Source organism: Centruroides sculpturatus, unplaced genomic scaffold (genome assembly GCF_000671375.1).
Source record: "Centruroides sculpturatus isolate CEXI.00-Female unplaced genomic scaffold, Cexi_2.0 scaffold2018, whole genome shotgun sequence".
In the NCBI taxonomy this organism is placed as follows: Eukaryota; Metazoa; Arthropoda; class Arachnida; order Scorpiones; family Buthidae; genus Centruroides; species Centruroides sculpturatus.
Genome location: NW_019390885.1, coordinates 16,164 through 80,723, shown reverse-complemented (window position 1 = coordinate 80,723; position 64,560 = coordinate 16,164). Strand labels below are relative to the sequence as shown.

Here is a 64,560-nt window from a genome sequence, read left to right as displayed (position 1 = left end):
AGTGCGTAACTGATGTCTTTCAATCTCAGTTATGGGGCATTCAAAGATATAATGGAAACTACTGTCAATGGTGTTGCAAACAGGACATAGACTGTTATTACGCAAGGTAAAGCGAGCAAGATATGAATTAAAACGGCCATGACCGGTGTAAAATTGTATAGAATGATGAGTAACTTCAATCCAAGTGTTCTTCAAAAATTTCAATATATCAGGAAAAAACTGTTTCGTAACTGAGGTGTTGGCATCCCAACTATGCTGCCACTCCACAAGCAAATCGTTCCAAAGAACCTCTTTCAGCATTTTTGTTGAAATCATATTGTAACTGATAGAGATGTTCTGATCAGCCGCCGCCATTTTAGCAAGTTGATCCGCCCGATCATTGCCGTAGTCATTACAATGTGATCTCGTCCAATTAAAATAATACTCATTATCAGACTCAATCAACAGTCTTTGAATACTAAAGACCAGAGGATGAACAGACTTCCTCCGAATCGTAGAGAGAGAAGATAGTGAATCGGTAATGATTGCAATTTTGGCATTATTGAGAGCCCGTTCACACCACTCGATTGCCTGTAAAATAGCATATAACTCTGCTTGAAAAATGGGGTCTACTGTATATTACCGATTATGATTTGAACACACTTCAACCAACATGAAAATACAAATCAAGAGATATTCCATATTCAGACATTAGAGAGGTTGCGGCCGACGTTTTCATCGCGAAATCGTGTACGTCGGACGTTCAGCGCCGCCTTCCTGTAAGTCTAGAAGTTTGACAATTGCATTTGGAACGTCAGTGGAATCACGCTCGACGTACCAAACCCCATTGTCAAACTTCTAGGCTTACAGGAAGGCGGCGCTGAACGTCCGACGTACACGATTTCGCGATGAAAACGTCGGCCGCAACCTCTCTATTAACATTCTAGATCATAAAGAAATGGACTATAGCCCATTGTTTGCTCCAAAGCTCGAGAATCGTAGAGATGACAACTTCAGTAATAAAAGACTCGATTCGTAGTACAAAATTTATAAAAGCCACTGAAAAGCAAAGATTTTTAGAGGACGAGGAAGAAAATATTTCTAAAGAAGAGCCAAATCAGATTGAATGTCAACAAGAAACTTTATACGAATTGCAATAAAGAAATTTCTGAGGAATACTCTAGTAATTCACCACACCATTAATTTCTAAGAGAGAATTCAGAAAATTAGGAACGATTTGGAAGAACTGGAAAAGTTTCTTTTGAAAATTGAATCATCCACGAGCCAAGAAATCTTCAAAAATATGATGCTACAAGATAACGAATAGAAAAATTTTAAATATTTTGAATGAAAGTGATAGACACATGAAGAATTTTCCCTGCAGATTAAAAGTTCGAATCTTTCATAGGTTGATTATGTATCCATCAATTATACTATTTTACTTTTGGCTTTGAATTATTTCCCAAACAGTTTTATAATTCGTTATAAACAAATAAATAAACATTCAATTAAAAATACAGTGGGTGATCGGTTAACGAACAAATCGGATAACGAACACTTTCGCAAAAGATTTTTATGTTCGGACAACGAACACGTGTTCGGATAACGAACACCACACAGAATAAACACAAAAAGAAGCAAAGTAAAATAATGAATACCGATTGGTCTTCTCTTGTCTTCGGGCAACAATTCGAAATTTTTCTGAGCGCGGGAGACGTTGACATCGACGATCTCCTCGGTATATAGTGATCGGATAGTATTTCTCCGAACTTTGAAACTTTCCCTTGTAATTCCAGCCTTATATTTTTCTTACACAAACAATTTTTTTTAATAGTATTAGCGAGACTGTGAGGCGGACACTCGTTAAGGTTTGTTTCGGTTTTTATTTTCGAAAGGTAAGAGTGGGCAGAATGTGTCTGATGTTACTAGGCAGTATGGTTCGAACAGATCTACAGTATGCCGCAGTTCAGTCTTATCTAAGATACAAGATACAGTTTAATTAAGAAGACTCAAGCAGCTAAAGGAGTAACAAAAATCACATCTGAGGAATAAAGAACATCGAACAGTTCATAATGGAACCTGAAACGGATCTGACAACAGAAGAACGCCAAGAAACTCAGCGAGATGTGTTTTCTTTTGAAAAAGAGGATTAATTAATGCCGAAATCTGCTATTAACCACTTGATGTACGAATTTTTTAAGGAATTTTTAATTAAGCATAAAAAATACTTAAAACTGAAAAAAAAAAACGAAAGAAATGTGTTAATTTTAAAGAAAAAGCTTCAAACTTTATTATCCATTGTTTCGCCTTTCTGCGAAATTTGACACTGATGAGTCATTGTTTACACAGCTGGATGACCTTGAGAACATCTGGTGTTGGATTTCCCGGAACATTCTCATAGACGTCTCGGGAAGACAAGGGTTTAAAGTAGGGTGAATACTAGCTGGCGGTATATTTTTAAATATTTTAAAATAATTAAAATTTTAAATTTGATTAAAAAAAATTGCATTAAAAAACAATTAAGCGTTAATCGCGCGTCATTAAAGGTAAATTAAAACCGCTATAAAATTTTTTCCTGCGGGAAAAAATTTTTGAAAAAATTTGGAGACAAAAAAACATTCTAAAAATCCAAAAAAAAAAAAAAAAAAATTGGAGGACCGAAAGGATCGCATTTTTCTGTAACGCTATGTAACTTGCCCGAGTTATCTCGGGTCCGGGCGTTATATCTTTTGAAGAAGTGGGATGATGTCAAACAACGGTCTTAGAATGGCATCCAAACCGGGTTGAAATTAAATTGACATTTATAGAAGGTATACCTTATTCAGTATCAACAGTAAATGATCATTTCTGATTACAATAGAAGTTCGTTAATCCGATATCAGTGACAAGAATGGTACCGGATTATTTAAAATGACAGATAACTGGAAGTTCTTCTATTTTCGCAAAATTCATACAATTTAGAAATGCATCTTTTCAAATTTGAAAATGTCTTCATGAAAAAAGTAATTTGATTTATCCATATTTAAAGTTGTTAAAAAAATTTTTTTCTTGCCTTGTGGACAAGAAGACCTTTTTAGCAAGCCCATTGTTGGTTCAGCCAGTACAACAATGGAGTTTCCGAGTGGTGTGGACCGGGCCACCTTCCTCGAAGTAAAGTAGAATTCCTCAAAATATAGCCCAAATTATTTTAAAGTGTCCCAAAAAGTCACCCAAATGTAATAGCGTAGATTAGGTACTTCGATCTAAACGAACGAGATAACACAGTTCAGACAGAATTTTGGAATTTCGAAGTAGACATCTTTCCAATGTGTAAACAGTTACGAGTTAACGGAATTTCGAACTATTAATGAGGATTTTCTGTATATCTTTTGTTTATAGTATCGATAGTATAAAAGCAAGTAATTTAAATTTTGAATACTCACATTATTTTTAATATAAATGATTAGAATAGTTTTTTTTAGTCTCTACAGGAAATAATGTAACTTTTGTAAAATATTGGGAATATGTACACCGCCTTTTACCATGTATCTTCAGCTGTACGTAAAGTAACTTTCTATCATTTCTTATGAAATATTCAAAAACCAACCCAAATTTTAATGAAATATTAATACATAGGTTATCGTTCACTGTATTTTCTAACAATTGTAACAATAGTCAATATTACTGCAATAAGGCAATTGTTGTACGAAGTAGCATTGTAAAAATGAATCAAGTTTAATATTTTTTTTCTTAAAAATAAATGCACAATATCATTACGTATATAAATACAATAAATGTACAATTGTGAAATGTTTAGGAAGAATTTTGAAAGTAGAGATAGGATTTTATTTTTAAAAAATTATAACAACATAAAATATTTATTAAGTCCAACCCCATTCGAACACGACACGTGACTACGTCTATCTCACCACTCCATTTACCTTTAATCATCAAAATTTAACAGCACGAATGCCTTTAATACCCGAACATTCGCGCAGAATTTTAAAAATTTTCGACAAAAGGTACAGGAGTTATCGAGCTTCGAAATGGGTGAACAAAATCGTTCTCCCCACACACGAACATCCATACGTACTGAAAAATCCTAACTTTTTTGCATTTCTCGACATTTTAAGGTCCTCGAGAACGAAAATGTAAACAATGTTGAAGGGAGTCATTTTTGTTTGTTAAGTTATGGCAACGCAATATTTAGGCAATCTACCTAAGGGGTTGCCTTCCTGGAGGTCTTTTTAAAGGTAACTGGCCCCTATTCAGACGTTATAGACGTGGAGAAAACCTGGAAAACTCCACGCGGCCATCCATCCTGGCGAGGCGCGAATCCACGACCGAACTCCTAGTGTTTAAAGAACAGAACTGCTTGGCTGCTTGGGCCCGGGAGTCACTTTTAACCGATCGCCATCGTTTCCCTCTGTTATACGTGTGTATAATAATACTAGCAGACCCCGCCACGCCTTGTTGTGGCTCAAAATGTATCTATTATAAATGTATAACACTTCCCCAGTGGGGGAAAATTTTTCGAAAAATTTTTTCTTAGTGTACATTCTGTTGACGTACCCTATTAAAACGCAATCAAAAACGCAAGAAACCGCATCTAAAATAGTATAATAGAAGCCAAGTTTTTCAGAGTAAGCCTTAATCCTGTCTCTTTCCCCCGCGGGGAGAATATCAAAAAATTCCTTCTTAGTGTACATTCTGTTGACGTATCCTATTAAAACGCAATCAAAAACGAAAAAAACTGCATCTAAAATGGTATAAATAGAAGCAGAGTTCTTTACGGTAACCTTTTCCGTAAGGCTTACCGTAAAGAACTGTCCATCCCCCATGTTTAACGGAATAATATATAGCCTNAAAAAACTGCATCTAAAATGGTATAAATAGAAGCAGAGTTCTTTACGGTAACCTTTTCCGTAAGGCTTACCGTAAAGAACTGTCCATCCCCCATGTTTAATGGAATAATATATAGCCTATGTCCACCCTGAAGTTCCATTCTAAATATTGGTGAAATAATTTTTGAAATCGGATGAGTAGTTTCGGAGATTACCTGCTGCATACAAACTAACATACATACATACAAACATTACCTCTTTATAATATTAGTATTAATTAAAATGGTAATTAATTAAACAACCGGAAAAGTAACATGCAAAATGTATATTTTTAGTTTAATATAAATTTTATCAAGTAATACATTTAATCGTCATCAGGAATAAGTTCTTTCATTGATTTAAAAGACAATAAAATAATATGTCTCTGATACTCTTTACTTTTCTTGAAAAGGTCATCTGTTCCAAATAATTTGTCCAAAAATCCTACGGATCCAAAATTATTCCATATCCTTAGGATACGTTAAAAATAAAATAAAACGCATTAGTTATTTTAAATAAACCGGTAAAATCAAGTTATAGACGTATATATTTACCTCTTATGATGAAAATCATGATACTCTGGTGAATGTGGAAAAAACGGTAAATGATAACCTATATGATCTAAAACGTTATACGAAGTTCCTATGGCGATCCAGATCCACAGATTGATCGGATGAGCTCCAAATATAAAGGAAGGTATGTAGAAGGGTATGACATTCATAAATATATGTTCCACTGGATGCACGTAGACAGCCGTTATAGCAATTGGTACATCCCATAAGTGATGAGTTTTGTGAATATGCTTGTAAATAGCGCGAGTATGAAGAGTCCTGATGAAAAATGGTAATTAATTTTAAATTAAATACAATTAAATTATATTATTATATTAAATTATATATTTATAGCAACCTATGAACGATGTAAACTATTATTTCTGACAGGATTGCATGAAGGAAGAAGTGAATAATTATAAAGAAAATGGAAGGAGCTTCATATTTCAGACCACGGAATTCCCAAAATTTCCATAAATGGTAAATAAGAATGACACACGGGATGGCTACAAATGTCTGATTGAAAAGAACTCTTCTTATAACTGCAATTGCATCTGCAACACGTATCTAAAAACATTTAGAGATTATAATTAAATTTATACACAAGAATTGGAGCGGATGAAGAGTAATATTAATCTAGGACACCTGTGGTATTATACTATTATATTAATAATACATAAAAAAGTGTATTACTTACTGGATATTTTTTAAAGTCGAGTTTCTGTATTTTATATTTGTGTAAAAATTCTGGTTTTCCTGTTAAATCAATCAATGTGAAGGGAAGACAAACAGTCCAGTATATCGAGATTCTCAAACACACGGGAACTAAAAGAATATATATATGTATGTATGTAATGTTAAACAATAACTATATAAGTTATATCTATTTAATATTAACTTACTGATGATGTATAAAAATCTAGGATCTCCCTCACACCAATGGTATATCGAATGCCACAATGAGTTGATATGATAATACATGAGTGCTTCGCTACAGCAATAAATAAATAAATAAATTCTTATCAGTTATTAAGATCTTAATACCCCTTTAGAATAGTAACTGGTCGGTACTGCACGACTCTATCCCCTGTAATTACCGTTACAGTAGACTCCCCCTATGACGCGGTAGATACGTTCCACGTTATACGAATTTCGCGTTGTAGGAATCTGCGTTATAGGAACCCGCGTTATAGGAGGGTCTACTGTATTTATTTTTTATTCGCAAGACTTACTTGAAAATAGATCTGTAGAAAATCACAAAGTTTTACAAAGAAGAACACCACGATCGTCGCTCTGTACATATTAAAAATGTTTATTATTAATTAATTTATTTATTTTATAAGTTATATTCACATAAATAAATCAACAAGATAATTACTTAGTACAGTATAAAAATTTTAAGAAAGTTTAAATACTACTTGAAAGCGCGCAACGATTGGGAGGTGGGGGAAAAGTTTGTAGTTGAACTGCATTCTAATTTCACACCCGCCTCTACTGTAATCAATTAATTTGCAAGAGGTATCTCACGTTTAATGTATTGTTCTATTCTCTGAATATACAAAACCGACATTTTGCCAGCAAATAAGTTTATTATTGGCAAGCATTTTCGATTTAATTTTTACTATTTTCATGTATTTTACCATTGGAATAGTGTACGTGTCTTTTGTATTCTAAATATCTTCTAAGAAATATTTAATTATATTATAAATTTTGTTTGAGTGCCAAAAATTTGTAGTTAGGCAACTGTCTGAAGCTAATTATGTAAATGAAAAATCCTGTTTATATAATTTATTAAACATTTTGATCTCCTAAAGCAATCAATTATCTTGTTTATCAATTACGTATTTTTTTCCAGTGAAACATGAAATTTTACAAAAAACAACATTTCTAGTTTATTATTACAAGGAAATCTTGAAATTCCAACTTCAAGGACTTACTTTTGGAGTTTCCCTATTGTTTACAACTTGCCTAATCTTTTCTCTGAGCTTTCTGTATTTTATAAAAGTTATTATAAACATTCCATTGATTAATGTGGTGGGTGAAAAGTAACTAGGTATTGAAAAACTGCTGTAATTTTTTTAAAACATAACGCAATAATAATAAAATTTATGTGCGCACTTACATCTATCAATGCAATTTTATATTTGTTGCATCGATGGTGTTAGCAGTGACCGAGAAGGGCTGCACGCGCAGTGGAATAAAAGATGACGACTTCTCGTGTGTTGAAGAGCGAGCGCAGATTGTTGTACGCTATGGGATGTTCAATGGTTGCCGTGCAAAGACGATGACGTATAGTGAAGGGACATCGTGTCACAATCAATCTAGAAACAATATCATTCGAAGCTGATGACTACAGGCTGGGTTGCTGTCCATCTACATCACGATCCCCAGTCATTTGAAGAAGTTGGTAGAACTCCGTTGTATTTTCAGGTGTTCATCATTATTTTCATTTAATAATGTACAATTCAGGCAATTTTCATTTTCCGTACTCATAAAACTACAAGTATTTACCCTTTTTGGAAAGCCTACAAACCTGTATAGTAGGCTTGTATATAGTATGCAAGCCTACTATATACGTTTCGTGCATACTAAAAGTGAATAAATGAAATAGGTTTTTGTCAAGATTATTTTAAGATATTACGGCCTTTAATTTGAAATTATTGATCTAAATTTGGTTGTAATAATAAATAATGCATTGGAAATATTAACGTAACTTTAAGAGTTGCGTAACTTTCCAGGCAAGAAAACTTAAATTGCGTGTGGTGCCATCTGTTATGATAGGTTATTAAAAATCTTTTTATGTTATAAAATGAGTAAAAAGTTTAATTTTGAGGATAGCGACGAGTCTTATAGGAAAAAAAGAAACATTTTAAATTGTAATAACGAGTAAAATCTTTAAGTCCGACCCATTCGAGATACACGATCTCTCTATCTTCCTACCCCAGTGGATAAAACAATTGGTAACCTGAAACAACCTACGATCGTGGGTTGTTCCATGTTAAATTTTTCGGGTTTTCTTCACATGCTCAACACTTAAATACGCAGACCAGATGACGAAGTAGCAAAGACGGTAGTTTATGGCTCTGGGGGATCCGAGATCGAATCTGAACGGATCGAGAAATCGTAGGAATTTTACGAGGAATGGCCTTTCCAGATATTCTGGGCTCTCCATTGTGGGCCTGACCAAAATCATAGTAGGCTCGCTAAAAAGAGGGCCCATAGGGCAGAAAGAGTTAAAAAAACACTTAAATACGACACAATTTTCGTAGAAAGGCCTGGCAAATCTTGCGTTGCCTTATTTAATTCCGCAAAAAAAATTTGGTGAAACCATCTTGAATAGTAAAGCTCATTGAAAATGCCTCACTCAGACGGGCTGGCCACGTGGAGTTTTTTGGGATTTTTCCACGTCTCTAACGCCTAAATAGGGGCCAGTTTCCCTTAAAAACACTTCCCAGAAGGCATTTTTTCTAGTCAGATCGCCCAAGTGTTGCGTTGCCATAACTTAACAAACAAACAAACTCTTTCCGTAAGGAAGAAGAAATTGATCTAAAGTTGATTGTCTTACTCTTTTAATCAAAATTTTTCTCAAATGCGATAGCGCATTGTCGTTTTCTATTGCCACTTTGACTTTTTTCTTTCTTTGATGCCATATTGATTAAATATATAAATCACAAAACTGAAAAAAGAAGTATAGCACAAACACTCGGAAAAGCAATGCCTTTTGTATTTGTAAATGTGGTGGGTGAAAAGTAACTAGGCATTGAAAAACTGCTGTAATTTTTAAAAAGTTATACAAGCGCATGCCTAACACCAACTAAAATTTGACACAAAATACCGTTACGTTCGTTATCCGAATTTTGTTCGTTATCCGAGACAAAATTTTTGCAAAATAAAAGTTCGTTAACCAGGACGTTCGTTAATCGGGGTTCCACTGTAATTAATTATATATAATGGCGTAAAAGTAATCCGATGGTTGTTTGGCTTTACAAATTCATCGGGTTTCGTGAGGTTTGTTTACGTAATTCGAAAAATTTTTCAATGTTAAATGATATAAACTATGCTTTAAGCGTATGTGTATCAGGTAGCTGCTTCATCAATTCAAGGCTATCAACATTTTTTATATCAATAACAAAAAAAAAAACCTAAACAAGGTTAACAAGAAATTTAAATTTTTTATGAAATTTTTACCTAAATAGTAAAAATAAATGAAGATATCTTCTACTATAGAAAATAATACTTGCAGAAAAGAAGTCTTTTTCTTCTAATAAAATTTACACCCTATGATCACTAAAGAGGGCCCTTTCTTTCATACAGATCCGCAAGGGGGCATAATGACGAAGAACAAGGCCCGAACAGACCGACCAAAAAAAATTCCTAGTGTTGATCGCCCTTCATGTCTAAGATTGATAAGGATCGCGGGTTCGACCATCACCACGTGGAGTTTACTGTGTTTTCTTCACGTTTGTAACATCTAAATCAAATTAGAAAGACCTCCCTAGTGTCGCGTTGCCATAAACAAATAAACCAAGCTGATAAAAATAAACAAAGTAACAAAACAGTATTAATTAAACACAAAGACTTACCGTTACGACTTAGCAATTATGAACGACAAAGAATGTACTGTACTTCACACTTTAATGTCGATAAAGCGACTAACACGTACGAACACGGTAATAAGATATATTTAATTCCTATACAATATGTTTGATAGAAGTTAGGTATTTACTTTAATTCCTATCTCGTGTTCATTGATTGGCGCTAATTGTTTCAAAATCATAGACAGTAGCCAATCACAGAACTTCTAAAAAAATTTTTTTTTTCTAATACTGAAATGATAAACAAATAATAATTTTACAAACTGGTTATAAACCACTACTCAAAATAAAAATATTAATATTAATTATACGATATAAAACTTTATACGGTGTAATGTCAACACAACTAGACAGCCTTGATCAAGCTGGTTGCAAAAGCGAAAAAATTTCTTTTATAAAATTAAATCGTCATTTAATTATATTATGCCAATTTCTTTGTTAATGTACGGTTTATTTTATTTTATTTTTATTTTTCCGCGATCAGTTTTAGTTTAATATTACTGAGGCCCCAGAGAGCACTAAGAGGCCAGAACGTGTAAAGTGAGAAGTGTGTTTGTCCAATGAGGGATCATGATGCATTTGAACTAGTCTCTTGTGAGGGCTCATAAGTTTTACGTGATTATTGGAGTCTGTACTTGTTATTTAAACTTAAGGCCGAAAGGTGTGTATGTATATTAGCTGTTAGTAATTGTTAGGGTTAAATTTTTATTTATAAGTTTATTTGGATAGTTGGCGAAGGAAGGGAGATAGCCCAAGTGAGCCAGACCCCAACCAGCAACTAATTAGATCTAAGATTTTGGAAGAGTACTAATTTAACTTAGAATGGCCAGAGCTGGAGGATGCATGAGATAAGACAAGACAAGACAAGATAAATAAAGGAAGATAGGATAGTTAGTGCCTAACATAGCCTAACCTAATTTTTCTGACTTGTCCAGAGCCACTATGGAAAAGAAAGTAGCAATGGTAGAGCCATAGATGGTCTAGTCCAACGAATTCAAAATAAATATTAAAATTTTTGTAATGGGAGACTAGATTGGTGAGCAAGTCAACAATCCAGTTTATTGCCTACTGGGAGGACTTTAGAGGGGAACTTGAGACCCCATTTGGGATTAAAGATGTGAAGGAAACCCAGTAAAACTTCACAAGTCAAGCTAGGCCAAAAGGCCAGACAGAACAATACCAAAATGAATAGTGATTTTCATGGGAAAACCAAATATGGTAGGTGTTGGACAGGACCACCGTGAAGGATAAAGTTTGGAAGTGATTTTTTAGAGTTGAGATTTAAGAGTGGCTAACAATTGACGAGAAGGTTGAAATTAGAGTGAAGCAAGTTATACCTGGCTGAGGATTGGAGAAGGAATCCTACAGGGCCAGATGTAGAGGAAGAGTGACACACAAAAAGGGCAGGACGAAAGCAGCAGGGATAGGTGCAGCGGTCTTCTAACGCCACGCCAAAGAGGCGCCCACAGGTGGTGGAAGGCCACGGGAGGCAAGATGGAAGCCAGTTGCCGACTGCCGACGGCAACCCCGGAGCAGAACCGCCGCTGCCGATCTACCGAGAAATACCCGTACCGGGATCTAGACCACTATCCGGAAAAAAGAAAGGGAGTGCCTAACAGTCCAGGGGGTCCACCCAATTCAGGCAACAACCCCGAAGAAGCAGGACGAGCGAGTCCAGTGCACGAACTTCGCACTTAACGCCCGTCCAGAAAGAAGGCGAAGTACCTGGTTGTCCGTTTACGCTAGTAGAAGGGGCGGAAGGCGGCAGAGAGAAGTCCGTCGCTAGCCTACAGGGAAAGCCTTTCCGATGTTGTGAAGAAGCCCGAAATAATAAGGCATTAAGAAAAGCCTAGCTGCCCCGAAACTATAATGTACAGTACAGTACATTATGTGTGTTGTGTTCATCTATAGAAATTAACGTAGCATTAGTTGGACTGGAGACAAGTATTTCTTAGAACTGATTGTTTATCTTTGTTATCTCATTATATTTCATCATTTTCTTCACAATATTATAGGAGAAAGCGTGTTACAAAAATATCATTGACACAACGAAACCAACTCTTAAAAAATAATATAAACAGTTTCAAAAAAACAAAATGAAACAGCTTGTAAGGCAATTTATAATCGTACAGTACAATTGTTAAGATACTTTATTAATAAGAAATCTAGTAGTACAGATAAAATACAGTATACGTCTTGTACCCTTGAAATAATAGTATGACAATTTGTATACAAAAATTTAGAGGAAAATAATTATATTTAGAAACGAAACAACTATTAGGGTAAGAATGCAAAGTACAAAGTACTCCTCATCTCATATTTTGCTAAACAGTAGTCACATATGTAAGGACGAATTTCTACGTTGTAGTACGCATGGTGCCATCACTATTGGGTGGAAGAACGTTAGAGGTTTGTCGTGATACAAAATCAAAACAGAACAACAGATGACCCCTCCCCTACGATGCTGTCTGGGTTGATTATTTGTTTTAATAGTCAAGCATTCGCACCTCAGACTTACACAGCCTTCGTCAATGTCACCCAAACATCCAGGACAGACATTTTCCCTTTATACAATCTGCAAAGTTAGTGTTTATTTCCTGACTCGCACATTCAATATTTCCTTTCATTTAGATCGGAGAATATCTTTCCTGTGATGTCCTTAATGTCATCATTCATCGTCTTTGTAGGCCTTCCTCCTGGATCTTGCCCAGAGTGACTATCCTTTCCAAGCCATCATCAGTCCTGACTCTGCCCAAAGTAGTACCTCAAATGCACATTAGCACGTCGAAGCTTTATTTGATTCAGGGCTTAACACTGTAGTATACTGTACACAGTAAAATTACAATTTAGTTTTAAAGAATAATAAGCTCGATATAGCGATCACCCGATTTAGCGAGCCATTTCCTCGCTATTCTTTATACGTATAATGAACTTCTGATGTAGTAAATGAACTAGCTTATTTCTTTGAGAGTTCACTGTATCGAGAATGTACTATAATTGGAAAGTATTCAAATATTCATTACTTTTCTATTAAATATTTAAGAATCATCCGAAGAGTCCAATTAATTATTACGCGAGATAGGTATTGTTCTCTTTTCAGTTCTTTGAGCTTTTACTTATTTACTGCGTACAGAATTCAAACGGTACCGGATTAACCGGATTATCCCATTCATTCCGGATAATCAAGAGTCTATTGTTATTGAAAACTGGATTGCATTGATTTGATAAGACAACGCAGCCCACTGGGCGATCTGCCAAGGAATACTTTATGAGAAACTGGCCCTTATTTGGGTGTTAAAGTTGCAATTAGTCTAACTAGTTCAATAACCGAGCCCATCAGTGACTTAATGGATAAAAACCACCGAACAATTGTAGTTGGTTGTGTGTTTTTTCGCCTCCCTAACGGGCTGGCCACGTGGTGTTTTCTTCCCGTTTGTAGCACGTAAATAGGGGCCAGTTTCCTTTAAAATATCCTTCCGGGAGGCATCTTTCCTCGTCAAGATAGCCTCCAATTACTTTAGATAATGGTAATTTCGTCTCAAGTTAATTATGAAGTAAGTTGGAGGAGAAATCTCTAGCAGCAATGTAGCTTTAAATCAGGAAGACATCTCCGTAAGCATTCGTATCAGCTAGTTAATTAGAATTTCAAATGAACTTAATCTACATCGAACGTCATTGGCCTAAATTAAGGAACGTGTAGTTCTAAATTGAGATATTTATTTACTTTAATTATTGACGGGAAGCGAGATTCAATACGAAGAATATTCTGGTGTGAGGATTATACGATGTATTGTATCTGTACAACTGTGAGGCCCATTAATTGTCATCACCAGTAGCCTTAAAAAGAGTTACGCACTGAAATATACGAGTGAGGCCCTAACTTATAGCGTGAGGCCTCGTATCCGTTCCGAGGCCTGACTCATAAAAGGTATTTATCTATCACATCTGTATTTCGAGAACATTGTTTAACCGCATAGCCACATATTAAACAATATCAAAATGTGTGATATATAATTATTTAATGCAAATAATACTAATTAATCGGGGGCGTAACATATTTTTGGCCCTCTCAAATTTTTTAAAATTTATTTATAAACTTTTCAGCACAAGATGGAGCCACAACTAATTAATATAAATTCAAAATTATTTTTGTATTATTATAATTTTTTTTTACCTTTTTAAATTTATAAATTTTACAAGTAAAAAAAAGTAACATAAAAAAATTATTTTAATGTAAAAAATAAAATAAATATAATTTAAAGGATCAATGTTAATGCATTTGATAATAACCCTGATACAATGAGTCATATAATTGTTTCTGTCGAATCCACATTTCCTCTAGTCTACTCGAACGTGGGAATGAACAGCAGACAGGACGATATATTTAGAATTACTCTCATTAACCACGAATCCAATAATATATACAATTCCTCCCTCCCTCCACAAATTCTCACTAAAACCTCTTCCACTTGTATAAATTTATTTAATCAATTCTACCGAAAAACACAAAGAAAACACTCGTTAAACAATTAAACTTTTCTGTTTTGCTTAAAAAAATAAAAAATAAAAACTGTTTTACTTAATTAATATCATTAATAACATGCCACGTGTGCTGGAAAGTTATGTACTGTACTATTGTACAGACTCGTGTTCTGTTTATAATAAGATAAATGTAAACAGACGGACAAACAGACAGATTTTTAAGTATTTAAATAATGCATCTATTAGCCAACATATACTCTTCTTCATTGTTTAAATACTCTCTGTTTGTCTGTCTGTTTCCGTTTATCTATACAATAGTGCATATAAACAGAACATAACTTGTACGTAGCATAATATTAATTAAATTACTTAAAATATTCGCATTTAATTAGACAGACAGACAGACTGACTGATAGATATAATAATTCTACATAAGTATTTAAATAATTATTTAATTTACATCAAAGCGAGTGACGTGTAAGTTTAAAATGGTGTTTATTTTTTAAAATAATTTTCTTACGCGGTTTAAATATAATTAATTAATTAATTATTACAATAAATAACAATTAAGGAATTGTTTTAAACATCATTAAGGAATTTTTGATTCCTTAATAACGAGAGAATCGGTTAAGGATTGAAGACATTTTCGGGTCTATTGTTAAATATTTTATAATATACAGTCGACCCCCCTATAACACTGTTGATTATTCCGTTTTATATGAATTCCATGTTGTACGAGTCACTTAGATTTTATAAATATGTGTGCCGTTCTGTGCCCGGCTCATGTATTTGTAAAATCTAAGTGACTCGTACAACATGGAATTCATATAAAACGGAATAATCTACAGTGTTATAGGGGAGGTCGACTTGTAGTATTTTAGAATTCTGGTGGACGGTTTTGATAATTAAGGACGACGACGATAAAAAAAATAATAAAGAAAACGTAAATAAATGACCTTCTATACGCCCAATATGCATGAAACATCAGCTAAATTGTTCGGTGTAGAAACAATATTCGCTTATAAAAAAAGAATGAATTCGCCTAAAGAAATAAAAAGAGGCGTCACGGAAATAACTGAAATATATAAATTTATAATTACAATAAAATAAATAAATAAATATGTCGAATTTTTCGTTCGTTCTCGTGATTACACTCCATTTATTTTGGTTGTAAGCGAAGATTGCTTGAAATTTTCGATTAAAAAGAAAAAAAAATATAGTAAATTTTAACGACAGAATACGGAATTTCTTCTGTATATTTCGTGAAATTCTTTTGTTATTTCGCATTTCGCAAAGAGGATGATATATAAAAAAATAATAACCTTGGAAAATCCGAATCAAAGAGTGTGTGTTTGCATCGTCTCTACATCCTCTCATCAATTTTTGTGGAGAATTTAAATTTCGATCGGGATTTATATTTTTCGTATTCAAAATGTCGAAAAATTTCTCGTAATTATAGATTTAATGCATTAAAATTGCTAAAATTGTAGCGAAGAAAAGTTGTTCTTCTACGCTGAAATTATGCAGAGATGGAAGAATGCCCTCCCTCCCTCTCATTACAGATGAATAATGAAGATTTTTACGTGAAATTTTCAGAAAAAAAAATGTTAATTTGTCCTATAAATTAACATTTCGTAAAAATAACAATAAAAATTAACCTTAAAAAATCGATACGAAAGAGGAAAAATCTCCGCATCCTCCCATCAATTTTGTGGATAATTTTAAACTTTTATCAATAATTTCGAGTTAGAATTTATATTTTATGCATCCAGAATATTATAATTTCTCAAAATATCGATTTAAAATGCCTAAAATTGTAAGAAAAAATGATTTTTCTCAGCTGAAATTACGCAAAGATTGGAAGAATGTTTCTCATAATACGCGATTAACGAGGAAAAGGAAGAGGCCCGATTCGAAATTTAATAAAGCCTCGAGCCTCCTTTTTATGCGCCAATAAATGATAATGAAAAATTAAACTAAGATACAGAAAAAAAAAACCACGTGCAATGACCCGCTATCAACTACAGTTTCCGGTGTCACACGCTTCTTACAAAGAACAATTAATGTCGCTGACGATGGCGTCATCGATTTGACTCGCACCAAACCCGTTGTAAGGAAATAACTTTTTAAATTAAATAATCTCAAAGGAAAATTTTAATTGGGAGTCATCAACCGAAAGTCGAGTGATACAACGAAAACAAATTAAAGCGTCTCAAGGTTTTCGCACTAGATAAATTGCCGAGTTTTTATCTTAAATTATCAATTTATTAATAACTAAATTTATACGAATTAATTAAAAATAGGTAAAGACGAGATTGGAGACGGATGGGGAAGAAACGTAAAAAAAAAAACAGAAAAAAAAATTAAAAATGGAGATGAATTAATTATTTCTCCAACATCCCGCTAGGTGAGCGCCAGTCGTATGGCGTCATCTGAGCACGTGTTGTTAGGTTTCATTCAGTCGTCTGTAGTTTAGGCTTAAGGTGAGTCGTTTCGTATTTAAAAATCCATTAAATGCTTAAAATCGTATTGTAAATTTGCATATTTAATATTTAAATCGATTTTAATTATTTATAAACACGAATATGCGTTATTTATGTATTATATTTTTAACCAATAGAAAAAAGGGATTAAAGGGCAACTTCGGTATATATTTTTTTCGTTTTTTTTTAAATTTAAAATTATTNTAATTGAAATACTTTTAGTCAAAGTTTAATTTGCAGATGTAAAATTTAAACAAATCCCTTTATTTTGCAGTAAATTATGCTTTAGAGATATATAATAAATACAGTACATTGAAATATTGAGTTCTAAATGAGTTATAGTATTAAAATAAAATTTAACTACTTGGATCAAAAGATTTTATGGTTTCAATACTTTTTAACCTTAAGGAATTGTTTTTGTATATCATATAATCAAATTTCAACATAATTTTAACAATTACATATATATACCATTTAAAACAATAGTAACTATATGTTGTTGAATGAATTATTTTTTAAATTTTAAAATGAAGTAAAATATATGTACAAATTTTTAAATAAGTTATATATTATACAAAGTAAGTTTAAAATTAAAATTATGAAGCACATTTTCAAACAAGGGGGGAAAAAAGAGAACTTTTAATAGAAATTACATATAAATTGTTAAAGAGCAGTCTTTGAATAAATAAATTAAAAAAAATCACATTAAATCTAATAAAGGTAAATTAACAAGGTTTGATTGTATTTTTCCTTTAATTAATTATATTAGATACAGTGTTTGGAAATACAGATTTATTCATTTATCATTCAATTGCTTAAATAAAACATTTATTTTCAAAAGCACAATCTTTAAGAGCCATAAAAGTTTATTTCTGATAAATAGTTAATCTCAAAAATTCATGTAATAACAACATTTTGTAATAAAATCAATAATATTTTTTAACATTTTACCATAAGAACTTTGGGAAAATTTCCATATGTTTTCAAGGTCAGTGAATGAAAATATTTAAGTTAGAATTAAAAGTTTTCTCAAATTGTTTAAAAAAATTATTTGAAATTTTGTGCTGAATTCAAGAGACTTGTTTTTCACTTTGTAATATGTTTTTAACATTATAACTATAATAAGAAAATCATAACAACAGGGACTAATTTAAAATTAATACAGTTCCAATTAGATATGAAGCTAAGTAAAGTTTATTATATTAATTACAGTCAAACCTCGGTTTTTGAACATAATTCATTCCTAAGTTGTTCTAAACTTTTAGAAAAACAAATTTTCCCATAAGAAACAATATAAAATGAATTATTCTGTTCTTGACCACCAAAATAAAGCCATTTTTTAATTGTTTTTACATGTATTTCATACATAAAAATGCCTACAAATGCAATGTATTATTATATATAGTATAATATAANTTATAAATTTAATTTTCGGTAATAATATAAATATTTCATTAATTTTAACGTTAATTCAAACAGGTGGGCCACATTTGAATTTTAAAAAATAAGCGACACCCATGCCACTTATATTTTTAAATGGGTGCCGCTTAATTTATTAAATTCTGCTTTAAAAAAAATGTATTTAATCATTTAAAATGAACGTTTAAAAATCATTTAAATGTTTAAAAATATTTTAAAACACTTTAATCCGTTTTATAATGGCTTAGTGCCGAAAATCATTAAGTAAAAATGTATGTCATTAAGTAATTATTGCGCGAAATTTCCATAAAAGTAGGCCAACGCGTTGTAAAAATGTTGAGATTTTTTCCCGATTTAATCCATTAATTAAACGTCAGTTTATCTGTAATAGCCGTTTCGACCCGGCAATCGAATGAACTCGACATTTAATGGAACCTTGGAATTCCGGTAAACGCCCCGAGTTTTGTTTTAATCCTCTAAAAATAGGGATGCTGAACGAAAAATCTATATATACACACGAAATCTCTTAAACGAAATTTGCACGTTGATAATAATGATTAAAAATGTTAATCGAGTCGACGTGATCGCTCCTTTTTTTTTAAATTGCTGACGTCACGAACATCGACACCCGAAAATTTATTGTTGTATTTAAATGTAGGGCCTTTCGAGAGATCGAAAGAGGAGGCCGTGGCCACCTCTCGTCATATGCGAGAAGCTGTAAAGGCCCGTTTAGCTTCCTCTACAGCCAGGAAAATCAATAGAGGCCTGGAGAACAAGTGTTAAAAATTTGCATTGTATTTTTTAAATAATAAAATTAGGCTGAAAGTAATGGTGTTTCCTCCTACATTACACAGTATTTTATGTGTATTGATAATTTTTAACACGTTTTTAAGGCCCGTATAATTATGCAGCTCTCTCACAAATGGCCCTACTGATCCGTGTTAATGGAAGCCGACGACAAAAGAAGATGCTGTAATTAAATCGTGTGATTTACTTTAATTAAAAAATATACACACGCAGAAGGAGAGATTATATTGCGTGCATTAATTTAGTTTCAATTCTGCAATCATTTCCTCCATCTTGAATGTAGGTTAAATCGGTAAAACGGAAAATTCGTGCAGATCATTTACGAAATCGATAGAATTAAATGGTGTAAGTTAAATGATCGGATGAAAATTAAGTGGTAATGATTCATGATAAAAATTAAATTAAAATTTTTTATTACTAAATAATTTAATAAATCGAAATTTATAATGCTTCCTTCTAGTTTATAGTGAACAGTACATGCTATTGTCCATTATAATACAGTATAGTGTCATTTATATTACGGGATATATTAGTGCATGATATCCATAGACTGGCATGAAATTTTTTAAGCCGCATATCCAGTACAGCTCATGAATTCCTTACAAAATTGAAACTGAATTAAGCACGCAATCTCTATCTATAATACTACTTTAATTGAAATCTCTCAATTTTTTAGGCTGCAAATAATGTATACCGATATGCAACTGTGCCATATGTTTACGGATGTCACAGCTCTTGACGTCATTAGATTCGCTGAAGCGTCGCTAATAACGGTGGAAGAAAAACCATTATAGAGGTTTATAATCCAAATCATGCATCCTTTAATATTAATAAAAGTTTTTGAGGATCTTCTGGCCTCAACAAATCATTTATTTATAACGTCGGTAAGATTCTAGCAACTTTACCAGACGTTTATCGGGGCCAGGCATAGCTTAGTAGTGTAAGAGGCCCTCCTCTCCATCAAGTAAGGTATGTAAAAGCAAGAGGCCCTAATTCGTATTCGCAAGAGAAAGTTATTGCAGTACACTTACGTAATTAGCATGCGACCCGTGTGCAACACTAGATATTTAAAACAACACAATAGTGAAAGATACAACAACTGACGTCACACATAAATTACGCTATTGTTTATTTACTTAGTGGGTTAACTTATTTCCAGAATAAATGGCGTTCTCGTGTTTGTTTTTATTAACTGAAGATCGTAAATTATAGTTGCAGAATAAGTCTATATACTAAGTGAAAGCCGTGCAATCTGGAATTTATCGGTTTGTCTATCCTTGAGGATAAAGTAAAGTTTCGCGAGGATTAAATTACTTTCGGTTTTAATATTTCGACTTGAAAATTTATTTAATGCAGCAGTAATTTGACCAGAACTGAATTAATTCTGTTCTGAAAATTACTTTTAACATCCACATACTCGCCACCTGCGTAAACACTAGCCTATACACTAAACACTGTTAAAGTATAATAACCAAACGTATACATATTTAATCACCTTTCATATAGAATATTAAAATTTCTATTATTATAGAGAAATTCGGCAAATTTTTGATGAATAGTTTGGTCGTTGACTCCCGTTTTAATGTCTGGATTCGATTGTGACACGTTTGTTATCACACTTGACACACAAAAATAATATATATTTCTTGTTGAGAATAACAAATAGTCGACGATGTTTATTTCTGGCAGATATCTTATCTTTTGGCAAGAAACTGGATATTGCAATTTTCCGTCTAATTATTTTTCTGATTTGAAATAGAAAAAAAAAATTAGTTCTAGAAAACTTGAAAGTGTTTTAAGTGACTTCTCTGCCAAGAAAGTTTTTATAATAATAAAAATGGAAAATAATAATAGAAAAATAGAAATCAGTTCACTTAAACATTTCTATTTTACTCCATCAAAATTTAAAATCTTTTATTTTTTTAAGCAAAAAAATAACTAAATTTAATTTAAAAGCAGTCAGTCCATCTGTTTATATCACATTCTAGAAATCGGAATGAGTTCACAGAATTGATTTTGCTATTTCTTCCTTGGCCTTGAGATACTTTAACTCGTCTTGCATCCATCGATCTTCTGCCAATGTTGCTTTTCTGATAACTAGAATACCTATAATGAAAGATCTGTTCTCATGCATCTCTCTTATTCTTTACAGTTTAAAATGACATGGTTACGCACGCACAGTGAGCCGCATTTGTCTACCGTAGAAAGTTTGGCAGTTGCGCATCTTATGACATGAAAAATAAAATAATGGGAGAACAGTTAATCGAAGAACCTAGTCCTTATTATACGTATGAATCCAAAGGAATGTTTCGTGCGTCCTTCCAAAAGTTGTATCGCTTCCTGAAGGAAGATGTTCTGTGCGACGTGGAGATCCGAACTGGAAGAAAAGCCATACGGTGCCATAGAGTCGTACTGGCGTGTTGTAGTCCGTACTTTCAAGCCATGTTTACTAATTCTTTGGCTGAAAGTAGGCAGAAAATCATCACCATCAGCGAGATAGATGAAAGTGCCATGGAGTTACTAATAAACTTTGCCTATACGGCTAAAGTTGAATTGAATGTGACCAATGCTCAATCGGTATTACACGCAGCATCCGTGCTCCAACTAGAAGCTCTTATCCAAGCGTGCTGTGAATTCATGCAACTTCACTTGCATCCTACTAACTGCCTCAGCATAAGACAGTTTGCCGAGCAGCATGGACTTATGTCTCTCGCACAACAAGCGGATGCATTTACATGTTTCCACTTCCAAGAAGTTCTAAAGAGCGATGAACTGTTAACTATATCCGCTAACCATTTGCAAGATTTAATTTCTTCGCCTAATCTCTATGTGGAAAATGAAGCACAGGTATGCTTTACTAACATCCCCTTTCTTATATATAGAAATATTAATTCATTTTAAGTTCCATAAACATGTAGGTATGTGAAACTGTCTTCCGGTGGGTGCATCACAATGTCGAAAAGAGGAAAGATTTATTACCCAGTTTATTATCGAAAGTGAAACTTCCACTTTTGACTCAATCGTATTTGAAACGTCACGTCGAACCTCAAGATTTGGTCAGACGGAATCTAGAATGCCGTGATTTATTAGACGAGGCGAGAGATTTTCAACTGTGGCAAGTTTCTCAATTACCTTGTTTGAGGCGACCGTCTAATGAATTAACCAGACCTAGGAAAAGTTATGCAGGTCAGAAGTTTTAATTATTATTGGTAAGACTCGAATATATTCATTTTTTAATCAAAATATAACTTACAGGTACTCTCTTTTGTGTCGGCGGACGAGGTATATCGGGAGAGCCCTTTTCCTCTATAGAATGTTATAACTGGTTTAGAAATTCTTGGTTTAATGTGGTCAGCATGAACACTAAGAGGCGACATGTGGCTTGTATATCTATAGAAGGTAAGATTTTTACTTTAATAATGATGAAGATATTGCTAAAAAAACTGAGAAATAAATTTTAATTATTACAGGAAAGATTTATGCTGTTGGAGGTTGTAATGATAAAGAACATCTCTCCAGTGTTGAAGTGTTTAATCCATTAACAAATAAGTGGAATTTCATTGCTTCTATGTCCACATCAAGGTAGTATTTAGTCCTAAGATACCTCGTGAAGTAAGATTATATGAAAAATTTAAAATATTTCATAATTATTATTCAGGAGAGGATTGGGACTGAGTTGTTTAGGAGGCCCAATTTATGCCGTGGGTGGTTTAGACGATAATTCGTTCTATGCAACGGTAGAAAGATACGATATCAGTTCGGATACCTGGTATACGGTCACTTCTATGAACGAAGCCAGAGGAGGAGTTGCTGTTGCAACTTTAAAGGTAATTTTTGGAGTAACTTAACTTATGTAAATTGTCATTTTTTCATAATATTAAGCAGATTTTTTAATTCATTGCAATATAAAATATTGCATTAAAATCTGTTTATTTTATCATAATTTGGCTATAATATAACTAAATGAAGGTGACCTAATTGCTTATCTTTAGACCAAATTACTTGATTTCATTAATTAGAGTTTAGCAAAATTATAGACCAAAAAATCCAGCATTTAGATATTTAATTAGATCATTCCTTAATTAGAATTAAGTGTTTGAAAATTTGAATAAATTTCGATAAAATGAATAATTTTTATTTCAAGCAAGCACGATTAGTTCTAATAAATTAATAAATACAGATGTTTGTTTGTATGTTTATGGCAGTGTGAAATATGGGTGATCTGCTAAGGGGAAATGTCTCCCCTTAATAATAAATAATAATAATTATTATTATTATAAAGCTAGATCGATAAATAACTAGCCAAAAACAAGAAAAAATTAGCTGGAACATGACTGGTAATTTATTGAGCCACCCTTATATCTTTATTATTATTAATATTTTTGTATATCATTATTTTACTTGCTTATGTCAGGAGTGTAAAGATAAACTATGAAATTTACATTAAATAAACTCGCTTATTTAATTAAGTCATCATAAAATAATTTTCTGCATAGTTCTTGTTGTATTTATATATATTGCATTATTAGCAAATTAATGAAAATTTACTTCAATAAAAGATTCTACATTCTTACAACTAAAACTGTGATGCCACATATGGTTTTATATAAGGTTGCATAAAATGCAGGGCTGTGGAGTCGCGTAAAAATCTACCGACTCCAACTCCGACTCTTCCTTACCATCCGACTCCGACTCAGGCTAAAACACCAAAACTCCACAACTCCGACTCCACAGCCCTGATAAAATCTTTTATGCATTGTTACTACAAAATATTTAAAATATGCATTTATATAATCATTTTGGTTTAATTAATGCACTTTTAACAGTGGTGAAATTCAAATAATGCTGATGTTAGTGGCCTGTTAACGAGCATTAAATTAGCCTTATTTCAATTTTGCCACCATTAAAGGTGCATTAAGCAAGTTAACCAGTGGATAGATTACTCTTGTTGTAACAGTTTTAATTGAAATTTAAATAACAATTGAGTAAATTTAGATGTTTGTATGGCTAAATTTTCATTTAATGTTCTTATATAATTTTGATACATTTAATATGTCTTATAGAAAAATTAATGCTTTTTTAAAGCAGTTCAAGTTTTGCTTTTTTATTGTTAATGGTTTGAAGAGAAAATTTCTCTTTTTGTTGTAATGAATAACTTCAAGTCAATCATTTATAACATTAAGTTTCAAGTAACAAGGCCATAGGAACGGGTCTGGCCAGTCCAGCCATGGCTCGACCACTTTTTTCTGCCAATGTTACAAAATACAGTTCTAATTTCAAATCATACCAATAGAATTTCCATAAGGGGGAAAAGGAAAGGTTTGCTTCCACTCTTAATCTTGACAACCATTTTCTTCTTTTGGCCAGACCACTTTTTCCCTGTCCTATGCCCATTAGTGTTATTATTATTATTATTATGCATAAAATAAAAACTGATCAATAATAACACAAAAGATAAATATACTTTTTATTAAAAATAAAGAAATCAAAATAAGAGAAATACAAAATCAATCGAATGTCTTAATTTATCTTGTTGACATAATGTGCTTTGGACACTGTAGACATGTAGAGTAAGAAATAGATAGAATTGAAGACATTGCTGAAAATTTGATGATTAGTGATTATTTTTATTGGACTACAGGCATGAAATTTATGTGATATAGTCCAATAACAATCTGGCAATAATATGGCTAAATAATATTATAGTTATACATTAATAATCAAACAATAAAGCCAGATTCTTATATATTGGGTTTGATTTCATCAGCAAGAAAATTATACCGAGTAAGATTAGGACCACCGTTGCAGACTCAAAGTTGTCTATTTAAAGTTTTAAAGTTTTCTTTTCTATTTGTTGGAATTTTTTCATCAATCAATAAAGAAAAAAATTTATAACTTCTTTCTTTTCTGTCAAGATAACTTTCTATTTTCTAAGAAATGAATAATGGACTTTCACAACCAAAAGCAATATAATAGATTTTTGCTAAAAAATAATTTGATATTTTCTTTTACTTTTATTAAAGAATGGAATTGTGGCAGCATCTTATGCCACAATTCCATTCTTTGTCTTTTAATATTCCAGTTCTTAAATTTCACTTCTGGTAGTCAATTTTTCTTTTCAAAAACTTTTTGCATACATGTTCTTTAAGAATTATGTGACCTGGTTTATAGACTTCTACACTTCTCGTGCAGAAAGAATATTTGCATACAAATATATTTTTGTTTTAAATAGCACCAATTCTAGCACAGTAGGATTGGTATTGACCTAAATCATTTTCAAGATTTAAGTATATACTCCTTAGTATAACTTGAATATTTGAAATGCATTTCTCATCATAAAGTTTATTTATTCTGCCATAAATTTAGAAAACTCATTATCTTCTGCTTTCAAAAAATGTAATAATAATATTCCTTTGTTCTATTTAGCAGAAAATTAATATTCTTAAAAGACATTTTAAAATAAAAATTGAGTTTACTTGTGACTTTGTTTTGAAAGGCCATAGCAAGTATGTCCAAAGTTAAAGTGAGAGGACACTCAGCTTATTCTTAATTGTGCAAAGTGTAAGTTTGTGTATTTATCATATTTATTTTAATAAACAATGCAGCTGCAAGACAAAAAAAGTTATAGACAGTGCACTATAAGCATGCTGTGTATTGGAGAGGAAGATTTTTCAGGTTACAATAATTCTTTTCAGCGTTGTCATTTTTACCTTACGTTAAAAATAAAATGTGAGTTTTTAGTGTTTTTTGTTCAAATAAAAGTGAAAACCTGCTGGATTTATTCCACTAACAGTTGCATCCAATAAGCAGACAAGAGAAATAGGAGTTTCGTTTCCCTTAGTGACTGCACTGTAATAATAGTTATAGACAACATGCTGTTTATTATAATAAATATGATATAAATAGGCATATGCATACATACCCTGTTAATAACACTTTTATTAGAAAATATGCCTATGGGCCATATTATAACTTTTGCAAATTTCTTCGTATTAAATGAATCATCTCAAAAATATTTTGCATTATTTATACTTTAAGAAATGTGATTATATTCATTTAGGAAGAAAATAATCTGGCATTAAACTTGTATTTATGTTATGCAAATGATTACTGGATTATATGGCAATCATTTGGCATTAATCTTAAAGATCAGGTTAAGCTATGAAATGAAAAATATCTTATTTCTTTTAATGAGTTGAACATGTCATTAAAGAAAAACATGAACTAAAATCATTAGGAATCAATAAAATAACTAAATAAAATTAACAGAAATGTATGATTTACTTAAATTATTCAAATAATATATCACACTCCTTAAATATTACATTTCACATTTAAAAAAATAATTTTATATTTTCGTCTTCATATACTTAATTAAATAGAATTGTAGAGAGAAAAGCGAGTGCATTTGAATAGTTTGATGTTTTATAAAAATAATTAATAATTTAGTAGTATTCCCTAAATTAAATTACTCTTAATTATTTACCAAACGATAGTGAAATCTATTAAAATAATTTACAAATAAATTATTATTATTCATAGATTATTAGATTTTTGAAATATGAATCAGTAGTAAATTTTAAAATAAATTATTTTTTTTATATCCATTGATTACTAGATTTTTTTTGTTTTTAGCACTTTTACCTATTGAAACTTAGTAATTCTTGTACTAGTAAGTTTCACTTTTCAAAATTAATTCAATCTGATCAGTAATTACCCTTTTAAATACAGCCAGGCAGTTGTAATTTTATATCGGTTAATTTCCAATTTCTCTATGTCTCGTTTTTGAACCACCGGTATAGTGCCTACCAGAGTAAAAAAACCGTGCACATAGAATGCACATTGTAGGGTGTAAGGGTAATAAAAATATTTAGAGGGAGACCTCAAAATTGAATTGCATCTGAGATCTCTCAAGTCCTAAATCTGCCACTGGTTAGAACTATGCAACTGATTGGCCTTGCATGATTATTTGACACTAACCTATAACATATTGAATTGTTCAAATTAATTGCTTTTGCTACAGATTACTTAATGTAAATTAGTTATCAAATTACATTCATTATGAGATCTTCTTTTTTAATTATTATTATTTATACTAATCCAAACTCTCACCATAATTAATCATGCTTTTATGCTATAATTAATAATTAGAAACTAAGTAGAGGTAGATGTTAAGTGCCAGCTCTTATCTAGATTAATAATTACGGCAAGACTTTGGATTAGTATCAAGGCATCAGTTTTGGGATGTTTATATATATATATTATTTAATTTTAAATCAACTTTGAAATATATAATCATAAATACTATATAACTGCAAGTTACATTTTAGCTTCTGTCTTTATTTTTAAAAAGTTTATGAAAGAATGCAATTTCTTCAAGAGAATATAATGTCATCAAGCATTGTCATGTGAAAATAATAGAAAGTGGATCATTAGAATGCATTCTAATGTTTCTATAGCAAAAATAAAAAATAAAAAAAAAACATAACACCTTAATTTGCTCAGAAAATTTAATGAAAAAGCAAATGTTTTCAGCCAAATCTGTTGGCCATCATCAAGCTGAGATATTCGAATATAAATAAACTAGAACATAAATTTAAATACAAATAAAAATAACGAATGACATATTATTATATATATATATATGTCATTCATTATTTTTATTTAGGTTATTAGTTTGTTATGTTTTTTTGAGCTACTTATGCTGAGTGAGGGTACCTCAATTATAGCAAAAATCTATACTAATATAATAAAGAGGTAATGTTTGTATGTAAGTTTGGATGCAGCAGGTAATCTCCAAAACTACTCATCTGATTTCAAAAATTTTTTCACCAATATTTAGAATGGAACTTCAGGGTGGACATAGGCTGTATATTATTCCGTTAAACAAGACAGTTCTTTACGGTAAGCCTTCCCCGTAAGGCTTACCGTAAAGAACTCTGCTTCTATTTATACTATTTTAGATGCGGTTTTTTGCATTTTTGATTGCGTTTTAATAGGGTACGTCAACACAATGTACACAAAGAAGGGATTTTTCGATATTCCCCCCACAGGGGAGAGGGATAGGATTAAGGCTTACTGTGAAGAACTTGGCTTCTATTATACTATTTTATATGCAGGTTTTTGCGTTTTAATAGAGTACGTCATCAGAATGTACAGTAAGAAGGGATTTTTCGACATTCCCCCGCGGGGGAGAGAGACAGGATTAAGGCTTACTGTGAAAAACTTGGCTTCTATTATACTATTATTCTATTTACTTAGATGCGGGTTTTTGCATTTTTGATTGCGTTTTAATAGGGTACGTCAAGAGAATGTACACTAAGAAGAAATTTTTCGAAAAATTTTCTCCTAGGGGGAAGTGTTATACATTTATAATAGATACATTTTGAGCCACAAGAAGGCGTGGCGGGGTCTGCTAGTAATTTATAAAGTTAAAAATTCTCTATTAAATGAAATGATTGGAAGATTTATGGAGGAAAAATATTGGGTACATTCCAGTGTGCATCAAACAGCATGCCAGTAAACTACAATGGACTAAAATTTTGATTCACTGACAAGTTCATTGGTGCAGTGAGCAAAGCACATTGCACTCATCAGGCTGTCAATATGGAGCTCTGATGAAGCAATATGGCCATCTCCAATTATCTTTAACACCATTTTTACTATTACTACTACTCATCTATATTAACCCAGTTATTTTGACAAAATAAATCTGCAAATGTCAATATGGTACTGTTTCCTTCTACTTTATTAGGCTGCCAGATGCTCTGATAAAAGCTTCTTAAATCGTTCACCAATACGAGTTCTGGCTGAGACCTATGCATACTGGAATGCATTGTCACGTCAAGTGCAAAATCTTTTGGAGTTAAAGGGGTTGGAACTTTGAGATCTATGAGTCTGCTAGGGGAGGTATGTTAATTAATTCAAGGAATGCCAATGGCATTTTCAACGGATGGATGATGATATTCTGCACGACATACAAGTGATAAAGGGCTATAAAGTGAAACAACAAATAAACCAATCTGTATTTCAGTTTTACCTTGCTCTTTAAATGTAACTTACCACTCTTTACCTGTTTAAATTTTTTAACATACCTTTCTAATCCTAAATTATATTTGTTTCATAGCTTCGTCTTCACACTACAACCATGTGATAAAAATAAAATAGTATATAAACATGAAAAGGATCATTCAATGAGTGAAAATGTTAATGTAAAGAATGTTTTTCTAAAATTATAAGATGTTGAAGTTACATTTAAGCATTTTAACAAAAGGGACAAATCTGATATGAAACAGTCCACTGGTATTTGTAGAATTCCAGTAACAGATGGTTAGGTTTCAATATAGTAATGCTTTTAATTTTAATGTCATGAGGTCCTAATACAATCATATCTAGCATTGCTTGATTGAATAGTGAGCAAAGCAACAGATGTAACAAAAATATACTGTAATTAGATTGATTGTGTGATCTAACTCTATCCAAATAATACAGTAAATATCCTTTTTGGGCATAACTGCTTAACTGACAAGATGGATCCATGTAATGAATGGAAATTATTTAAATAGCCTACATACATAGAATTAAATATGCAAGATAAAATTATAATGAATTATCCTCATGTATCTCAATCCCGTCAATTTATTTTTTTTTTATTTTAAATTTGGTACTTACTATTTTTATTAATGAACAATGTTTAATTAAAAAAAAACTTTGCATTTTACTCGATAAATTTTTTTAAAATTTTCTCTTGGTCAGCAAGATCCTTTTGCACTTTTTTCCGCATGTAAAAGATTGGACAGTCACGACTAGTACATAGAATTTCTTCATGAAGACTACCTTGACAACGTTGACACTGAGTCCATAATCTAGCAAACTTTTCTTCTAAAGAGTTCAAATTTAACATTTCGGTCATGTAGATTTCTGATTCTCTTGACTGACAGTGAGGACAAACTGCACCTGCGTTATCATCCATCAAGGCACGGCATCCGATACACGTACTGCGTTTTTTTGTGAAAGCAGACAGAGCGCCGACCTTTGACGTAACCACTGTTTTAGACCTTGTATGGTCGCCTCTTAAAAGGACCGATTCAGCCCTAGTCTCTCCCAGTATTGGTTCAAAGATACGCAACAGAGGTTTTGATATTTGATTTTCTAAATAATATTGCGTATCAATAGGAATATTATTTTCTAACACATAAATTGGATCTTCTGATTTTAAATAGGCAGCGGTATTTTTACTCGCTGCAATAATTACATAAGGCACTCTATCCCCCAAGTTTGGAGCACTACCAGCTTCTCTCTTCCTCATCCTGTGTGCTAATTCGACATGGGCCTGTTTGGCAGCGTATTCTTTATCAGTTTTTGTCAATTCTTTTGTAATGACTAGCTGTGATATATCGATACGGTTACATAGTAAATCCGAGATGATCTGTTTTGCATAATCGACGGCACCATTTGGATCCCTATCGATCAAAATCTTTTGGAGACAGGTATTAATAAGATTGGCAACTAAGGGACAATTATCCCTTCGCACGGTTTCTATTCCCTTGCAGTCCATTTTGTCATAAGTGTCTGGTTTAGTAAAATATAAACCAGCGTATCTCTTTTTGCTAATTAGCAAATAAGGAAAGTATACTTTCTCAAATTCTAATTTAATTGGTTTTTCAAATTTATCGCTGACATATTCTGCTGCTTCTTTTCCGATTTTCATGGCATCGTGCACGGTTTTGACATTAAAATTGATCATTACAGAATCTGTATCGCCGTAAATTACTTTTGCATCACTGTTGTATCCATTTTCAACCCGATATTTCTCTTCAATTTCTTGTTTTGTTCTTTCAATCATCATTCGGCCAAATGCAGTTACACTCTTTGATATCTCCAGACATGGTAACTTTCCAACTTGCGCACCAGTGAATCCATAGACGGAATTTGCACTAATTTTCAATGCTAATTGTCTTCCATCCAAGACTTTCTTACGGAATGAATCAGTTTCTTTTTTTAAGTCCTCTTTAGCTTTTTTTCTAGCACTAAGAAGATTTTCCAAGATTTCTGGTAATAAACCTTTGCATACAGTCGCTTTTACAAAATAGTTTCCCGATGGGGTCTTGATATATTGATCTGGAGAAACGTTATGTTTACTCGGCACACTCATAAGGGTGGTGTAACAAAGATTGTGAGCCATCATTATTGAAGGATATAGCGAAGAGAAATCCAAAGTAGCAATTGGTGTATTATAGTAACCTTTTATTGGTTCAATAACGGTAGCTCCCGTGAAATCATCACCAGTTTCAACTTTCATCACGGGTATGATATAATCATATTCTACGGCTTTTTGCAATAATTGCGATACAACTTTTATTTGCTGACCTCTAGTTAATAAATATGATAGTGGTACTCCTGTCACTCTAGCCATTTCCATATAGTTTATAATACACATTAATTTATCTAAAAGACGTAAAGGCAACATTGCATCTTTCAGGCAGTAAACCGCCAATCGTCGCCGTGTTTGTTCATTTCCATTTTGTAGATCTGTTATGATGCTATGGTGTACATCTTCCTTTTGTTCTTGGAGAAAATGAAAGCTGACAGCATTTAATGTATATGATCTTAACTTGTAATCTCTTACTAAAACTAACAGTAAATCAAATTGGACTCTACCTTCGATATTTATTATTTTATTCTCTCGTTTTCCCATCTGCTTAGATTGGAGTACCACATTTTTCATTGTGGTTTTGTTGTCTTTGATGCGACCCAAGAATGGGAAGTTATTAATTTTTAGTTCTTTGGCACGATTAAGTAAGTAAGGTATATCGAAGTTTTGAATGTTATAGCCTGTAATTATGTCAGGATCGACCTCCCGAACAAAATTGGCCCATTTTTCTAACATCTGCGTTTCAGTATTACATGAAAGAACTTCGCATCCAACAATTGGAGCACACTTATTCAGTGTAAAAACGTTACGGATAAATGGATCCTTTTGTCCTTGCACTGTAACCATGTTAGCAATTTGAATAACGGGGTCCTTTTCTGGTTCTGGAAAAATTCCTTTTCTACTTGCACACTCAATATCAAAGCTTAAAATCCTAAAAGGAGCCACATCAGACCATTTCCCTTCTGGTTGATGAGAAACAATGTCATGATAGTCAATATCTACTTCAATTTGACATCTAGATTTTACATTAGTACTCTTTTCCTCTCGTAAATTGTACTTTCCAGCCGGTAATTCAATCCAATTGCAACCAACTATATGATTATCTACCATAAATCTAATTTGAAAATCAATATTACTTTCAAAAACACCAAAACTATAATCTTTAAAACCATCACACACTACAGCCCCAGTTTCTAACAATCTTTTAGCCGGAGCAAGTAATTTCGGCAAAGCCATGGTAATCTTAATGAAAGGACGTTTTCCCCTCGCATCATACCCATATATATTTTTCTTGAGGACAATTTCAACGGCTAAAACAGGATGTAAAACATTATTTCTGTTAGATTTCATATCCAAAAAAACGGCTTTATTTAATGCTTCTCTGAAGCGACGACAGTGAGCTTCAGAGAAACCTTCAGGAGCAGAAGTATAAAAGTACGGAAGGAAACCATGAACATAGCATAAAATGCTATTACCTTCTGTAGTGACACCATACATTCTCATGACAGGTACAGGACCTATTTGATTACCAGACATTCCGGGCATTGGTTGACCCACGAAATAATCTATGTCGATCTGTTGAAATATCAGTGGTTTATCATTTGATGAAATAAAACATTTTGGACGCGACCATTTGGCACTAGTCGAAATGTTTTCGGGACCTAGAAAATAAAGTTTTGTTCTGAATTCATTAGGCAATATATTAATTAAAATTCTAATTTTAAATTATTTAGATGCAAATGAAGTGAAATTGGGTACATTCAAGTATGCATCGGTCTTGGCCACAACAAATGCACCAGTGAATTATCTAATAAGCTTTTACTGAAAAATCTCTGGCAACCTAATAAGGTGAGGGGACAGCAACACTGCATCAGAGCTCACTGTATCCATAGCCCGACAAGTGTAGTGTGCATCAGTCACTGCGCCAATGCACTCAGTGAATATTGAAACACTTAGTACATTGCAGTTCATTAATACATTGGTTGATGCATACTGGAATGTATCCTGTGATACTGGAAGTATTCAAAAACACACCATCAATATTTAGTAAAGGTTTGCTTACTATTTTTCCTTTTTCTTCCAAAATTTTCTAATAATTTTGTAAATTTGTCTCTGTAACTAGGAAGCAATTATATTTTATACTTTTGAACAACTTAAATTGTTCAAAGATTTTAGTGTATATGGAAACATCATCATCTTTATATCCAACTGTCCTTTTTATTATTTTGATTACATTAATTCTATGTAACCATTGTTTCAGTAGTTTTTGCATATCCATTTAATAATTATTTCTCTATCACATTTCTAAGTTTTTAAAATATTTTAATCTGGATTATCCAAAATAAGGACTTGGTTGGTAAAGACTATAAATTTTTTCATTCAATTACTTTTAATATTTTCTGTATAAAATTTATCGAAAGTGCTGAAATTTTTAGTTTTTGTGACCGTTTTTTTGGACAATTTCATATTAAATTATTTTTACTTAAGCTATCCATCCACCATATTACTTTCATATAATAATTGTGATTACTTTTAAACATTAAGATTATATTTACACAGGAAACTGCTAAAAATAAATCATGATGTCACAGAAATATATCACTGGAAATCATACCAAATATATCATGAGAGGATTTAATGATTTGCAGTTAGATCTGAAAATTCCAAAATGCTATACAGTATTTACAAACTTTTGGATATTACCCATATCCATCTTCGGATTGAACATAGGAATTTTGAATTTTTTTATTTCTTTGCTAGACAGAAGCACGAAGAAAGCAATTTTGAAATTCTTTAACATGGAGATGGATGTAGGTAATATCAGCAAACATCTCTGGAAAAAAAAAAGTCATGCTCTGAAGAGTGCATTAAATTCCAATGCAAATTTAATTTGTATTATGTAAATGTAAATTAAATTCGATTGTGTCAAATAACTCGACAATTTGGGAGACAGTGAATGTCTACAAGATTCCAGATTTGTCTATATGCAAATTCTATGCTAAATCTCACAAAAAAAAAAAAATACTCTAGACCCGTCAACAGATGTCACTGTCTGTCTGCCTGTAAATATATGAGCATATGCAACGAGACAAACTTGAAGAACGTTTATATAAGTAAACCCTCATATGTATCACATTTATTTATGGGATTATTTGTCAAAGGGTTAAAGTTAATATATTGTACAGTCACCATTGTTTACGTACAACTCAAAATGATAAGAATAAAAAGAAAAGTAAAATTAGTAAGTTTAGATTTTGTTTTTATAATACATTCCCTTCAGTATTAAGTAATTGTTTAATACTTTTATGAAAGAGAAAATTATGTAATAATTATATTATCATTGTCACATCTGGAACTTCACAAAGGGCTGGCTTCTCTTTCAAAATATTTCTATGTTTCTGATGATGTTATAAACTTTAAATGGAAAAAAAACTTTATAAAATAGGCCTCTATTCCTTTTTCAGAAGTGTAGAAATTTCAATTATTTGTTGAATATTTTCCATAAAAAAATATTTTAAATATTTCAATGTATACTTTTGCATCTGGTAGATATTACAGTACTTGCTTTTGGAATTTCTGATTTAAATTTGATTGACAAACATTTTCGGTTTTTTTAAAACCATATTTTAATAATCCACCAACCGACAGCCAAATCAATTGGAAAGGAATTATGCTACAAATATTAAATTTGGAAATTATATGAACAATAAGGCAGACGTTAGCCACCATCTCTTAACGGTATTAATAACTATAATTTTAAATTTAGAATTTAGCATAGTCCAGAAGAAAAGAATCAACCCAGAGCAGGAGTGGAACCCGCAACTTCCACTTACTGTGTGGATCACCGAGCAACTCCTCCCTTCCAGACACAAATTATAATTACTACTTCTGTTAAAAGGTGGCACCTAATGTTTGCCTCATTATTTATATAATTTCCAAATTTAATATTTGTACCATAATTCTTGCCCGATTAATTCGGCCATTGGTTCATGGATTATTAACATATATCAGGTTATTGGTAGGTTTATATATAAAGCCATATTTTGATTACTCTGTAGAAATACATGCCACACATTATTCTAAATCTGTCATTCTATGCCATGTTTGACCGAAAAAACATTGACCAAATAAACAAAACATTTGTTTGATTTCATTTATCAACTCAATATCGAGTTTTCCGAACTTTTATGCATTCTTCTCATATAAAATTTTCTTGCCAGATTTTAGATTTTTGTAACTTGTTTATTTATTTACTTCAATTTTTACATGTGTAAATGACTAAAGATGCCCTAGAAACTATTTTTTAACGATGTAATAAACAACACTTCTTTCTTTGTATTATATTGTCAATGCAAACTTTAAAGGACAGTTTGGGTCAGTTCATTAAATAATTAAGCTCAAAATAACAATGCATTAAATTTACCCTTCCTTATTGCAGAGGAGCACTTATACTATTTTTTTTCTGTAATATGTTTGCAGTGATCCTTTGTGGTACAATTTTGACAGTTGGGACCTTATCAGAGCCGTAGACCACACCGGGAGCAAAAGAGTCGAAGGAACCAAGTACAGCCCCCAAAATCGGCTTACTTCCAGGTTACGCACGATCCGGATCGGCGTCACATTTAACCACATAACCTACGCGACCAAGTCGGCTTCGAGTAGCTCGCTCGACTATTCTCGGAGTAGAGTTTTAGGGCGCGCGGGGCTGGTCCGAAGCGACACAGAGGTGCCGGCCGTCACTCGCACCAAAGTGCACGCAGAGCATGGAGAATAGTCGCCCTTCGGAGGCAAATATCTGGCAAAGGGTCCGATGTATCGGTACGGTTCCATTGACTTTTTGCTCATGCAGGGCAGTCTACAACTCTGGGGATAGAAAATCCCTCATTTAGTGTTCACATCTACATTCTTTACATTTATGCATTAATTCAATGTTTACAAAATTGGCGCACGAAATGTACACGCTTACGTAAATTTGACGTCACCTCGTGGGTTTTACAACCAACGAGTCTCGAAAATGACGTCAAATTGACGTACCGATGAACTTTTTTATAAAGGGAAAGGGACTCTAATCACGTGTTTACCTTCTTCAGTCGATTCTTGCGATTCCAATTTGAATTCTTCTTCCAGTTCGTACATAAGGGCCAATTCGTCCTCGAAATTGATAGCGTCGTCATCTTGGGAGCGCGCTCGTTTATTTCGTTGGGACGAACCGAAGTTATTATCGTCTCTCGAGTTCCTTCTCTTCTCGCTCATCGCCGACGTCAACTGTTACAATGAACGATTTCCGCGCGCTATTTTCTGCCCGATGACGTCCTCGTTCGACTTCCGCCCGATTACGTCGTTCCGATTAGCCCAATTATAGCCAAAAGTTTTTTATATTCCGATATTGTATTATAATTAATTAATAATATAATTCATTTATAAATTTAATTATTATTAATACGATAATTTTTTTAAAAAAAGGAATTTTAGTAACGATGCATTTAATAAAAAAAATTTACATTACCGCTTCTAGATGGCGCTACGTATCAATACGAGAGTAATAATATCCTCGCACTTATAAGACACGTAGCGCCATCTGAAAGGACATTTTTTTTACGCCAATTTTTCTAGTTTATTGAACTTAACAAACGGAATAAAATTCTTCAGTATTTATTTATAATATTAAGACCTTATACAAAGTTAATTTTCTTATTTATTCGGCTCCACACGCTTCTTAACTATCAGTTTTTAATTTTAATTAATTAAATGAAATACATTATCTTGGTGTAATTCGAATTAACTCGTAACATCGTATAAATATGCGTAATTATAACAACAATTCATTGGTTACATTGTTTATAAATTGATAATGAAAGCACTTCAAGTATTTATTTACATTAAACTGTACCTAAATTTATTGGCCGCGTACATCCGATTATCACGTATGACGTAGCCAAATATCACGTATGAGGTATCACGTATGACGTATTCGGTTATCGTGTATTAAAGGTACGACGTAAGCGTGCCTTTATCGTGAAAAATCCCAAATAAAATACTAAAATTTCGTTGTTTAGAATTTCTTTTTTTTTTCTTTTGGAATTTATCGATCCGAGCTCCGTAATGGCATCAGCCACTTTCACGTTTCCTACGTCTTGAAATCGGTTCTGCAAGTATTATTTCCTCGTATTGTTCGAATTAATTGCATAATACATTATATAGAACGGATTTATAAGTCAAATTATTGTCGGTTCGAGCAATTTATGCTCCCGATGCTGATTCACTTCTTTCTATCTTAATTAACACTCGGAGGGGATGAATCTGCCTGAAGGATTTCAACAATTCTGCATTGACAAAGCAGTTCTGTACTGAGGAGGATTCTCTTATCACTTTGTGGTTTGGTACGAAAAGAAAAACCCAAAGAAAGACACTTAAAATAGCCTAGCGATTGTTACGAAACTACAATATTAGATTTCTAAATAACTAAATCGATTGATTAGTTAATTAACGGGAGGAACACAGTACGGCTGGATATAATTACGGAATGCACGAGTGAAAAAAAACCAGGCTCCTTAATATGTATTGGATACGAAAAATTATGGAAATCAATACCGAATTCGAAATCGGACTCATGCTAATTGCAGTTATTAAAATACTTTGTTATAGCGTTGTTTAAAGCGAATCGAGTAATAAATTATTGCACATTATCAAATTAAAAGAATAATTATTTTGAAAGCGTTTTAATAACGATTAATTGTATTATACAACTGAAATCGGAGAAGAGACAGGAGCTGTGATGCTTCGTCGTACAGTACGTCACCTTCGTATTTTATCGATTTATTTGTTGAATATTTTAAATAAATATTATATTATATTATGTAACCATATGCTCTTCTGAAAATTCAGACTCCAGGAGACAGTTTGAGAAACACTACTATTGATCATTATAGACTGGAGACGAACCGAATATAACAATAGGAAAGGGAACTTATTATTTAAATAATTAAAATGCTGTGTATTTAGTTTAATAAATGCGTTATTAAATAAAATTTTCGAATCGGGAAGAATTATTTAAAATTTGCCTAACGTCATCCGTTTAAGACGTCGTCCGACGACGTCACAATGTAAAGTACTCTTCTGTCTTTACGTCAGTGATGCTGCTTCCGGTAATACTCTCGATCGATAATTAATATGAGAACGTCACCGATCCGTAAAAAGCATCATTAATAAGTAAGGCAATATATTATTTTCTAACAATAAAATATATTATTATTATTATTAAAGTGAGGAAATTTGTTAGTGACATGCTGGCGAGGAAACAAAAAAAAAGTATCGATTGTAAATCATCGTAGGTGTGGACGTAGGTTTAAAGATTTTCTTAAAATAAATCCCGAAGAATGTGTTTGAACGTGATTATATTGATAAAAGAATATTAAGTAGGATAATTTATATCTCTGGGCTTCTATTTTTAAATCCGAAATGTCATAGTATTAATAAATATTTAGCGGTTGCACGTCATAGAAACTTGGCTTTTAATCTTCTAAAAACATTAATTTATATGTTTATGTGTTAAATAAACAGGAAACTAAACGATAATGCATTATATTCATCATCATTTGTTGTAAACGGAGGAAAGAAGGAGTTCTTTTTCACGTTTCATCCCCTTCTTCCTGCATTCATACCTATGAAAATATATACAATATAGAGTTTATTGTAAGTAAATTAAAGAAAATTAAGTTTTAAAGTTAAATTATAATTTAAAAATGAATACAATTACGACACTGGCTCAGTTGTTGCAATAACTTTTATTCTAATTAGTAGTTGCATCATTTATTACAGACCTAGCGCAAAAGTAAATAAATAAATATTTAAAAAAACTGGTAATCATTGAGATTTATTTCCTGTAAATTGTAATATAAATAAATTTTTAATAATGTTTGTTAATAATTGCTACGTTATAAACACATTGCTCAAGCAATTTCGATTCAAAACAAGTGGTCAAGTGTATATTTAGTTAATGATTTGTTTTGACGTATTTCTGCAATTATAATTATAAATTAATTGTTTAATTTTCGAAATAATCCCGTTTTTTTCATATAAAATTCTTCTCAAATATATTTAAAATCTTGTTTTAAAGAACCGATCCGCTCATAAATGACGTCAAAATGACGAGATGATGACGCCATGATTTATTACGTATGATTATCTGATTTGCTACGTCAGCATTACGTTTAAATTATTCAAATTTCAAATTGATAATTTAATTGGACTATTTTCGTGTTGTATTCTGTAAACTCGGGCCCCTTTCACAGGGCTTACCGGTAGACTTAATCACTTGTCGTCAATTCGCGCCCGAGAAAGGGGGAAATTTCTTGTTTTTTTTTCGTGTATCTAACACTTAATTAGGGCCCAGTTTACCATAAAAATAAAGTCTCGGGAGGCCTCCCCTCTCGGCAAATCTCCCACGTGTTGCGTTATCTTATTTCATCAATCAAATTCCCACTCAAAGAGGGGCCAGTGGAACCATTCGGTACGAGCTTCAACTGCTTTTGGGGGCCTTAATCAGAGAGTAAATCAGGGCCTCTCTCGCCATCCGAAAGGCCCACCGTAGCTACCAAAGCTAGACTTTGACAGTCGAAATCGGGCATTTCATTGTAATTCTGACGAAATTCGACAAGAAATCCGGATCCGGTATCGATTCAAAGTACCAGTTTACGATTTATTTTAGTGTGACGAAAGCTTTGACCAGACAAAATAATAATATTGACCCGCGCTTTGAATGTTAGAAGAATGAAAGGAATAGAAAAAAAATTTCCCTTTTCTCTCCAGTTTTCTTTATTGTAAAGACATTTCCTAATTGTTTTTCCGTTTTTTTCTGAGTCTATATGGCTTACCTTTATCATTTCCTTCACGTATAATTAGGGCCTAAGAGGTGGAAAGATGATATTTCTCTGAGACCTCCGTATCAGTAATACGGAGGCCTCATTTCTGCAGATCCCTCTCCGACGTCGGGCACTGATAGAGACCATCTTGTGGGGGCCCCACCAATGGCCAAGTGGATAAAACCAGCGAACACTGGTAGTTCGTGGTGTGTTCGGGCCTGGACGTGTTTTTTTTTTTATCATTTAGCCTGCGTGCTTGAATATCTACTATTCAAAGAGGATCACACGTTCGATTGCTATTATTATCTCTGTTTTTTTTTTTTTTTTTTTGCTCTTCTCGACGTTATTTACCACAAAAATAGAGGTTGTTTCCTTCTGAACAGATCGCCCTTCGCATACAAACGAAACAGATCTTGTGGGGGCCCGAGGGCCTTTCTATCAATGCCTGTCGATTGTTATTATTTTGAAATATGTTATACCCGTTTGTATGGCCGAACCGGATATGCCGCATGTCATTTTTCTCAATAAATCGTCTAGAAAATCTCTCGTTAATTGAATCCGATCAATATGACATAATTCATTTATTGTTTCGGTGACATTCAATAGCTCTGTCTGAATTATACGAGAATTTATTATGACATATTAAGTTATATTGCGTATAAAATTTAATATTTCATACGACATAACGTAGTGTTCCATCGCTTAACAAATCTCTCTTCCAATTTATGATGCCGAGAAAATAATAATAATAAGTCACGAAAAGAATAGATAAACAGAACTAAATTCACGTGTTTAACACACCGAGAGTTTCAATTTGCATTATTTTAATTAATCGATATTCTAGACTAAGATTAAATACATTTAACTTTTAAATTAAATTAGTTATCAACAATAATTGGGATATGAGATAAAGCAACACGTGAGCCTTAACAGATGGGTCTAATTAAAAAGGCTTCTTCGTGCCCATAGGGGCCATTGGGTATGATTAGGGCCTTAGTGCCCATAGGAGCCATTGGGTATGATTAGAAAGGCTCCTTAGTGACCTATGGAATTATTATTTTTCTAATAATACCCAAATCTTTTTCCATTGTACAATACACAAGAGATTACTAAAAGTAATCTCTTGTGAATTGCAGTGTAAAAAGATCTATTGTGTACCTACACAAGAGAAGTTCGATCTCTTTAGAAAATCCAATGATGTCGGATATCAAGAATATAGGAAATATTTAATGATTTTAAGAAACTAAATAGATAGCAATTCTTCTCTATACAGTCGATCCCCCTATAACACTGTTGATTATTCCGTTTTATATGAATTCCATGTTGTACGAGTCACATAGATTTTACAAATACGTATGCTGGGCTGTTAACAGCATACGTATTTGTAAAATCTCACAAGCTCACGTATTTGTAAAATCTAAGTGACTCGTACAACATGGAATTCATATAAAACGGAATAATCAACAGTGTTATAGGGGGGTCGACTGGTATTATGGAGTTATATTACTGTGTATTATGTACTGTGTAATATAGGCAATCATTGTTGTATACAATGTATACAGGATATAAAGAATGGACTAAATTAATAGGACAGTTATACTAGGCCTGATAATAAAATTCCTTTACAAATATCTACCTTATTACAGTAGTTCTATGCTTACAGAAGTAATAAGGTATTAACCTACATAGTGAACACAGGTAATTGTAGTGTGTTAGACAGGTAAGTCTTTACCCTATATAGCGAATATAACGTGCGTAAAGAAATGTAATCAACGTGGAACTAATGATTGGTGTACAAGTTTACGAATAGGATTTAACCCATGTTTATTTACAGTACTTTAGAGGACTTAAACTAAAGCATTGTATTCTTAATATTCATGTGATGAGACAATTATTGATTTTCAGTACAATACAAAATAAACGGAAGTTATTAACATTTTTATTAGGTTGTGCCACACCCTGTCTCATCTTTCCGTCGCGGAATTTGATCACGTGGGGCGTCTTACACCCCCAAAATTAAAAAAAAAAAATTCTTTCCAACGTTTCTAATTGTGCGAAACTGAAACTTTATCCTCACTTCGAATGCAGCATTTGGCACTTATTCGCTATTCAATCGCATTACGTCAGTGCCACTTCCCATTTATAACAGAAGAATAGTGTATTGTGATGTATTGTGACGTGGCGTGATGAGAATATCGAGTTTTTAAACGTCTACGGTTAAAAATTAGTAATGTAAATGCTCTAAATGGGTTATTTTGACCCACTAGTGGAGTTTACCGTCACGTTTGTACGGCCAGTTTCTCTTATGAAGTGGTACCCCCTTCGACAAATGTTCTTTTTGAGTATAAAACATGAGCAATTTTCTTTATTTTTTTAAAGGGTTTCCTGTATGCCATAGGAGGAAACAATGGACCAAATTCATTATCCTCGTGTGAAAAATACGACCCTCATCTCAACAAGTGGATACAAATCTCTCAGATGAGACAAAGTAGGGCGGGTGCAGGTGCTGCGGTCCTCGATGGATTCCTCTACGTTGTAGGTGAGTGTGGATTACACGGCATTTCTAGGAAAGTAGTTTCAAGGTTTTTGGGGGTGTTTTTTTTTCTTTTTTGCTCTTGGCTTAGTTTCCACGAATACACCTGTCACTTGCCCAAAATTAAATATACTACCTGATGCGTACGAGTGATTTGCTATTTTAAATGGTGGAAATGTGCCAAATTGAAGACAGATTTAACTTTAACACAATGATATATTGGAAGAGTGGAATAATATTAAATTCCTGTCTGATTCCTTCTCTACACGAGCGTAAATAAATCAGCCCTTAACGAAACTACAAAGTGAACGTTTAAGTAATCTTTTTTTTTAATTTTAAGGGACTAAAAAATGGGCTAAAAATTTGGCTTAGTGTGAAGGGTGTTACGACGCTCGAGTAGTGTGAATTATTATTATTATTGGGCTACAGTTTCGAAATTGTAGATCCGATTCCCACTTGTCTGGCTGTCTGCCCGCCCTTCCTTCGTTAAACGGATGAAAATCGAGACCGGATTTTCATCTGTTAACCGGAAGCCACGTGATTTTTTTTTAAGTTAAAATATGAGGCCCGGCATTGTGACTTGTTACAATAGATAATTACCACTTAAATCTTTAATTTCGTATAGAAAATGGCGTCTTTCTCGCCGCCATTTTTGCAAATTTAGACTAAAATTGGCTCCGTTTGCTTCTTATTTTTAAAGTTAATCATTTAAAAGATTAGTGTACTGTCTGGTAAACGTAATAAGTAATTCATTATTCTCTATTCAAGGTGGATTCGATAACAACATTCCATTGAATTCCGTCGAAAGATACGACCCCGAGACAAACACGTGGACAAATCTCAGTTCCATGACAACGTGCAGAGGTGGCGTGGGGGTGGCATCGTTAGGAGGGCATATTTTTGCTGTAGGAGGCCACAACGGTAGCAGTTATCTGGACAGCGTGGAGATGTACGATCCTCTACAAGACAGGTCAGAAATTAAATTTGTACAGAACTTCACAAGTTATATTCCCTATTGATTTCTTTTTATTTCTTTTATCGTAACAGATGGGAAACAATGGCTAAAATAGGGATAGGTAGAGCCGGAGCCGGTGTTGCCTGGTGTCCATGCTCACCGGAAAATCTGTATAATTTGAATAGAAACATGAACGAAAATCAAATCCCTACTTGATTTACGTCCCGTTCTTCTTCCTCCCTCCGTAATTAAGTAAATAAATAAAGCATTCTAGTCGTGTTGGAAACGTGGAAAGCTCGTACAGATATTTCACCCCTTAAATTTTTATTTGTTTCTTTTGTTTTTCAAACACTAAATGACGTGTATTTATGAAGAAATTTAATATAGGGAATAGAGAAAATATACGTGCCAGGTGACTAAATTACTCGAAAGATGTGTGATGAAGGCATTTAAAGAAATTAGAATATCTTCTATTAAACTGTGATCGAGTGATTGTAAATATGTTGTAATGTAATTTTACATCTTTCTAGTACAAAATACTTTAGCTGTGTCTAGTTATAAGCATCCACATCATAGAAAACAATGTAGAAACCTTCGTTTTCTTTAAGAATTTCCATTGTTAACCACCATTTTTTTCTTACCAAAGAAACTAAATTACTGCTCAACAGTACACTTATGTGATTATTATTATTATTATTATTATACGATTTTTAACGTGTAATTAATGTATTTAAATTAGTTATTTGCTACAATTAATAGTCTATATATATCTATATAATGTTAATTAAAATAAGATTTTTATATAGAATTATTATTACAAAGAAATATATTTTTTTCTCGTAATTATATTTTTTAAATTAACCGAATTATAATTGGAAAAAAAAGAAATTTACCTTGTAATCGTCTTTCTGTGGTTGGAAATAAATAAAATTTTTTGTTTTTTCCGACTTATTTTTAGCGTTTTTTACAGATATTCCTACGAATTATAGGGAGAAAAAAGGGAATTTTCAGTTTAAATAGGGATTTTAATAGGGAAGCATGTTATCGTGTGGGTCCAATCTTTTATGAGAAAGTATTTCCTCAAAGAAAAACGTCTGAAGTCGATACAGTACACGGGGGCCCACTAATTCAAATTTGCCCGGGCCCCATAAAGCTATAACGTGCAATTGGCGTAACTACAACTAAGTTTAATAGGAGAAGAACACGTCCCCTGTACGGAGTTAGACTTGTTGTGGCTCTGATCTATGTCAAATAACACGCTCGAATAATACGTAAAAATCTGAGGCCCCAGGCCCTAAAGCTATCGCTTCGATTTTACAATAAACAAGTTTAAGAAATGACGTAAAAGTTGCACCGTCTCTAGCTTTAGAAGAGCGTTATAACAGGGGTTTGGGGTTTGTATTATAATGAATACAATCAAACCCGAATACAAGGGCCCCACTAACAAATTTTAATTATGGGTGCCAGGTTCTCACGAGGAACAATTTTAAACAAATAAATGAAATTCTGTAATGTTCGGCCTTACTAGAATGGCCCTAAAGATACTAAAAGGGCCTGTTTTACTCGTACACATCGCAGGCCCACGTGGTGGCTAGGGTGGTCGTTATAATGAATTCTCAAAGGACAGAGCTAAATAATTCACTATATCGAGGGACTACTGCGTAGAAATTTACAAAAAATTAATTGACTTTAAGGTAAAAACATCCTTAAAATAATGAGAATTAAAGATTGATTTATGATTTATAGAGTAATTAGTTAATAAAACGTAATTAAAATCGAACAAATTGATCGATTGAATATAAGAAAACACTTTAATTAATTAACCTTTTTAACCTTAATTAAGCGAGAAAATGGCCTGGAATAATTGAATGGCATTAAAATCATTCTAAGTTATTAATTTATTACTAAAAATTTAAGGAAAATATACATTAAGTCGATTTAATTGTATGGTTTATGTATAAACAAATTACCAATGTTTATAATTCTCAATTATTTAATTAATTAATATATTTATTATTTAAGTAATCGTCTAATTATTTCTATCGAGTAAATTGTAATTAATTCGCACGATTAGATGACGTTAATGCATTTTAAAATTTTGCAGGGAGGTTTGTAGCTATTATTAAATTTTGGTGGTCACGTGTCATATTTCGAGTGTGGTTTTCGGACTTTTATTCGTTATTTTTCTTTATAAAACCCATCCCTACCTCAAAAATTAAGCTTTTATAATAATTAAGAATATAAAAAGTTTTAAAATAAAATAACAGATGGCGTTACATACAATTTAACTCTCCGGGAAATTTACGCAACTCATTGATGAATATTTTTTTTTGTTTTTATTCGCCTACTTTGAAGCTTAATAACTCGCGTGCCTTTTGTCGAAATTTTCTGAAATTTTGCAGGGAGGTTTATGTGTTAGGGAAGAACTTACGTGGAAATTTTCAGAAAAATTGCACCGCTGGTTCGGGAGTTATGGCCTCACCCACTTAATATCTCCCGAACCGATTTTATAAAGATAAATGGTGGCAATTATTAGGGATGAAAACGAATAAGGAATAACATTGCCAGCTTTCTATAACTTGAATAGTGTATTTTTAGCTGAATTACGCAATTTTCAAGGTTATTTTTTTATTATTATTATTTCCATCTCGTTCAGTATTAATAATCTATTTTTTCCTCCTGTCTATCACGCTGTCATTTCTCTATTGAAAATCACACTGAGCTATGCAAATGTGTGTGAATATTAGTGCTGAATAACTAGAGAATATCTCAATATATTAAAAAAGTAAAATTCTAAATGCTAGATGAGGGGACCACTGGACCGCTGGTCTTGGGTTCGCTCCTGATTAATGGCCAGGTTCTCCTCACGTGTCTAACGTCTAAACAGATGCCTATTTTTCTTCCGGGAGGCACCCCACCTCCTCTTGGTACGTTGCCCTATCTCATCAATCCAAATAAATTCCTGCCAAATGGTTCTGGTGGTTCCGTCTCACGAGGGGACCACTGGAGCCATTTGACACGAGCCTGATATTTAGGAAAGTTTGAAATGTTATGGAGAATCTAAATATCAAAAATAAGTCAGGGGCCTCTCTCTTGCCACCCGAAGGGCCCTATTGTGTGCTGTATATATTGTGTTGCGCGTGTTGTGTTATATTTATACTGTGTGTATTGTTTGTTTGCTTGATTGTGTGCACGATTTTGCATCGCAGATATATTTACAAGATAAATAATAGAATATTAACAAAACATTCACGAAAATACTTAAAAATAGTAATTATTTCCCAGCGTTAGTATCAACAAACAGCCTACGTAACACGTGAGTGTGGGGGGGGGCGGAGACACAAGACTTCATTTGTTAGATTTGCTGATTATAATCATTGTTTTCAGCATTTACATTCCTATTCTTGTGTTCGAAATCAACATGGCGGGAGGTGTTTTACGGAATTGCCACTTACCAAATTCTAAATTAAGGAAAGTTTATGCAATTCAACATTTCTCTTTTCTGTTCACTCGGCCAATTATTCTTATCAGATCCTAAAATGAATGATGAAATTCTCTTCGAATAAATAAGAGAAAACCATTGTTGATGACACCGGTCTCGACTCAATGGGCGATCTTCCAAGAGTGGGGTGCCATCGAAAAGATTTTCTATGAGAAACTGGCCATCATTTACGGTAAATAAAGGCTGCACATCGATGAGGCTCAACATTTTGTATCTCATCAACGTGTTCTTCAACGTTTTAAATATTTTAAAACAAGTTTAAATGCTTCCTATAATCACATCAGCATCAGAATTGATGAGAAATGGGGAACACCTCCTTTAATTATTTAATGGGTGAACGTTATATTTCATAGAAGATGACTAAAAATTATATCGATAAGAATAAGATGGATGATTGCACATGATACAAGAAATATCACAGACCTCGTGACTCACAGAAACAGTTAAAATAAGATGCGTGACTCATAGAAACACGTCGTGTTTTAACAATGTATCACGTTACAGAATTTAATTCATTCATTACAAAATATTTATTTATATATTTTGTATTATTTTATACACTTTATAAACAAATAACTCCCATACAAACTCTCGTGTCTACATAAAAGGAGGCCCCTTCCACTCTACTAAATAATAATACGAGGTAAAACGTGAGTCTATTCCGTCTCGTAACACGAGGCCCTATGCTATAACCTGGCAGCTCATATATTCAAATATGTATATATAAACAATTGTAGATCATACACTGACGAGGCCCTAATCTATACCTTGCTTTGCTGAATATTTCTTAATTAATTTAACTAGTTTTTTTCGTATAAAAATAAGGAAGAATTTCATTTTCGTTCGCTTGTAAGTTTTATTTATTGATCTTTTAATGGAAAATATTTTTGTTTAGAAACGTAATCAAAACATATAAATATTAAATAACATTTAATATTTTAAAAACATACTTTTTTTCCATTTATATCTTGTGTAAAAGCTCAGAAAACGTCACCCGAGAACACATCACCCCTTTGATGTATCGTAAGTCTCTGTTCAGGAAGTCTCTATTACTCCATCCCCCTCTTCTTTATCTTTACGATTACTGAATAGAATATCAATCAGAGGGTGGAATAAATATAATTCGCCGCATGCACTTGTGTTTGCCCTCACGAATGTTATAAATGAGCTGGATAAGCAATTTTGATGTGTGATGGTGGTTGGGAATGGCCAAGGAATTCCTAAAATGATTACAGTGAAGTCAGGGAGAGTCAAATCACGTAGCAGAAGAGAGATGTAATAAAAAATGATCCTGAAATTCGAATTATCAGTCAAAAATAATAATAGACAGAAGGATTTAGCCGTATTTTTGGGTAGATTAGGTGGCAAGCTACCCTGCTTATCGGTTCCTATAGACACTGCTAAGCTGAGGTTGTAACATTACCGGAGAGTAAGCCTCTTGTTACGAAGTTATAGCGTAGGGCCTCGTGTTACGAGGTAGCACAAGGCCTCCAGCTACGAGTTTATAACATACATCTTCGTATTGTGAAGACTAATAAGTTTCGTGCTACGACGCTGTATGGCTTCGTACTACGAGGTAGAATTATTTCTGCAGTATATACTGTATAATATGTGTAACCGCTTTCATCACGTATACATAGGAAGGCCCTTTTCACGTAACGAAAAGCTGGTATCACAGTTTAACATCTGGAATCCTAACTAGTAGTGTATGCCTAGTATTGGAACATCCACAATCATATACTGTATTTGTTTATGTGTGTGTGGATCCCTAAAAGCGCGAAGTCCCAGGCAAATTAAAGATGCGAGAGATTAAAATATTTTAATTGTTTTAAGGCAAAGAGTATTACTGTATTGTTTATCCCCTTGTCTTTCACAGATGTAAGATTTAACGGCCGCCATTTTGTTTAAAAATAATAGTTTTCCCAGCTCGTTTTTTCATATATAGAACACAAACACTTCAACTGCACTTCAGTAGAACAAATATTGGACGAGGGCCCGAATTAGAACGTGCAAACCTAAATTTAGGTGTAGATATTGTGTCTAGCACCCTAATTTGCATAATAATTTAATGGATTTTTCAATTGTCGTTTGTTGAAGTTACTTGGGGGAGGAAGACCTTCAAAATTATTGCAAAGTCATACAATTAACACTTAAGAGATCAAACTGGAGGACCCGGATTCGAACCCCGGGTCCACCTCTTTAAGCCTCAAAATATCTCTTCTATTGAAATATATTTGAATGGGGCCTCAAAACACCGCTAATTTACTGAAAACAAATGTGCATTAAATTATATTACGTTCGAGTTATTGGCAAGAAAATGAGCAGAATGCTTACAGAATAACACTTATTCTTTATGACGTATTGATCTTCGTACGTTCGTATACGTTGAAACGTCATAAATAACAGATAATAGGATTGTCTGATCTCGTGCGACCGATACGTGGCGTGGAATGTATAAAAGCAGAGTAACCTATTATTTTCCTACGTCTAAAAGTGACGTTGCAGCTTGCAAAAGTAACCAATGATGATAACGTTTACTTTCTAAACAGATAAAATAACGTTTAGGGAACACTAATCACGTTCTGTGACGTATAAACTGTATTTAAAACTCTTCCTCTTTGTGTGGGCAACTAGGAGGAAGTGGGCCTCTACTTCCTCCTAGTTGCCCACACAAAGAGGAAGTGGGCCTTCCACTCCCTCTGCAACTAGGAGGAAGTGGAAGCCCACTTCCTCTAGAAGGAAGTGAACCTCCACTTCCTCCTAGTTGCCTAGTTACAGTTTATACGTCACAGAACGTGATTAATGTTCCCTAAACGTTATTTTATCTGTTTAGAAGTGGGCCCTCTCCTAGATCTAAGTGGGATCTAGGAGAGGGCCTTATTTTTATGCCTATAATGTGGTCGTGTAACTCGACATATCCGGAAATGTTTGTTTGTTTGTGGGCCAACTATTGACATTCTATGGAAAATATGGCTCCCGTTTAGGTGTGGATACTCCGCGTGACCAGCCACTCAGCGGTCAGGGTGCGAACCCGCGACCGGTTCAGACACCGGCGGGGCTAAGTATAGATTTAACAGGAAAAATAAGCAAAGTGGGGTATTTTTAAATTTAACGTGTAAATAATGACACAAGCGAGTGAAAGATCTCGGCAGTTTTCTCGGAAACAAGAGTTTACAGAGAACGTAGGGCTTAAAAATATTTTCTAGGGTTTAACAAACTGTAAAACTGCTGTGTAAACAACCTAAATCCAATACTCGTTTTCATTAAAAAATAAATAAAAAAAAAGGAAAAAATTAAATTCACTGACCGCACTCGCAAATTTTAGTATTCCATACCAGGGGTTTAATAAGCGCACGTGGCTCGCGAGCTATTGACGAGTCGATTGGAGGCAAGCTCCAGGCATCGACCTTGTATAACGATTCTTGTACGTCACGTCTGTAAACAAAATAGGTCGCTCCCAATTAAAAATGGGCCTCATATAAAGAAGAATATGCTTCGACCTCCATATAGCGCACCCCTAAATAACGCCAACAAACCTTCACATCCCTAAACTCAGAACGTGTTCTGGCGCTTCGGTTTAGCGCCAGTTTCAGATTCGAACAAATGGCGCTTCATACTGAAAATGAGAGCGACGCGACGATGCGATAGCGATTTTTTTTTTTTTTAACTCGCCGAGAGCGTAAGTGGATTGCATTTTTTATTTAAAAGAATAAATAAATAAATTTAACCGTTATTTAATTTAGTTTAAGTCGATAAAATAAAACAACGAACTTAATATTTAAATTAAACGGGGGTTGGCCTAAATTAAAAAAAAAAAAATCAAAATCGTACTATTTATCGCGCGATTTTCTCGCTTATCTTATAAACACTGCATTGTTAACGAAGGACAGAAAATCGATACGGTCCGGTAAGTGAGGCGCAAATCGGAAGCGTCGCGCTTCACTCCAGTACACAATGCGAGACGTCGCGTCGAATTAATTAATTAATTATTTATTTATTTATCTAGTTTCTTGCGTGAAAAATCGCTGGGTGATCTCTCAGAATGAGCGCATTATACACGAATTTTGAGAGTAAAATCGAGCGGGAACCTTCGGAAAATTGGGACAAAAAAGCATACGTGTCCGTGTGGCAATCGACCCTTTCATAACTACGCTTTATACATCAAATCTTTGCATAAATTACCCACCTTTTTCCATTTAATTACAGCGTATAATGCGCACCTCGTGTACTAAATTATTTTTTTTTAAGATGATATAGCTTGGAGGAATGCATTGACCTTTAAATCGACAGAGAGCAGACAGCCATTTTGTTTGGCCTCACGGAGTTAGGGATGTTTTAATTATACAGTAGTAGAACCTGCGTAAGCCGGAATGGCACTCTACCGAATACTTTTTCCGGCTTTGCAAGTTTATTGTTTAATAAAAGAGGGAGTGAAGAATGATTGATCTTCTTCCCTACCTACTTTGCGACCGATGCAATGGCTCCTAGCAAAAGTGGTCTTTATAAAGGGTGGTCGCTTTAGAAAGGTTTCGTTCGTTAAGTCTCTGCTTTGCGATCGCCAACGGTTCCCAACCAAAGTGATGTTTTTGAGGGTGGTTTCATTCGGTAAAACCATACTTTGCACCACTAAAACAGATTTTTACGGTCTTAAAAATAATGGAGGAGATGAGGGATAATCGGTGGTTCTTCCCTCTAGGAGTGGTTTCGCCTCCGGTTACCGTGGCAACGGTCATCCTCGAGACTTCCTACAGGAAACTGGAGATACGTATCCTAGCAACCGATTATCGATTGTAACTATTTTTAGGAAAACGTCGATTTCGAGATAGCAGATTTCTGCAAATGTCAGATTTTCAATGTAATTATTATTTCTTTCTTCAATGATTTCTTCGAAGATCATATGCTTTATGACGAGGGGTGAATCTCGTGCTGTTTTTAAATTGAAAATTAAGGGGAAAATAAATAATAATCTAATTTTAGACTGGTCTGGTTCTGGTATTTTCTTATGGCACGTGAACACGTAACTGAACTGTCGATAACACATTGCATATTTTTTAGGTAATGGGAATTAAAGGATATACCTTGGCCTGCAAGTGTGTCGCTCCCAGACCTTGTTATAATTTTCCATTGCTGTTTATTTACTACTATATTTGATTTCCTCTATAAAATTAATACAATAAAACCTCTCTAAAAGACCACACCTCATAAGCTAACATTACTCGTAAAGGTCACTTTCAGTGGTAGCAAATTAGGGGTTTTATTCAGTGAAACCCCTCCAGAGCATCACTTTTCCTTGGAACCATTAGAAACCTCAAATTAGAGGTTTCATTTACTTGTGAATGAAACCCATCCAAAGCCATCGTCCTAAAGAAAAAGACTACTTTTGATGGTCGCAAAGTAAAGGTTTTATTGAGTAAAACCTCTCCAAAGCGACCATTCTTCATAAAGACTATTGTACTATTAATGGGAACCTTTGGAGTTTTCAAAGGTTCCTCCTTATAGCTAAATTTTTAAACCGTATCTACACACTTAATTATAATACGGTGAAACCTTCAAGAACGGCCACCTCCCAACAACGGCCGATCTTTATGTTCTCGTGGGTGTCCGTTGTTTACAGGTTTGACTGTATAACATATAAGACGTGATTCCTGAAGGAAGATGAAATCTTGGTTAAGAATCATACCGATTAGGGCCTCGCTCTTTTACTTAATAGTGGGAAAGGTCTCATATGTTAAACGTAGGGCCTCGTTGAATATAAATATAGCATTTAATTATATAAAATACACAGTAATTTATACACGTACGTAGATAACACGGCGTTATGTTTGCTTACTTCAAATACATTTACACGTGTCGAACCTCTAATAAAGGCCATTTTTTGATGATGGCCGTTGTTCAGAGGTTTGACTGTACATCTATACGTGTAAGTAATATAATTATTTGCATAAATTATTTTTTGGAAATTCGATTTTAAAGTGAAGTTTGAACTTTGAAAATTTATATTATTATACTTTAAACAATATAAACAAATTAATCCAGACATAATTAAATATAAAATTCGCAATACATATTTTATTTATAAACATATTTTATGCCGCAATTCGTAATTTTAAGCGATAAATTGCAGGTCGAACTTTTGTTAACGGCCACCTCTAAACGGGGGCCATTAGTTAGGAATGTTACTTTTTCAAATGCGTGCTAAATAACCTTCAAATGACGGACATTATTTACATCCATATTATATCGTTTCTGTTTAAGACACCTTCCTAAATTGGACACTATTTATGATAAAACCTCTCAAAACTGGACATTATTTAGTAAAAACTTCGTAAATTGGATACTAGTTAACTGTTTATGATGAAACCTTCCCAAACTGTACAGTAAAACCTGTATAAATCGGACACTGCACAGTAAAATCTCCTTAAATTGGACACTATACAATAAATTTTCTCTAAACTTGATACTAGTTACTACGTGTTGTTAAAACCTCTGTAAAACGAACTCTAATGAATTTTTCTGAGCTTTTATGGAGAATTTTTAAAGATTTTTTTAAAAAATAAAATGGAATTTATCGGCATTGAAGGAAAGGTTTTCTAAATAAGGCAGCTTATTATCCTTTGTAAGCAGTTGGACGCGAAGCCAACATAAACACAAGCTCTTATCATACACTTCTTTTGAAAGTGAAAAGATAAATAAATAAATTTTCCATCGAAATTTCTTATCTGCACTTTTAAAATACATTTATCTCACTATTTATACCCGAAAACTTGATCCTTAGATTAGACACTCTACAATTAAACCTCTTTAAACAGGACAAAAGTTAACTGTGTACAGTAAAACACCTCTAAATTGGATACTGTACAGTAAAAACTCCTAAATTGGACACACTACAATAAAACCTCTCTAAATTGGACATAAGTTATGTAAATTTCAGTTTCAAATTCACAGATACTGAAAGATCCTGCATTAGGTAAGATCAGTTCATTTAGAGCGCTTTAGAGAGGTAACGCTATTTAGAAGGGCGTTATAGGGAGGTTTTACTACAGTTATTTACAGAAAAGTAAGCTTAGGAAGAGTTATTAACTAAATAAAAACTTTAAACAATAAAACCTGTTCAAAATGGAAACCTGCCAAAAAATATTCGGAGTCCGGCTTACACAGGTTTTACTGTATTTATAAAATGATGAAAATTAAAATTTAATATCAGAACTTAGCCTTAATAAATGGAGACTGGTTTTAGTGTTTTATTTAATTTAAATTATTATGAATTTTAAAATATTTTTGGTGTTTTGTAACAATAGAAACTGCATTAATACGGGAATTTTTAAATGTAACGCTATACAAATTTAATGTAGCGTAATATAGCGTACTGGCATTCACAAAAGGGCAACAATTCGTAAGGAATGTGTGTCTGACTTCAGTCTAGACCACACAAAGGTCGCTTGGATACACACTGTGCTATTTTAGTTGTAAGATGACCCAGTTTTTGGGAATCTTTTTCTCTTTAAACCCCCTAAAAACAAATTTTACGTCGTCGATAACGCTTTTAACGTTATCTCCATGCTTGATTGTTATCGTAAGTATAACGTATTCCCCCCCGCTATAGTATTAACGTTTTTAAGGCTGCTGTCTATCCCAATTTAAATAATCGTTAAATCAAACGAATCGAAAAAAGAGTGATTTTTTTAAGATTTACAGTAATACCTGTCCAAAACGGAACACGAATATATCGTAAACCTGTCTAAATGAGACAAATTCTTCAGAACTGCATGGTCTACAGTTAATAAACGAAATAGAGTCATATACAACGAAACCTCCGAACAACGACCACTGACGTTAGAGTGGCCGTTGTTTGCAAGTTACTAAAAAGTCCAGAAAAATTTAAGATTTACACAGAATTAAGGGCAATTCTATTGCTTGAAATTGAGTCATATATAGTGAAACCTCTAAACAGCGACCACCCTACAGGATTGTTCTGTTCGAATGTTGTCCACAGTTTGGAGGTTACTACAGAAATTCCTGTAAAGTGGCAGTTTTTTAGGAGTGTCCGTTATTAGAGGTTCGGCCTCACAAGAATTAATATATATTTCCTATAAAATAAATAGTGAATTTCTGTATATATTTTATTAATAGAACTTATGTAGACCTTGAATATTATATCCATAACTAGGCCAAGTTTTAAAGGAACGGGAAATAGGAAATTGATTCCGTATTAGAGACTAATGGAATAGGCTTACTTATCGTAGAGTTACACACAAATTTTATTAAGCAATTAATAATAAATTTTAGTAACATTAAACTTGAAAATAATGATTAAAAAAAATTAATTTTCTCACCTTTAACTTCAAAATTTCGTTTTGTTTGTTTATTTGTATGTGGCAAGGCTACGCGTGGGCAATTTTCCCCTATTTAGTGTTAAATACGTACAGATATGGGCAATTGACACCTATTTACGTGAAGATATGGGCAACTCACACCTATTTACATGAAGATATGGGCAACTCACACCTATTTACGTAAAGATATAGGCAACTGACACTTATTTAAGTGGAAAACTGTCCCTATTTACGTAAAGATATGGGCAAGTCACCCCTATTTACGTAAAGATATAGGCAACTGACACCTATTTAAGTGGAAAACTGCCCCTATTTACGTAAAGATATGAGCAACCCACACCTATTTGTGTTACAAACGTGAAGAAAACTCGAAAAACTCAATGTTATTTTATTCCTTTGTATTTTAATGAAATTAAACAACATTTAAACCACTTTAAAATTCGACAATTACCTCACCCCATGCTACAATTTTAAGTGATAATCGATATTTACCTTCTCGCATTGCAAATTTTAAAGATAATTTAAAACCTGGAACCATTTATAAATAAAATATGAATCACAATTTCCGTTTCGTATTACACATTTTGTATTTTTCCATTCACAGTTAAACAATAGAAACTAATACGGATCATCGAACTTATTTCATTACAATATCAAACACAAAATGTTTACGATTAATAATAGTCGAGTGTCTAAATTACACTTTAAATGATTCTAGGTCTAGTTTACCAGGCGGGCAAGTTGACAAAGGACAGAAAGAAGAAGAAATTACAGAAAAAAAAACAAAGAGAATTAAGTGTTGTATGACACTGATACCGAGCCAAATCTCCCTTTAATATCTTACACGCGATGCGTGCAGTTAAATTGCTTACGGGTTAACTTCGACTTATGATTACATTTTTTCTTCTTTTCCATATAAAATTTACAATTTAAATTCTTTCATACATGTACTGTATGTAGGGGTAATCTATATATACATATACTTTATATATAGAATAGAATGTCTGACTGTTTGTCTGGCTATGACCGATCTGCATCATATTTTCTATAATTCTTCTCTAGAACCGTGTGGAAAGTATAAGCTGCTGTGAAACCTCTACACTCCACTCCCCCTATTAACCTCTAAATCCTCTGACCAATCGGCACGAAAATTTTCCTAGGACCCCTCCGAAAATATAGGCTACAATGAAATCTAGTTAATCACTCCTTGATTTCTTCCCCCGTTAATAGAGGAATGAAATTGAGGGAGGTCCTTGTTTCATTGTAGCTTATGTTTTTCGCAGGGTCTTAGAGAATATGTATGAAAACTTTGGTGCAGATTGGCCATAGGATTTAGGAGTTAACTCCTACGAAAGCACGACACCCTCACTCCTTCCCTGATTTCATCCTCTAAATTTTAATCATCTTAACTATATTCTGAGAATTAATTAACTCCGATTATAAATTTAAAATCTTAATATATCTCATCAATCAATTATATAATTTGCATTTGTCGGAAATTACGGAATCTCCGCAATGCCCAGAATTTTTATTTATTTATTAATATTTAGAATTAAAAAAATAAATAAATATTTGCAACTATGTATCAACTTTTGTAACATAATAACTAATTCAACATCTGTTTATGTTTTTTAAGTTTGAAATGAATGTATGAGTCTACGGCATACGACCATATACATGTCAATTTATCCTGGAAAAATGAGTAAATTTGTATTTTTAAAAAAAATTAAATTTATTATTATTATTTTTAATTTTATCTTGAAAATTAGAATTTTTTAAGGTTTTTCTAATTTACCGAATTTCCCTAAATATCCCTAAAATTTTCCCGAATTTCCCTGGATTTCCCTAAAATTTCCCTGAAAATTTTCCTGAATTTTAGGGAATTTAAACATTCATTACTATTAAATGAGATATGAAGGATGGAAAATGTAAAGTAAATTCAGGGATAATATGGATAGATCTAGAGATAATACGGGTAAATTCAGGTAATTTTCCAGGGAAAAATTTGGATGGTTATTACAAGTAAATGTAATTTTAGTTAATAACGAATTTATAATAAATTATAATTGACATAAAGTAGAATAAATATAACATTTTCGTTATATACGAACTTTAAAAGAGAGAATACCACGAATTTAAGAAGCACGAAACCACTCGCTGAGTAATAGTCGCGGGTTCGTACCCGACAAACGAGCTGTCCAAATGGAGTTTTTCGGGTCTTTCTTCACGTTTTTAATAACTAAACGGGGACAAATTTTTCCATAGAAATTCCACCCGGGTGGGGCAACTCTCCCACGTGTAGTCCCACGACACCCGTACCAAACCCAATTTTTGATTCTTCGAACTCGAATTAATACGACAATTTATTAAAAGAATAAATTCAAATTACAAACCCTACGACGTGTGTTATTGATTATACAGCATTTGCAATTTTGTCGTCATTTTTAAGCCCTCTAATAATACTTACAATCAATAATAATCCCCCTAATTAAAGAGGACCGCATCCTAGCATTACAACTTCATTACATTTACTCATTATTTTTAAAAATCCGGACTTAATTTTCATTAAATTCTGGAATTTTATTAATCTTTAATTAAAATTTTTCGAGGCCCCCTCAAAAACACTACTTTTGACAGAGATTTTATGGAATTTTTGAATTAAATCACTGCCATTTCATCCATTAGAATACGCCAGAATTTTTATTTCGCTGTCAAATTATAGAGAATTCGATTCAATAACTAAGTTTCCTAGCCTTACACAATAAATTAGTATAATTATGTCACAATATAATCAAATTGTTAAGCCAAATTTCAATTGGGTGGACGATAATTTCCTATTTACAATAGATTTTCTTTCTATATTTATTTATTTATTTTAATTGGCTTTTTATTTTGGTAAATGGAAGTAAAATAAGCAATTAAAATAAATAATCTCACTTATTTAACCAGAAATAAATTCATTTTCTTTTCTAACTTCTTAAGAAGTAGACTCGACTTCTTGATAAAAGAAATACTCAAGAGGAAGAGGAAGAAAAAGGAATAAAGTCATTTCTCTACAATTGTTTTTGTTTGCTTTTTAGATTTATTTATTCTGTAAAAATACTTTATGTTCTTTTTTTTTAAAGTAAGAGCGAATAAAATAGAACGGAGTGAGATAAAGTACAGTAAAACCTCGTTATAATGCCTTCCTGTATAGTGCCACCCGCGTACAATGTCAATCAATGCTCGCGAGCGTTACAGTTAAGTGAGATATTAAGGATAATTCAGGGAAATGGGTAAATCTAGGAATAATGTGGGTAAATCCGGGGATAATGTGGGTAAATCCAGGGATAATGTGGGTAAATCCAGTGATAATGGGGGTAGATCTGAGGAAAATGTGGGGAATTCGGGAATAATGTGAGTAAATGCGGGGATAATGTGGGTAGATCCAGGAATAATGTGAGTAAATCAGGGGATAATGTGGGTTAACCCAGGGATATATGGGTAGATCCAGGGATAATATGCGTAGATCCGGGGATAATGTGGAGAATTCAGGGATGAAATGGGTAATTGAAGAATAATGTGAAAAATTCAGGAATACTATGGGTAAAAATCCGGGTATAACATAGAATTAGTATTCTTCGTTTTCCCTGAACCAAATATAGGATTTTACATTAAAAAGGTCATTATCACACCAAATCACGTGAATATCAAACCCTCAGACCTCAAACTTGCGCGTTAATCTCATTAATAAAATTTCCAGCGCTTGAGATCATTTGCTTTAGCGCCACACTCGATTTAGTGCCAATTTCTGACGCGAACAAGTCGGTGGCGCTATATCGAGGTTTAACTGTATATTATTTCATAGATTCTAAGATCCTATTGTAAAAGCTGACACTTCCCTTTCAAGATCTTTAAGCGACCGGATAGAAGAGGAGAAGAATCGAATTGTTCTTAGAGGCTTCACGTTACATCAATTTAAAATACAGTACAGTCGAGCTCTAAATGGCGGCCATTTTGTTTTTTAAATGCGTATGAAATAACCTCCAAACAGCGACCAATTTTACGTTCCACCAGTGGTCGTTGTTCACAGGTTCGACTGTACTGTACGTATGTAATTAAACTAAATACAATGGTGAATTAATTTTTAAAATATACGGCTTTGAAGTGAATAAATTGAACACAGCGTATCATTTAAGTCAAAATAAGAGTTTATTTTAAATGTTGTATTCTGAATAGAAAAGAACTAACATTAAAATTTTATTAGTATTATTGATCTTTGTGTGTCTGTAAGTTCAATGTTAATATGGTGCACGATAAATGCCAGAAAGGGAGATTAATATCCGTCATACAGTATATGACACTATTGATTTTTCACTATGCAAGTGTAGTCGGATACATTTAATTGTACAGTTCGAGCTTCTATTCAATAAATGTGCTTTCTTTTCGCTTAAATTTTCCATTTATTTAAGTGTAACAGGGCTTGTTGGCTACGTTTAATTACATTATCCATCCTACTTACTGTAATTAATAACTGAGACATCTATCAATTAAATTTAGGTGTAAAACAGGGATTGATTCAATTGTAGAAGGTAGTGTTTAATAGCACAGCTCGAGCTGCTTCCATTCACCTTAATATAATTAATAACTGAGCTTTCTTTCACTTAAACTTTCAGGTGTAACATCTAACACAAGACTTCTGTTACTTCACTATAAAACACTATTAAATATATATATATATATCCGGGCTTAGTATCATTGACTCTATAAGAATTTAATGCAAATTTATATCGTAATAATAATCCAAAAACAGTTTCCTCAGGCCAGTACTATTTATAAACTGACTGTCACGTGATATAAATTGAAACATAAATGATGTCCTAGCTGTATCGTCTCATTCCCTATTTGGCTGTAACAATAAATCCTTTACTGGTTGGGTCCTCTGTGATGTCATAATAATAAAGGGGGGGGAGGGGAAAGAGAGACATTCGGTAATTAAGTCCAAGGATTATGGTCAAGGGCATTATCACCAGACAGGTGACACGCAAGTTTCTGGGGGTTCGCGAGGAAAATTCTCAGACAGCGACTTTTGTCTACCTTTCCCTCCTAAAGCCAAACCTTTCGTAGGAAATTTCCATTGTTGACAGCTTGGAATTCGTCCAGATTTAGGGGAAGGATCGATAATTCCTCTTAGGGATCGAATATTATTATATATTTTATGTGTCTTATCCTACTACTAATGTCGCTAACTTAAGCTTGTTTAGCCATCATTTCGATAATTTAATTACTTTGTATATCCATTTCTGGGTGTACAAAGTAATTAAATTTCCCTATTTTGTCTAGTGTTAAAGTGTACAAAACTATACATTAAAAACAATAGATTTAAGTGTCATTCGGAATTGCAAATCATCCTTTCAGGGAATTGAAGATTAAAAATTAAAACAATTATTTTACTTTCCGGTATTGTTAAGCAATAATTATCATTATTTTAATTATTTATAGTTACTTTTAATTGCGTTTAGTAAGCAATTAAGTTCTTTTTAAGTATTTATTTAATGAAATTTCATTTAATTTAAACTATTTTATAGTTATTAAAATGGGATGATCGGATGAATTGACACTGGAAATTTTGTTAACTTTAAACAATTAATCTTTAATATTTCAATTGTTTTTTTGTAAATTATAACTGTTTCGTCGTGTTTTGCATTATGCAAAATGTTATAAATATTAAAATAGTGACATTGAAAATGCATAATGACACGTCGTTGTAATATTTTAAAGTCTAGACAGGTGGGCTTTTAATGGTTTTAAAATTTAATAAACCCTTAAACACTGGTAGGATTGGTTGGAAAACTTAACGTTTGTTTAAATGTAACTATAATGCATTCAAATTAAATAAAATATATAATTTGAAGGAAAGGCGATTTTCTTGTGATATAAATACTGAAAGGAGATTCTCTTACACTGTGGATGGAGGCATGGTGATTCTCTTACACTGTGAATGAAGGAATGGCACTTTTCTTGCACTGTGAATGAAGGCATGGCGATTCTCTTACACTGTGAATGAAGGAATGGCGCTTTTCTTTCACTGTGAATGAAGGAATGCCGATTTTCTTGCACTGTGAATGAAGGAATGGCGATTCTCTTACACTGTGAATGAAGGTGTGGCGATTTTCTTGCACTGTGAATGAAGGAATGGCGATTTTCTTGCACTGTGAATGAAGGAATGGCGATTCTCTGAATATACCACATAAAGTGTCTATTTTTGATACAAAATATATGATTGTTTAATATAAAACGGGCTTAATTTAACTCGAAACACTTTACTAAAGCGACCGTCCGAATTGAACGTCCGAATGAAGAATTTCTTACATTATTAATCTTAAACATCGAGGAATAATTGCTTATTTTTCCAGAAGCTTTTATAAAGTTTAATTTAGCCATTACAGAACATTTGGTCGCAAAATCGCACCCGTTAAAAACGAATTTAAATACAGTTAAATCACCCTTTATTTATTATTTATTTTTTTAATTTAGGCACACCTTTTTTTTTTTTAAATGCCATTTGTTATAGAAGAACAAATCGAAGTTATTCAAGTACATTTTATTGATTTACAAATCGATATTATTGCTATGGAAACTCCAAGGACACATTAATGCGCATGGGTGAAGATAATTTGTAAAAAAAGTTTATGCCATTAACAATGAAAAAATAAAAAATTGTGCGTATCGATAAAGTTGATGCCAAGCGTGTTAAATCGAATATTTTGCCATCAGTCGACACTTTAAATGCATATTTTTATCTTTAAAATATACAATTTATCAGAAATTTTCTCCTTTATTTAGCTAAAGGGCTAAGAGATAAAAATGCCAATGAGTGAACCTACACCTCTTGTTAAATAATACCTTTTTTTTTTTTAAACACTTTAACACACCAATAGTTCGAAATTTACGCTCGTGTTAACCCCTTTTTAACGTAAAATATGTATTATTTTTCTGAATTGAATCTTTAATGGAGTGTTATCGAGTATTTTCAGCTTATTGTTATGAAGTAAGGGATATTGCTGGGGTTTTTTTTTTTTTTGCTATTTAATTTAGTAATTTGGAGTATTTTGCTTTATAATTCAGTAATTTATACATTTTGTAATGTAAGTAGATATTATTAGCGAATTTAATAACATTGTTTAGAAAAATCCGTATCATGCAGTAAAGTGAAACTCTCGAAAGTCATTGCCCCCGTAAAGTCTGCATTCCAGCAAGGTGGTTACGTCTTCAAGAAAAGCTTCCAACTCTTAAGGGGAAGAGTAATAAATAATTTATTATCTTAAAAACATCAAAAAAGCTATTAAGATGTAATTATATATATAATAATTCTAACATTAAGCTTTATATAAATTTTATTCTCTTGCTAATTGCAATTAAACTACGATTTAAAAACCCCTAAAATTAGCACTAAATGGAACGTGGCGCTAAACCGAAACATGTCTGAAAATAAGAGTTGTACGTAATAACGAGGTATACGTAAAGGGATCCTGATAGTCACGTGATTTGGTGATTTACAGTTCCATGTTCATAGATGCCGAAGAGTTTTCTAAGTACAATACTTATCGGCGCTATATGAGGGTAATGCTACTTAGGAGAGCTTTATGAGGGTAGTGTTACTTCTTAGGAGAAGAGTGTAGTGTAGTGCTACTTAGGGGATGCTTGAAGAGGGTAGTGCTACTTAGGAAAGACTTTTATGAGGGTATTGCTACTTAGGAGGCACGTTTCGTTGTAGTGTATTTGATGAAAATAAACGTATTTTAATCATTAAAAGAAGCATATCTGTAATATATATATTTCTTAAAATGTGTATTTAAATTTAAGAATATAATTAGGAAAAATTAAGGCCTCATTACTTCGAATATAATACGCACCCTTTTCATGTTTCTAAAGTTGGAATGCTTCTTAAATTCGAGGTATTCGTTGTCACTCTTCCAAATTCTGCATGCGAATTTTATTAGTATTCCAAGTTTATTTTATATTTTCTGTTAATTTTTAAATATATTATTAACGTTTTTCCCTTTAATAAAAGTTTTTTCAGCCAATTTCCTTCCGAAAACCCCGATTTAAAATCTTGTTGACTCTCGAAATTTCGAAGCAAGAATTTAATTATATTTTGAAATTTTAATTTAATAATATATGATTTTTATAAGAAAAACCCTCGATTTAATGTAAATTTTAAAGAGAAATAAATGACAACGCTAAATGGAGTATGGCACTAAATCGAAGTATCTCAAACAATAAGGATTCGAGAGATACGTGTTACGGTGATAACGTCGCTTGCAATACGAAATCCTATATTTAATTGTATTTATTGACGCTTTACGAGGGATCTGCTATTTAGGGGGGCGTTAAATCGAGTTTTGTATGCATTTTTATTCAAATAAAAAGTTCCTGGAAAAAATATGACATCCGTTTGTTACTGGAAGTTCGTAGAATACTTCTGGATTATAAAGCCAGTCTCGATATAGCATCCCCGCAAATAGCGCTATCTACGTAAAGCACTAAAGTATACCAGTGAATGGATTTTATCCATAAATATTACGAATTCTCTGGTGTCTGTGAATTACTAAATACATTGCAAATGACTTTCAAACATCGTTTTTACGTTTAGACCTCGTTACTGCGTATAATTCATCAGGGAATTCAGAAATATCTGTTACTATAAAAATAATAATGCCATTTAAAGATCGTTGTTAAAATTCTTACTGGTCTTACTTTAACTTTTAAAAATATAGTCGAACTTCGATTTAGCGCCATTCTGAAACTGGAATTATAATGAATCGAGTGTGGTGCTAAACCGAAGTAATTTAAAAAATCGTACGTTTAGTAATTCACAAAGGCTTCATATTACAACACGAAGCCTTTAACTGCAGTAGAAAGTTCGTTAATCCGGCTTCTACCAAAGTCGTGCCGGATTACAGGAAATTCCGGGTTTTTATCTGAAATTTCCGATCAAAATGTACAGGTATTATCTATTTTCTAGTCACGTATTTTTACCAGAGTCCTTTAGCGTGTCACGT

At 32.9% G+C, this 64,560-nt stretch overlaps 3 protein-coding genes across 5 annotated transcripts; 1 reads left to right on the top strand and 2 right to left on the bottom strand.

The window, feature by feature from the left end:
* Positions 1 to 5,112: 5,112 nt before the first annotated feature.
* LOC111617532 (fatty acid hydroxylase domain-containing protein 2-like) lies at positions 5,113 to 10,099 on the bottom strand. The gene is made up of 7 exons (XM_023358815.1): positions 9,976 to 10,099; positions 6,625 to 6,685; positions 6,295 to 6,383; positions 6,090 to 6,217; positions 5,751 to 5,959; positions 5,396 to 5,671; positions 5,113 to 5,311 (listed from the first exon to the last, which is right to left on the bottom strand). Exons 3-7 carry the CDS (start codon positions 6,371 to 6,373, stop codon positions 5,167 to 5,169), a joined length of 837 nt encoding a protein of 278 aa, XP_023214583.1. The 5' UTR covers positions 6,374 to 6,383; positions 6,625 to 6,685; positions 9,976 to 10,099; the 3' UTR covers positions 5,113 to 5,166.
* Positions 10,100 to 16,894: 6,795 nt separating this feature from the next.
* On the top strand, positions 16,895 to 44,450 carry LOC111617530 (kelch-like protein 8). Of its 3 annotated transcripts, none has more exons than XM_023358810.1 (9): positions 16,895 to 16,952; positions 21,331 to 22,025; positions 22,097 to 22,364; positions 22,434 to 22,577; positions 22,649 to 22,760; positions 22,837 to 23,005; positions 42,573 to 42,732; positions 43,495 to 43,696; positions 43,774 to 44,450. In XM_023358810.1, the coding sequence occupies exons 2-9, from the start codon at positions 21,411 to 21,413 to the stop codon at positions 43,895 to 43,897; spliced, it is 1,794 nt and encodes a 597-aa protein (XP_023214578.1). In that variant the 5' UTR covers positions 16,895 to 16,952; positions 21,331 to 21,410; the 3' UTR covers positions 43,898 to 44,450. The 3 variants fall into 3 exon arrangements, with proteins under 3 accessions (XP_023214578.1, XP_023214580.1, XP_023214579.1); XM_023358812.1 differs by lacking the exon at positions 16,895 to 16,952 and adding an exon at positions 18,563 to 19,554; XM_023358811.1 differs by lacking the exon at positions 16,895 to 16,952 and adding an exon at positions 19,637 to 20,147.
* On the bottom strand, positions 29,856 to 36,800 carry LOC111617529 (DNA polymerase delta catalytic subunit-like). The gene is made up of 2 exons (XM_023358809.1): positions 36,414 to 36,800; positions 29,856 to 32,993 (listed from the first exon to the last, which is right to left on the bottom strand). Exons 1-2 carry the CDS (start codon positions 36,583 to 36,585, stop codon positions 29,896 to 29,898), a joined length of 3,270 nt encoding a protein of 1,089 aa, XP_023214577.1. The 5' UTR covers positions 36,586 to 36,800; the 3' UTR covers positions 29,856 to 29,895.
* Positions 44,451 to 64,560: the final 20,110 nt, after the last annotated feature.

Bases quoted from the DNA above. Each gene is read 5' to 3' on its own strand.
- LOC111617530 (XM_023358810.1), top strand. From the start codon at position 21,411: ATGAAAAATAAAATAATGGGAGAACAGTTAATCGAAGAACCTAGTCCT. The intron at 42,733-43,494 runs GTGAGTGTGGAT...TCTCTATTCAAG, and splicing joins TGGATTCCTCTACGTTGTAG to GTGGATTCGATAACAACATT. The intron at 43,697-43,773 runs GTCAGAAATTAA...TTATCGTAACAG, and splicing joins TACGATCCTCTACAAGACAG to ATGGGAAACAATGGCTAAAA.
- LOC111617532 (XM_023358815.1), bottom strand. From the start codon at position 6,373: ATGTATTATCATATCAACTCATTGTGGCATTCGATATACCATTGGTGT. The intron at 6,218-6,294 runs GTAAGTTAATAT...ATATTCTTTTAG, and splicing joins TAGATTTTTATACATCATCA to TTCCCGTGTGTTTGAGAATC. The intron at 5,672-5,750 runs GTTGCTATAAAT...ATTTTTCATCAG, and splicing joins ATAGTTTACATCGTTCATAG to GACTCTTCATACTCGCGCTA.
- LOC111617529 (XM_023358809.1), bottom strand. From the start codon at position 36,585: ATGAGCGAGAAGAGAAGGAACTCGAGAGACGATAATAACTTCGGTTCG. The intron at 32,994-36,413 runs GTAAACACGTGA...TTTATTTTCTAG, and splicing joins GCAAGAATCGACTGAAGAAG to GTCCCGAAAACATTTCGACT.